This window comes from Phoca vitulina, unplaced genomic scaffold (assembly GCF_004348235.1).
Source record: "Phoca vitulina isolate PV1807 unplaced genomic scaffold, GSC_HSeal_1.0 scaffold2, whole genome shotgun sequence".
Taxonomy (NCBI): domain Eukaryota; kingdom Metazoa; phylum Chordata; class Mammalia; order Carnivora; family Phocidae; genus Phoca; species Phoca vitulina.
The window spans coordinates 42,177,982-42,250,070 of NW_022589705.1; the positions used below are offsets into that span (position 1 = coordinate 42,177,982).

Genomic DNA, 72,089 nt, shown 5'->3' on the forward strand with positions numbered 1-72,089 from the left:
GGGAGCTAGGAGGTACCCTCAGCCTTACCTATGGATTAATCCCCCTACTTGTGCTTAGCATGGGAACCTGCCATGCTCAGTATTTGGCTTTGCTCTGGGAGTGATCATCTCCACTCACCCACCTTTCTGTTGGAGTCCTCCTTGGCCACACAGCTTTCAGGAGTTGTCACCAGCCCTTCTGATCAGGTGAAACTGGAAGATCTCCATAGCAAATGGAGCTGTGACTCCATTCCTTCCCTGGGCATGGGCAAACCAGGCTCTAGGGCTGCCATATCTCTTTATTTGAGGATAGAATCAGGTCTTTGCCCTGCTAAGTTCCCTGGTCAGAGTACATCCATGACTTGCTCTTGCAGATGAGCAAAAACTCTGACTGGGATTACAATTTGGGCACTGCAGGTATGAACTCAGTCCACTAAGACTCTTGTGCTGGTTGTTGCAAAACCCTCTCCCTCCTCCATCACAGTCAGACTCCTAGTGAGCCCCCAAAGTCCCCTTATTCCTTGCAATGCAAGATCAGAGTGGAGGCTCTCCCACTGCTGGGGGTTACTGGTTGTCACCCCCTGGATTCTCTTTTTCTACTGGAGGAGCCATAGGCTTAGGTGAGACTTCTCCACATGGTGCTGCAGTGACCTGAGGGAGGGGCAATGAAGTCAATATTAGCCACTTCTCTTACCCTTTTATGCAGTCTCTCTTAGTCTCTGTGGTGTGTGTGTGGGGGGGGGGGGATACTTCAGCCTCACCCTTATGTTCTAGGATTCTCTCAGTGCTGTCTCATTCTTGAATAGTTGTTACTTGTTCTTCTTGTGAGGGGGAGTGAAGTCAGAACCAACCTATCACCAACCTATGTCATCTTAGTGACATCATTCAATAATTATATTCTTGGTGGTAGTGTTGGTATTGTCATTTTAAGTCTAAATGTACATTTGGGATAAAGAAAATTAATACTTATGATATTGTGGTTGATAAGTGGAAATACCAGTAAGAGAAAAAGAAGATAAAAAATATAATAAAACTTGAAAGGTTAAATAGAAAGATCACAGCCCTGAACCTGAAGTATCCATTTAAACACAAAGTATTTTATCTTTTAAAAATGTATTTTCTTACTCTGTCTGTTGAAAGGGCCTATAAAAAATGGTCAACCCAGTAGCAATGAGCTCTCCTAGAACCTAAATTCAGTCTATAACTTCCCTATAAATGTTTCCTGGTATGATGGCTAGTTTTATTTTCTCAATTTGGATTGGCTGCAGTATGCAGTTATTTGATCAAACACTAATCTAAGTGTTGCTGTCAGATATTTTATAAGTGTGTATATGTGTTTCTTTTATATATATATACACACACACATATATATACATATATATGAAATATAATATATATGAAATATAATATATATTACACATACATTAATTTTATATTATATAATTATAAATATATAAATATATATCATATATTATATAATTATATATCACATATTTTAATTTTATATATTATATATTAAAATATATATCTGTATATATATGTCTGTGTATTTGTATATAATGTTTAAATAAAATGTTAAAATTAATTTCACCTTTTATTTTAATTTTACCTTTTAAAAACTTATTTTAAGGTGGCTAATAAAAAATCTAAAACTACATCTGTGACTTGCATTTTATTTCTAATGGGCAATATTGATTTTTAGCCTCCCCGTCCATCTTACTTTTTTTCCTGTAAGTTATTTGCTGGGGAAATTAGATTGTTTATCTTATATTTTACTTAGTAGTAAAGATTCATACAGCCTAGATTTTACTGATTGTATCTCTAAGTTTCAGTATATGTTTTCCCATATATCTTCATTGGTAGTTAGAACTTGAGACCTGATCAGATCTAGGTTTGATTTTGTTTGGGCATGACTATTTCAGCATTATAATTCTATCAGATGTCACATAATATTGTGTTGTGTGTATCCTCATGATGTTAGTAGCCTCTGCCAATGATTGCCTAGATATTTCATTTTATTAGCTCTCTTAAAATGGTGATAATATAATTTTATTATCCCTACTCTATTTATTATTTTGAAAACTTTAAAAGTTAACAATATTTACCCATCAATTATGTGGAGAAAAAACTAGAGTTTTTCTAGTTTGTGGAAATCATACTCCATTGGTATCTTTTGACTGAACTAAGTTGATTTTCATAATGACAAAAGGAAAAAAAAGACTCTATCAATAAAACTCTTTCCTTATATGTCACAAAAATATTAAGGGCAGATTCCAAATGCCACTGACAAGAGAATTCCTGGCAAGATTACAGTACATAAGAAACACACCCACTGAATCTCTACAGTTTGAGTTAGACCTACCAAGACCACTTACAGATTCAATTATGTAGCATGCAGAGACAGCACAAGGAAGAGTTGTCCTGAGAGATAATCCATTCACATCCCATTAAAGCAATGAAGAAGGCTCTTGAGGAGCAACTAGCATTTCAAGAGCTCCAATCTGGGGTCCAGGGAATACATATGATTAGACCAACCCAGCTAGAAGTAATTATCTACACATTACCTCAGGCATCCTCTGAGGAGGAACTGCTTATGAGAGGATACAGTGTCATTCAATCTGATGTCAGTAATTAAAACAATTCATTAGAAAGGTAGAAATATACCCTCTGCTTGATGGATTAAAAAAACAAAAACAAAGAGCTTGAAAATTCACCACCAACTCCAAAAATATTCCAGATCTCATTTAATATTCCAATATTATCCCTTCTTTTTTAGAAGATTTCCAACCTTCAAAAGTAGTCTAACTCTAAAAATCTGTATTATTTGGATATATGAAGGGTTTTATATGTTGATGTAGAAACACTTGTATGAACTGAACACATATTAGGTGTTTGACACAAAAGAAGAGGGAGGAAGCCATTTATTTATTAGATAAGCACATAATGATCACCTTATATGAGTCAGACATTGTGAAATATCTGTAAAATAAGAATAACAGGAAAAGCCTCAAGGATTTGTAGTTCAGAGTTAGGCATATAATAACGGTACAGTGTGATAAATGCAATACTAGAGGGAGGGAACCTAGTTCAGTAGGGGTCATGCCTGGAAAGATCATTCCAGAAGTAGTGACAGTTGGGTTGAATATTAAAAGATACGTAAAAATTAATCCAAAAACATAGGGAGTCATTGATGAGACAGAGCATGCATGAAGCATTCTTGCCTATGAAATAAAAGATGAAATAGCATGGAAACAAAGTTGACTTTGACTTATTTTCTTCTTTTTAGCAGGGAGTTTCCTGTTATATCCATATGCATGACATACATGGTAGAAGTTTGTGAAAAATTACATTGGTAAAGGCCAGATTACTAAAGAATTTAGGCATCAAGCTTAGAAAGACAAGTGAAAAAATATCAAAATAAAATGAAATCTTATTTACCACTAAATTTAGTGGTGAATTTAGTGTACCCTCACTCCATTCTTTGCACACAGCTGTTCTTTACATACCCCATAGTCAACTCTCGATGGCCACGCAGACCCACTATTGTGTAGCTAAGTAACATAAAGGCTCGTTTCAATTTTGGTGGTCTGATTGTACTCCAGAATTCTATTGTATGTGATCTTGTCTTGCCACTTGATGTTAATTATAGCCTGTAGCCCATGCAAATGAAACAGAGAAGAAACATGTGATTTCAATTATAGGCCCAAATCTCACAATTTGAGGCTGTCCATGCTACCACTTCTCTATCAAGTAGGAACTTTGCCTCTATCTGGATTTTTAAAGCTACTTTTAAAAATGCTAATCACAACAGAGAGTATTGTAGTTTAGCATATTTAACAGTCACCCTAGAGTTCATCTCCACTAAGCAAACCACAGCAAACAGGAAGGACACAAGGACGGAAAGATGGATGGATGGAAGGAAAGAAAGAAAAGAAGGAGGGAAAGAAGGAAGGAGAGGAGAGGAGGAGGCGAGGGAGGGGAGGGAAAGAGGATGGATGGAAGGAAAGAGAGAGGGAGAAAGGGACTAAACTAACAGAATATATGTCATCATATCAAGTAGTATTTTTTTATTCTCAGAGAAATTGCTCTTCATTGCCTGATTCCTTAGATAAGATTCTGCATATCAAAGCAATAGATAAACTGCAAACAGTTGTACAAGTATTCATTATTTAAATAACAAAATCTTAAACATTTTACTAACTATTCTGCAGTCTCCCACTGCACATAGATTAACCTCCAACTTAAATATCTGGGAAAATACATATTATAGTCAAGTTATGATATTCTATGCAGACTGCCCCTGAAGAGCACTAAAATACAGAACAAATTATGATTAATAATATAACAAGTTGCCATAATAGAGGGATATTCTGCGAAAAAACAAACTTATTTCCAGCATGTGTGTGTCATTATGTCCCTGTGCATTTTATATGTATATGTGTGTGTGTGTGTGTGTGTGCACGCACGTGTGTACATGTATGCATTTCTTTGGTGAACAGTGTATCAGAAAACCACCTTGGAAATTTCTAAAGATGGTAGACTTCTTGGATTCACCTGTGTGGTTCCCTTAAAACAAAACAAAACAAAAACAAGTAAGTTCTTCCAGAATCAGAAAGTATAGCCTCCTTGAGCAAGCTGAATACAGGGTTGCCAAAGTCACTGACAATACTATCTATCATTCAGAATAGACGTAGGAAAGATGCAGTTTGGCATATGTAACAATCACACTAGAGTTCAATGCTCCTCTACACTGAGCAAACCACAGTGAAGAGAGGGGAAGAAAGAAAGGATAATTAGACACATGGTTTTTAATACAGTACTTAGTGTGTATCTCCCAAAGAGAAGCACATTCATTGATGTTACAGCTATGAGGTGGCAAACAAAGATATGAATACAAATCCAGATTTTATGTGGATGCTCACAAACCTGGCAAGTAGTTTTGAAGGGAACTGAAATAACTGAGCTTAAAAAAAAGTGAGGATAGTGATCTAGAGTGACTGAGCCAATATTATCAGTGAGGTAATAGTTGTACCCCAACTACAAAATACACAGAAGCCCTTGCCCTGGCAGTGGACCAGCATACCAAAAGTTCAACAACCACACTACATGGCATTTAGATAGGGTTATCATAGATCACAGATTTCCCAGACTTTTTTTCTGATTTATAGATGTTGTCCCCCAAAAATAACATTAGCAAACCTTTTAGCTAACAAAGTATATCCTGATTTGGATGATAAATTACATGATCCCTCTACATTTAGAATAAAAGGCAGGAGTGAATGGATCTGACTCTAGATTTCTCTCAGGCTGGATCTAGAAACTTGATTTCTCTACCCATCTTGGTTTCTTGGAACATTCGGGGTTGAACAGATATGATAATTGTTTAGGTGGGACAGCAGGAATTTAGGCAATATACTAATCTTTAGTCTAAGAGTCTTACCATCTTACAATGCTTTCTCACTGAGTCTAATAGTGTCTCTCTTGACTCACATTCATTTAGATAAAACCTAGGACTTAGTTCTTTTATTAGTTAGTCATATGCGTCGGTGGAAGCCTACAGACTCCATTCTTTTATAATTACCAGTTCAATTTCCAAACAATGTGGATTCTATACAGAAATTCATCCTTACCTCTTAATAAAAATTTCATAATTTCCTAAAATTTTCCTAAATCTTGCAGCCAAAGTGAGGGAAAAATACATTCCATGTGCACCAACTACCTTTTTTGTGTTGAGACGGAACAGGGCAGAAAGCTTGTTTGAGAATCAGGAGTGTCTAACTCTGGTTTTCTTATTACCTTGAAAATCACTAAATTATGTGGGGCTATATATTTCTGATTTTTGCAATGATAAAGTTATAATACATATCTTTGAAGATCCTTTTTTGTTCAAAAATGATATAACTCTATGACCATGATATAATAGAACTGACTACACCAGCCAAATTTAATTCTCAACTTCTTTTTCATTAAGTCGACATAAACAATTCTTTAGGAAAGGTTTCCCTATAAAGCAGACGAAAATGAAGCCAAACTACAACATTTGCCAACATTATACATGACATTGGACATGAATAATGCTGGACATTTAAAAATCTCCCAGCCTCAGATTTTGCATCTTCAAAATGAGAGAGCTGGAAGGATGACTCCCTAGTTTTCTAAAATGAAGAATCTATTCCTTAGTGGAGAATTTGTTTCTTAGAAAAACAAGAATTTTGTCCTTTTCCTTACCCTCTGTGAACAACACTTCTCTCCTTTCATGTTCCTCTGTCAGGATAAAAAGCCTTTTGCCCTAAGTATGATAGGTTATGGCTTTTAAGAAAGTATAGACAAGAGAGGTCAATTATGGGTTTAAGCTTTGATAATAACTCCCAAGTTTTACAGACAACTGGGTGATTTCTCTCCTTTTTCCACTCTACTTGCTCTGTCTGGATGCAGCCTGCAAGAGAAAATTCACTTTCCAGCCAGTTGCACTTAGGAAAAGAGTCTGGGAAAAATCCCCCATGCTCTGAGCCAGCTGCAGAGAGGCCTGAGTGGTTACTTAATGACCACAGCCCAGGAATGAGGGAGTGTGCCCACCACTCTGACTTCAGATGAGCGCCGTACTCTTGTGAGACTATGAAAATAGCAGGTCAGACGCTATACGTGAGCCATTCAGCTCTTGGCCTAGGGGCTAGCTTGTGCTTCCCCTCCCGTCAGGAAGGGAGCTGCAGAGGTCAGCCAATCCTGGAAACTTCCTCAGGTTCTCCTACCATGAGAACTGGCCCAGTACACACTATGGAGGTCATCCAAGGCTCTAAATTTGCTCTGACAGAAAAGTATTTTTTCCAACCCATTGCAAAGTTAAACTGTCAATTAATACATGCACCAGCTTAAAAAAAAAGTATTATCTAACCATAAAACAGCCTATAAATGAATGTTGTACTTTCTTTGTAGTGAGGTGATTAGAAATAATTATTTCACACAAACGCTATGTTTTATAGCCTATTAAATAAAGCTTACAAATCATGTTCAACTTTATGTTTCTTCCTCTCCTAATTTATATTTTCCTAAATATATAAGCACAGTTTTATTGTTTGCAGGTAAAACAATCTTCTAAAGAATGTCAGTGTTCTATGCCTGTGTGTATGGTGTTTCTTTCCTTCATATCAATTAACTGGATTGTTGCCGCTTCGTTAGCCAGCTGTCAATCAAGCAAGGCGAACACGTGAATTGAGAGATTGCTGCATATGGCAGACAGTACTGAGTAACCCTGCAGGGAATACTTTCTGCCAATTTTGGGTTCTAAATCTGCTTTATCCTCACATTAGTGTCTTCAACTGAGAAGAGAATTCCAGCTTCATTCAGAACAGTAAGCCTTGTTTTCCTGTTGGAATCAGGATGTATTCCTGAAACCGCATGCACAGAGCAGTAAACCGATCGCTGTGGAATGAACTATCAGTCTGAAATGCCTAATACAACAATTGTTTAGTCAGTATTAGGAAACGGTTTGGCTTTACATTTGAAAGTCTGGCATTTAACTTATGATTTTGTCAATATACACTAAAGGCCACAGAAAAAGAGCTATGATGAATCTGCTATCAACCTAACTCTGGACAGTTGTGTGTTTTGTTCTGTTGAGTTGCTGTATATTCATTATAATAATATTGCCTAGATTCAAAAGAAAATGTGAAGTCAAATTCCTGAATAAAGTAGATGCAGCCAGCAGGAAAATCATGTGAGAAGGGTTTGAATGCAAAGGTTATCAGTTGATTACAGCAACCAAGAGCAGTATTTGTATTAAAGAAGCTGTTTAGTTCTTCATTGACTTGTTCTTTTAAAAATATTTATTGTGCATCTTTCTGGGCGACACAATATGCTACATGCTAAAGAAATCACAGGTGAGTATTACATAGGTATTGTGCCATGAGAGTAAAATCTATTGGGATGGGTAAACATCTAAATATAATAGAAGGACCTACAAGTTATTCTTACTCCATAAATACATTATAAAGACACGTTAAGGTCAGTACAATGCTATGTCATTCCTCATCCTTCCTCATCTTAGGTTGACCCCGAAATAAGGATTTGAGTGCAAGTAGTTAGTTTATTTGAAAAATAATCTTTGAAAGCACTGGTAGGAGAATGAAGTGAGACAAGAAAGGGAAGGAAGCCAGTTCTGGCTTCATTAAATAACAGGTTACTTCCATGGCAACCTGGCACATGACCACTGGAGATGCAGGGAGACTAGGACACACTTCTGAATTATCCTGCTAAAGGAGTAAGGAGGACCAGCTCTTGATCCACTGATTCCTCCCTTGACATTGGTTGAGGGCTACTACAGGCTACACTAACTCAATACTTCCAACCTAACGTGAGCACAGATCAAGTACATTCTTGTGGTCACATCTCGGATAGAGACTCAGGTCCAGACTACAGTTTCTAACAAGAAGCTGTAAATACATCTGGGAATGGTGAGGGCCAAGAGGATATCTTTGGGACAGTGACTATGTCTACTCACTCCATTTGCTGTAGCTCAGTCATAGCTTTAAACACACTGCAAGCATTTTGGGAATACCAATTTATGTGAGAAATAGTATACATTCTGAGCTCTATTCCATTTTGCATTCCTGCACCAAGTTAATGGAATATTTTATTTTTAAACCCTACCTGTTTATTTATCACTTGTTATTATACAAGAGAAGTATCGTAATGGCTTCCTAACTGATTGACCTGCCTCTGGTCTGCACCTACTCTAATCCATCTTTTTTTTCTTTTTTTTTAATGGATCAGATATTTTTTAAAGGGTCTTTCAGCTTTACGGATTGGTTCTATCAATTTCATATGTGTCTAGGACTTGCTAAGACAGAGAAATTCAACTCAACAGCAGGCTACTGTAACACAGTGGAGTGGAGAAGAGAAGAGGGGGAACCCAGAGTCCAAGCATTTTCAAAACCTTCTTTCTCCATAACTTACCCGTTGCAGACATCATTTCCAACCATGGCATATATGACGATGTCTGGATGGTCCAACAGTTGGTTCCTAGACATAGTTTCTAGAAATCTCTCCAGGTTTTGGGAAGATGCACCATTTCTTGAAATATTCTGGTAGCCTCTGTAATTGCAGTGTAATCAAAGATAGAGTTTTCTTTAATTCCACTAATGGAGTCCAGAAACCCAGTAGCACCAAAGAGTTGGGACCAGTCGAGCTCATTGGTAAAAGGTATTGGTAAGTTAATGAAGGGTTGCAAAGACATCTGTGAAACTGTGATCCATTCGGGAGAGATGTGAAAATGAGCCCCAGCTGAGTCTCCCAGCAAAATGATTCCCCTGGGCTGTGAACCTTCACAGAACTTCTTATCATATGGAATTCCATCTTTTGGATCAACACCCCAAATGCCATTACAGTTTGAATCCTCGTGTATATCTCAGTTGTCTGGCCTTCTGCCTGGGTATGCAATCTTGTTGTCATTGCAGTCTCTCCCTCACTAGGGGTAGCCCCTCAAGGTTGGGAAAATGCTATATTTGTCTCATCGTTGAATGGCACAGAATTTTCTAGGGTTGATTTAATCCTCTGACAGATCTTGGCCTAAAATGGGAGGGAACAAACATCAGAACTACTTCTGAAATATTTCAGAGTTGGGGATTTCTTCACAATCTGTCTTGCCTTCTCTAATGTAAATTTCCATGGCTTCTTGGGAAGTGGGTAGAGATGACATAATGCTTCGCCAGTGTCCTGCTTACAAAACTCCAGTGTATGACACACCACATCAGCATTCATATCTGCGCCAAGCAGTTTTATCAGGTCCGGTCCAAACATTCTTATCACTAAATAGCAGGTGGTCTTCAAGAACAGCTTTTCTTCCAAAAGGTGGTCATTTTTCTACTTGTAGACTTGCAGTTTTGTTCTCTCAGACCTCCAATTGACTTCTCGGGTGCTCAGAATGATTTGATAACTATCTAGCTGTGTTTGAGGGACAAGACAAGCTCAGGGTCCTCCTACTCCTCTGCCATCTTAACTCCTCCCCTCTAATCCATCTTATACCTTGTTACTAGATTAACATTTCATGTCTTCCTTTATTAAGCACCTCCAGTGGTTCTTCCATGCCTATGAAGGCATGCTAAAATGTTTTAATCTAATGTACATAAAGGCTGCATTTTGTATTCTATAGAACTTTTACTTTATTATTTTGTTTAATCTTCACAATTCTGTAGATATTATTAACTTACTTTTAAGAAAATAACTAAAGAGTTTGTGATTTTTCCCCAAAGAATTTAAGTGAATTCCTTATATCTTACACTAAGAATAGGAGTTGGAATTTGAACCCAAGTGTGTTGCTATCTTCTAGGTACACTCCATTTATCCATTTTCAGTGTTTTTCTGTCCTACTATGTCCCCAACAAGGCCAAACCAGATTCCTTTGCTTATACTTGGTGCTGGAAGGCATCAGCAAGAGATAGAGGTTTCCATAGTTTTCTAAGCATAGGATACCACTGGAAACAATACATCACTTTGGTATTAATGTCCTCACATATGATTTAACATTTACTATGTATATAGACATCAGTTTGGTACTTCATAATGTGCAGGGTATATAAAAACAGTCCTTTGTGTGACACACACACACAGACACCCCAAAAATGTATAAAATGAGACTCTTTATCTCAATATTAGTTTATCTCTGTCTCAGAATAAAACCTATTTATGAGTTTCAAGACCATATCAACTTGCCAAGGAGATGGGCAAGAACGTAACTGTTTTACTGCTGTTATCTGACCAACCATCTCCAGCCTGTCAGAGAATTTGGAAAAGCCAAGAGGTAAGTTGGGAATCAAAGTATTTCTTTGACAAGAGCTATTCTGTCAGTCCCATCTCCCAACGGGTATTGGTGTAGAATGGTTGTCTTCTGACCTTAATCTTAGTGAAAGGAGCTTCAAAGAAATAACTCAGCAAGCTTGATTGTAGTCCCAGCAGTCTAGTGACACACTGAATGAGGGTCAGACTCACAAGTGAGAATTTTAAAGGGCAAAAGGCTGTAGCTAAAGCTGCCTGCTGGGCAGCTAAATGAAAAGAAGGGTATAATTGAAAATAACTGCACTCCTACTGATGGCAGATCAAAGGGGCATATTTCCTGTTCTCTACATAAGAGAAATTTGGCCAGAGTTGGTTTAGATACTGCAAAGAGGGACAAATGGAGGGGCAAGTGGACCTCAGCAGAAAGAGGCTGGGATAGTATTGCCAAATGCTTTAGAAATGAGGGAGGAATCTTGAATGGTCAGCTCAAGGAGATATGTAAATACATGTCAAGGGAAATAGAGATGAGAGAGAGTCTTAAGGAGAGAATTTCCTGAGTAACCCTTAAAAGTATCTCTAAGAGAGCTGTAAATATTTGCCACATCCTGAAGAAACTGATGCCAAATGGGCCCCATAGGTAACATATGGGAAACCTACCTTTTTTTTTTTTTCTTCTACTATAGGCAATCAACCCAAAAGGGGGGAGAGAAGCTTTAATTTTAAATAAAGTTTAGAGGCTTTATTATTTTTGTTGTTATAATGGAGTAGACAGAATTACTACTAACCTTATATTCTTTGTTTGATAAAAATGGTTTGGAAGACTTTTATTTTCTGAGTGACCAAACAAAATCAGAGATCAAGTTCTAGTGGTCAGTTTGAAGACATTTATGCTCTTATGCTCTTATGCACATTCAACATCAATAGATTCTTGAAAAAAATGGTCCTTTGTATAAAGATAACTGTCTTAAATATATTTAACCTTTAAAGAAGAAAACCAAACTAGCCTGAAAGATTATGATTTCTGACATATAATTGCATGTAAAATGGAATGAGATACATTTCAAAGTTTTTCTTTTTTTAAACGTTTCGAGAATGAGAAAATCCCATTAAATTAACAGCATTCAATTAAATCTACTTACCAGATAAATGCATATTAGTGATTTTACCATTAACACCTGAATTACAGAAAAAAGATATACCTGAATATTGAAGATAAATCTGGTATCAGAATGTTGAAACAAACTCCCTGTTGTTTCATATAGAACAAAAAATTCATAGTATATACAACCAGATAGATTAGAGATTTAATCATATAATGCCTCAAACAAAGGTTGAAAACCTCTAATCTTAAATATCAAAACTTTAAAGATCAAGACACAAGCAAAATGAATGAACTGATGAATGAATTAATCATTTAATCAATTAATTCAGACCCTGGGTAGGCAGGGAGAGAAAGGACGAAGAGAATATATTGTCCCCAAAGAAAATAATGTCACTTATTATTTATACATAAAGAAAGGCTTCTCTAAATAGGACTAGATAAAGTAAGTTGAATCCAAGTAAAAATGAAGACAGAACAATCATTAAGTAATATGGTAGATAAGGGTACAGAAAAAAAAATTATTTAAGAAATACTGGTTGGGCTAACATGGTTTAAAGTTGCACTCAGAGGGATACCTGACACTTTCATGCATTTTTAATATAATTTTCTTCAACTGGAATTTTGTATATCATTGGAAACAAATACATTGTACTCTACATACATAATCAAGAAGTGTTCTCACCACCAGCAAGGATACTGTGAAACCACCATTCTGGTTTTCCTGCCCTCAGAATCCTATCTATGGATAACAGGCCCCTAGATAGGTTTTGCTAATTAATCTTAAATATGTTACTGTCCTTGAATTTATCAGGGCCTGATTACTATTTTAATTTGCCTCTTTTGGATATGCAATCTGTAGATATTCTTTCCAAACATTCTTTCAAATACAGCCATGATGGTAGCAACAATACACAGGAAATCTGTGTAAGAGCTCATTATGAAACAAATTGAGACATTTTCAAAAATACAGTAAGAGATGAGATATGAGAATCTATATGATTGTAACTTGTTTCTGTCACTAACAATGTATTTGTCACATGACTGCAGTATCTGTTTTGAAGTGGGATGTTAAAAGAGATATGGCATACAGTGAGAAGCAATTGTCCTTATGGTAAACTCTTCCCATCACTTTCTAATGACAAGGAAATATCATTAAGGGTGAACTGTCTGGTTCACTTTCGAAAAGACTTCAATACAGAGGAAAGTGAGTTAAGAAAGATCATTCCATCTACCTCTTGCTAGAACTCCTATTAATAGTCTCTTACGGTAATTCACACCTTCGTTTCTTGAAATCATTTTTTCATATTGCAACCAGAGTGTTCTTATGAAAGCACAATGTTAATATGATACCCATTTGCTGAAATTCCTTCTGTGGCTTTTCATTACTACTAGAAAACTTTTTTTTTTTTTTAATTTAAGAAAATAAAAGATTAAATCCCATGATAAGGAGACCTGCCCAGTCTATCTTTTGTCAGTCTCCAACCTCACAATCACACTGTGTCCGGTGCTCATTCAGTCGTGAGGACTTCTTTCAGTACCGCCTCATTTTGATTACTCCTGCCATTGTTTTGCAGATTCAATTCTTTCTCTCTTGAACTCTTTTACTTTCTGTTTTGCCTAATTTATGATTATCCCTCCTTAATATTTGTCTTTGCCACAAGAATGTTTTCTTGGATAAGCTCCTCAGTTAAAAGCTGCCTGTCACACAATTCTCAGCAATATGCATTTCTTTTTTAAAGCCCTATCACAGCTTCAATTTTAACCACTCAGAGGTTTTTACTTAATGTTTATTTCCTGCCCTTTGCAAGAGGGTAAGCTCCATGAGGACAGAGGGGGAGGAAATCTGTACTTGCTCAGTGTTGTGGTGCTAGTGCTCAACTAGCTAAAATTAAGAATTCAGAGAAGAGTGATAGTTACTTTAAAATTCAAAAATCTTAGGAGACACTTAGGGTGAGGACAAATCAAAAGGCATCAGTACAATGTGTGCTTCCTACCCCTAGCGGAGCCTACAAACCTATTTGGGAAGCAAGAATTATGCACATGAAAGATTAGTTAAGTATAAAAGAGTACATTGCACAGATTAATAGCATAGTAGTGATAACATACAGTTTTAAAAAGATTGCTATTTATTTTAATGTTAAATGAATTTTATTGTATTTTATTTTATTTTAATTTATCTGACAGAGAGAGAGACAGCTAGAGAGGGAACACGAGCAGGGGCAGAGGGAGAGGGAGAAGCAGGCTTCCCGCGAGCAGGGAGCCCGATGCGGGGCTCGATCCCAGGACCCTGGGATCATGACCCGACCCGAAGGCAGACGCTCAACGACTGAGCCACCCAGGCGCCCCTTAAATGAATTTTAATATAAATTTTTTATAGTTATAAATATTTTAAATTTATAAAATATAGTTTATAAATTATATTTATATTTCAGATCTACATATTTTGAATTTTGTTTAAATAACTTGCATTAAATATATTTAATATAAATATTAATGTGTTAATATATATATTTGTTCACTCCAAAATACTCAATAGACAAAAAACTAAGGCTTAGAGAGACTAACTTCTCCAAAATCCAAAAATATTGTGACAGTAATACAAGTATATGGACAGCAAAACAAAGAGAGGTGCTCTATGGCACCAAAACTAGAATTTATAATTTCCCTGAAAATTAAAAATATAGGAGAATAAAAGCATAGTTGGCTTGTTTATGAAAGTATTTACTACATCTGGCACAGCAGATTTTTTTTACTTTTTCAATAACCTAATTGTGCTTCTTTTGAGGATTCTGAGGATTTTAAGTGAAAGAACTAGAAGATTTGCATTTTAAATACTATAGGAAAGGTGTGGAAGACAGTTTGAAAGAAGACAAGATCTGAGGATAGGAAAGTCACAGGTTTTTGTTTTTTTGTTTCGTTTAAATTACTAGACTTTAATTTTAGAGCCGTTTTAGGCTCACAGAAAGTGGAGAAGTACAGAATTCCCATATATCCACCCCTTCGGCTTCCTCTATTAACATCTTGCATTGATGTGGTACGTTTGTTAGAATTGATTAGCCAATATGATACATTATTATTACCCAAAGTCCATAGTTTTGATTAGGATTCACTCTGTAGTACACATTCTATAGGTTTTATCAAATGTATAATGTCATTCATCCTATCATACAGAATAGTTTCACTGCTTTAAAAGTACCCTGTGTTTCACCTGTTCTTCCCTCTCCACCACCCCAAATCCCTGGCAATAACTGATCTTTTTACTATTTCATTCATTCATTTAATATAATTTATAGAATATCATTCTACTTAGGTAACATTACAGGTGCTAGGGATGCAATGCTCAACAAATAGACTGGTTCCTAATTTCCATGAACTCTATTCTATTGGTGGGAGATGAGGAGAAAAAGATAAATGAAAAATACAATATTTAGAAGAGTTTAAAAATAAAATACCATTATGGGATAAAAAAATAAATGAGGGAGGAGGTACTTTTTGGAGATGTGTGACTTGAGATAAACACTAAATAATAGCAAGTGTATTCTGCAAAGTTCTTAGGCTAGTGCATTCCAGACAGAGCAAACCCAAAATACAAAGGTTCTGATACATCAGAAAGGGCTTGGCCTGTTTTAGTGCCAGAAAAATGTCTTCATGAAAAGACAAAGAAACGTTTATCACTCCAGTAGCAACAAGCACCCTCAGCACACAGACCATCTCTGTTTCCCAATAAGACTCTTGTAATTCCTCATTTTCCTGAATAGCTCACTGATAGTCAACTGTTACTAACTCTCCTTGAGCTGCTCTCATACTCTTGTGGATTTATACTCCCACCTCTCTGGCTTCTCCTGAGATCCTTTTTTTCTTTTTTCCCTCCTCTAGCATACACAAAAATGTTGAATTTCTTTTTTGGAATGAAATGTTGGCTCTTCTTTTTGTCTCTACCATCTTTCTGGAGATAATCTTATTCAAGCCCATGACTTTAAATATCATACTACTCATAAAATATTCTTGCTCAATTTTTGTTAATGAAACATACACACAGAAATTTTAACTTAAAAACTCAAGAGTCATCTTTGACTCTTTGATTCCTCCCTCTGTTTACCTTCCATATCCAACAGATTTCTAAGTTCTACATATAATATATTAAAACCTATCTCTAATCAGATCACTATTTTACAGTAGTGTAGCATTATGATTAAGAGCATGTTCTGTGATATCAAGCTTCCTGATGCCTATTCTGTCCTATCATTAATAGCATGATCTGCAGGAAGTGATCACCTCCCCAAGCTGTACCTCTTCATCAATACACTAGTTGTAGCAATTCACATATGAGATGTTTAGCATGTGCAGACCTTACACTCTTCACAGGAATTAATTGAAATGGACCTAAATGTAAAACACAAAAGTATAAACTCCTAGAAGATACATAGAAGAAAACAAAGATGACTTTGGCTATGGTTTTTTAAATATAACACCAAAGATACAGTCCATAAAAAAAAACCCTAATTGATAAACTGGACTTCATTAAATTTAAAGGAGGTACAAACTCCCAGAGGGGAAGTGAGTGGGGGTATGGGTGAAATAAAGGGTATTAAGAGGTAAACTTCCAGTCATAGAGTAAGTCACAAAGATAAAAAGTATAGCAGAGGGAATATAATCAATAATAGTGTAATAACAGTGTTTGGTAACATATGGTGACTATACTTACCATGGTGAGCACTGAGTTATGTATAGAATTGTTGAATCAATATGTTTTATGCCTAAAAAATATGTTGTATGCCTGAAAATAATATAACATTTTATGTTAGTTATACTCCAATAAAAAAAAATTATAAACTGCTCTGTGAAAGACCCTGTCGAGAGGAACGATAAGCTACAGAATGGGAGAAAATATTTACAAAATACATATCTGATTAAGGATTGTTCATCCAAAATATACAATGAACTCTTAAAATTGAACAATAAGAAAACAAACTGATTTAAAAATGAGCTAAAGGCCATAAAAGACACCTGAACAAAGAATATATGCAGACTGCAAATAAGCTTATGAGAAAATGTTCTATGTCATATGTCATCAGGGAAATGCAATTAAAACAAGATACCACTGCACAACTATTAGAATAGCCAAAATCTGGAACACTGATAACACTGCATGTGTGAGGATGTGGAGCAAGAGAAATTTTCATTTATTACTGATAGGAATGCAAGATGGTTCAGCCATTTTGGAAGGCAGTTTGACAGTTTCTTACAAAAGTAAGCATACTCTTAGCATATGATAAGATCCAGCAAATCTTGGAAGAAACCAGATGTCCTTTAGTAAATGAATGGATAAGTAAATTGTGGTACATCCAGAAAATGGAACATTAGTGAGCGCTAAAGAGGCATGAGCCATCAAACCATGAAAAGACATGGAGTAAACTTAAATTCATATTACTAAGTGGAAGAAGCCAATCTGAAAAGACTAAATACATTAATATTCCAAAAACATGACATTTCTGAAAAGGCAAAACTCTGGAGATGACAAATAAGATCAGTGGTAGAAGGCCAGAGAGATGTCTAGGGATAGAAGGCCAGTTTTAGGGGTAGAAGGCCAGAGAGATGAATAGGCAGAGCACAAAGGATTTGTAGAGCAGTGAAAACACTTGATATCATTCAATAATGATGGATAAATTGCATTATACATGTGTTCAACCTCTGAATACACAACGCCAAGAGTGTTTCCCAAGGTAAACTAGAATTTGGGTGATTATGATATTAACTTAGGTTCATTCTTGGTAGAAAAAAAAAAAAAAGTGCCATTCTGGTGAGTGATATTCATAATGATGGGGGCTATATTCTTGGGGGGGGCAGGAGTGTAGGGGTAATCTATGTACCTTCCTCTCAGTTTTGTTGTAAGCCTAATACTGCTCAAAATAAATAATAATAAGCTACAAAATAAACTTCACAAACTTCAAAGGAAAAAACATGTCTAGGCAGGATGGCACATCATAAACTCTTATTAAAGGTTAGCTATTATAATTGTTGTCACAGTCATTGTTATTATTATCACTTCATGGCCAATGCTATAACCTTGGCCCACATCACTAGGCTCATCCTCTACAACGTCACCTAACTGGTTTCTCTCCTTTCCCTGTTGCCTCTCTCCTATGCATATCTAATCAGCAGCTGGGATGATTTTTTTTCTTAATGAAATTGGAATCGTATTATTCTTTTGATTGAAAATCCTCTGTGATAGCCTTTTGCACTTAGATTGATTTTGAAAATCATTATGATCTATGATGCCGAATGCAATCTGGCCCCTGTCCATCTTCCCAACTTCAACGCTTGCTACTCTTCATCATGTCTCATTCACACCCCTTAGCTGAAAGAGGTTTTCTTTTCCTAAATCATGCAAAGCTCTTTCCCTTGATTGGCCGTCCCCATTCCTCCTGCCCATGTCAATCTTTCTGGAATATCCATACAACCACTCTTCACCTTTGTTGTTTTCTTTTCAGACTTCAGCTTAAACAACACTTTCTCAGAGAGACCTTCCCTGACCACTTAATCTGAAAAATCTCTCCCATTCTTTACTCTCACAATTTTTTTTTTCATTTCTGGCATGTATTGTACTTTCTAATTAAATACTTGACTATGTGTTACCGTCATATTACCTATTTCCCTCATGAAGACAGGGTCTATGACTATGTTGTTAATCACAGTATACCCACAGAGTTGTATATAACATTATCACATGGTCCAAGTTGAATAAAATATTTGTTAAATAAATGAAAAGTGCTCAAATACTTAATGGAAAGGATATGGAGTTTTACTAAACATTAATGGGGAAAATTAAAGGCCACATATTCTCAAATCTTTTATAAAATATTAATATTAGCTACATTTATTGCATACCTATGTCTGCCAGGCAAAGTATATAGGTTATTGTATATACCTCACAGCAAATCTGCAACTTATACACAATTATATATATTTTTCTAATTAAAAAAATGATGCTCAATTAGATTAAGTAATGTGCCAAATTGCCCAACTTGTAAACAACAGAGTTTCTAGATCTGTGAGGTTCTAGGATCTTCCTCTAACACCACAGTATGGCCATTAATGTAGATTAGACATTATGTATTCAAAGTGCCAATTTCTCTGATGAGAAACTGAGGTAAAGAGAGACAAAATGCCTTACTGAATGCCATGCAATTAGCAAATAAGAGACAAGGCTTCTGGACTTCCAATCCAAAGTGTTTTTATCTCCCCTGTGTTTAAATACAAATTGCAGTTAAAACAATAGTTAATCATTTCAGAAAATCTTAATAACTTATCTTGTTCAAGCAGGAGGTCTATAAATAATTTACACTATTGTTGAAGAGTTTTTCTTTCTTCCTTAGAGGAATTATGCCTCTTCAGTGTTTTAGGTTTTTAAAAGATGTTATATTAGCCTTTGTAATTTGACATTTTTGAAGTACCAAAAAAAAAAAAAAAATCCAAGCATATTACAAAAAATATGTGTTCTAATTGATTACTTTTTGTGTCTTTCAAATTTTCTTCATTATATTCTTTTATTACCATGTAGAAAAATACAATATTATAAAAATAGATTTCTGTATATTCAGACCCCTTTATTTGTAAACCTGAAAGCTATTCTAAAAACAGGGTGAAAAAATAATGATAAGGTAAAATAAAAGCAGGATGACAGGAAGAAGCAAGACTAAATAATTACTGAAAGATATCTAACCAGTTTTTATATGAGATCAATATTATATCTGTCTCCATAGCATATTTACATTGTTTGGAAAAGGTTATTACTTATATTTATTATAACTGGCATATTGTATGTTCTCACAAAGGTATTTTGGAAACAAAGTTTCCAAAAACCAAGTAACAACAAAACAATGTCAATAACATTTATAATAAATATATAACACTTATTAAGGAAATAATATGTGGCAAGCCCTGTGCTCTGATAATTTTTTAAAATGATCTATCTCATTTAATCTTCATAATAACCTCATACTAAAAAGAAAAGACCTTTATTATTCTTTTCACTCATGAGAAATTTGCACTTCAGAGACTTTAATTAACACTAGTGACTTCCTAGTTGGTAATGAAAGAACTATGATTCTGACCTGAATCTTCCTGGATCCCAAGTCCATAAACTTATCCAAAACAATGAAATTGAACATTAAAACAAGGCCTTTAGAAAGAGCAATATTTCTGAAAACTGTTAGAATATTCTTCAGAGGTTCCCCAGTGTGTGTTGAAGGGTTGAGAATCATTAACCTACATGAATAGCTTCTTAAGTGCTTGCAAATAGGTACAAAGTAAGTTATACAGGTTTCCTCCAAATCAAGTAAATATCATTTTATATATACTGCATCAAAGATTCATCTCAACTTCATTGAGCTGTACATGCATGGGCACTGAAGTGGGTTGGAAAGGAGGAGAGTTTCAAATAGAAGGAAAGATGGAGGGAAGAGAAAGAAAGGTGCCTTGTTAAAAATGAATATATTCAATGTGATTAAAGCTTATAGTATGATGGGTTAGTCAAACTCTCCTTCACCTGATAACCTTTGCAAAAGCATTATCATTTCTTCTCCCAGATCCCTGTCATTCAATTTTCCCATCTGTAAAATAATTCTTACCCTGAAGTAATAAATCTTACACTATAGGATTGATGTGAGAATTAGGTACATAAAATGTACTACTATTTCAGCAGAAACTTACTATATAATGGTTAAATGGCTGAAAGAAAGGGTAAATGGGAGGACATTGTAAACATGAACTTGACAGATAGGCAGGAGGAAAAGAGTGAGGAGGACAAGGAAATTCTGTCATATTAGGAGTTTGAAATTAATTCTGAACATGGCTATTATTTTAAAAATCAAAATCCTCACTGCATGAAAGAATTTATAATGAAAAACAAATGTATAATCATATTTGTGTGATTTATATAAATCACTATTCTGTATGATTTTTGTGATTTATATAAATCACTATTCTGTCATATAGTGCCAGATTTAAGATGGATTAGGGGATTCAGGAAGACAAGAGGATCCGGTAAACAATGTATACAAACTATTTCAGTAATCCGAACATGAAATTATTAGGGAAAAGAAAAAGCCAAAGCTTCAGGGATGGAAGAGAGGACTGCAACTGATATTTAGGAGGTAAAATAATAAGTTGTGATGAACAATTCCATGTGGGTATAAAAAGTAGCACTGGAGAAATCCAGGTTTCCATCTTGGGTATTATTTAACTAGATAATGGGGCTGGAGAGAAAAGAAATGAGTTAAGTTTTGTTCATGTTGAGGTTATAAAACAGTCAAGAAAGAAACAGGTGGCAAGGATAGGAAGCTGCTTCTCTTAACAGTGAATCATGGAACACTACATCAAAAACTAATGATGTAATGTATGGTGATTAACATAACATAATAAAATAAAATTTAAAAAAAAGAATGTCAGACATTTATATTTTGAAAAGAAACATCTATGATCAAAGAGAAAAATGCCTCATTCCCCATTAATACTCCTCAACACATAATAAATGCAAAGCCCAGTTCCATCAATAACATAATTCCAATGGAATAAGAAATGAAATCACACTGATTGTGTTTATATTAAATTTGTTCACCTAAATCCTATACTATTTTCCTATAAGCTAAGAAAGTTGGAGAATGAAAAACAGGAATTTATTAATGTGATTGAAGATGCAAGTTTTTGCTTTGCCCTTATGATGTAGGAAATATCTGTAATCCTTGAACTACACCATGACACAGCAACTGACTCTGCTAAATATACAAAGAGTCGATCCCTTTTCTGTTTCATAAAATATTAATGAATTTTAGTCTCTGTTCATAATGAAGTTATTCCAAGAACAATAGAATATATTTAATTCAAAAGATTAAAATGACAAATTCTGGGACACATCATTACACTATGTTTACGCTGATGAAAATTGACCTCAATATCCAGGATCCTGAGACTCTGACATGTTGAAGGGTTTGAAAACTTATGTTTTCTCAAACTAAATGAATAACTGATTACAACAGTTCATAAAAAAGCTGAGGGAAGAGCTATGAGTTTTTCATTACTCTATCAGTTAAAACTCTCTGTTGTAGATAACAGAAAATCAAATCCAAACCAGTTTAAGAAAAAAATAAGTCTTCAACAAAACAAGGTTGGGTGTAGCTTTGGAGTGGCTAAGTTCAGAATCATCTTGGTCTGGTTCTACTGAGTTGCTGCCATTCCTAAGTGCTACTCAGTTGCCCCAGATTTCTTCAGCTTTACATCAACAAACCAAGTAGACAAGAGTTTGAGTTCCTTATAGAAAATTGGTTCTCATTAACTTTGATTGACTTTACTTGGATTGGTGCCCCTCCCTAAAGAAATAATCATAGCAAGAAAGATGGAATGTGCTGATCGGCTTTCCCCAAGTCACATTCTCCAACTCTGGTAACCAGAAGAAATGAAGCCAGCTTCATCCAAAACATATGAGCTGAGGTCAGGGTAATGATGTTTCACAAAGCAAAATTGAGGACTGTTTATAGATGAAGAGTGTGTTGATACTGTACTTCAAAATATTAAATGCCCATGCAGTATAAATAACTTGGAACTGTTCCTGGCACATACCAAGGACAGAAAAAAGTTTATTTGATCAGTAAATCTTAGGAGATTCTCTAGAATTCTATACCCACTGAATTTATAAGTCAGTGCAATTCACAAGCAATAACAACACAAAGAATTTATCTTTATATGAACAAGTAATTCATTCAAGTTGATATATAAGTACAAATGAATCTGAAAAAAAAAAAGTTTACCTGTATATGATCATTAATAAGATACCATTTTCATTTATCAAATGGGCAATTTTAAAAATACTGCTGATTGGCGAGGGTAGAATGACAAGGATCTCATACACAGAAGAAAAAAGGAAAATTACTATAACATTTCTGCTGAGCAGTTGTCAATGTAAATCAAGATCCTCAATATTGCACAATAGTGAAAAATTGGAAACAATCTAAATTTCAAACAATGTTTAGGTACACTATGGTATACTCCAGTAATGGTTAATACTACAGAATCATGCCAAGTGTTTTGAAGACTATGACAATATATGGGGAAGTGTTTACGATATAAAGTGAAGCGAAGTACCAGAGACAATTTTGCATTTATTTCTCTCTATTTATATATGTTGCAAATTTTTTATATACTTATATATCTTGCATATATATGTACACACATACATTACACACACGTGTGCACACATACAGATACACACTGACAAGAAATGTACAAAATACTACTTATGGCTTTCATTAGATCATCAACGAATTGAGAAGTCTCCATATCATACTTCATATTTCAAATATCCTTCAAGAAATACAATTTACTTTTATAATTAAAAAATAATTCTTGCTCCTTCTTATACTAAGTATTAGCGACTTAGATGATCATTATCTCTTCTCTAAATCTTTACAATAACCTTCAAACCATTCTCCTCTCTCACTCCCTGCTTCTTATACATTCTCCTGAATTTTGCCACTTATCTTCTAATAACATGTATCTGTTTGTAATCCTTCCACATTTTAAAATCCTCAAGGTTGGGGTGTGTGGGTGGCTCAGTTGGTTAAGTGTTGGACTCTTAATTTTGGCTCAGGTCGTGATCTCAGGGTTGTGAGATCGAGCCCTGCGTTGGGCTTGTGCTGGGTGGGGAGCCTGCTTATCATTCTCTCTCTGTCTCTAAAAATCAATCAATCAATCAATCAATCAGTAAAATCCTCAAGGTTTTCTGGTCCTGACTGTATCAGTAATATCAGTAATCAGTGATATTGTATAAAAGGTTCCTCACAATCTGCCATCAGCAACCTCCCAGTTTCATATCCTGCTCCTGTCTGTCTATGTACCTACAACTACAGCTCCAATACTCCTACAAAAGCCAACATGCTTGGAAAACTATACAGAATTTTATCACTCTGGTTTTTGGCTTATGCCACTCGAGATCCCAAAATGTCTTTCCCCCCCCTTCCTGGCTGCCAAGGCCTCACTTGAATATTTTCTACTCTGTTAGCTTTCCCCAAATTCTCCACCCCAGGTAGACTTAATTTATCTTCTGTAAATCCAAGAGTGGCAGGTGGTATAATCATCCTGTATCCCCCATGCACAGAAGAGCAAAACACTAATAAGTATTTGTTAAGTAAATAAATAAATGAATACTTATAGTCTAAATGAAGTCACAAAATGATTTCAGAATCCAAAAGAATAATATTCCTAATTCCTTCTGAGAATTTAATTAAACTGCCCTTAGAACACAATTCCTTTTAGATATATCAACACTTGTTTCTTTTAACTGTCTATGGCATCTGTTCTCCCAACTCTTTACCTTCTTGCTTTTGATTCCTACGCCATATCCTTCTTTGTATCCCACACTCCTTCCACAGATGCACCTCAAAATATACTCATGTTCTTCTTTACCTATCTATATTTTCCTCTAAGAGAATTATATAATCTGTTTATCTATGAACCCATATCATGATAGTTCACTAATTTCATTTTATCTCTAGGTTCATATTTAAATTTTTACTTGACAAACACATATTAGTTCAGTGTCTAAAACTCACTATTGCACAGCTGACCTCATCATCACTATTCTTTTTGCAATACACATCACTTTTTCTAGCAATAAAGGCTATCAATGACAGACATCTTTCTTTTTTAGCTCTCCATCATTCCGTACCAGTAATTCTCATTTTCCCTGATGTCACTCCTATATTTTTATTTTCTGCCCATCCTTTCAAATTTCTATTTTCTAGTGCCTAAATCAAGTAGTTAGTTATCTAGTTTGTACCCTTAAAGTCCAACTTGCTTTCTCTTATTTGCCAAACCTTTTTAAAAACCACACTTATTTCTATGATTTTACATATATATATATATAAAAGTATATATATATAAATTTTCAGCAAATCTCCCCTACTTCTAAATTTGCAATTGCTTGAAAATTGAGTCTAAACTCCACGTGTACTTCCATTTTTATCTTATCAACCAGGTCTCATCACAGTAGACAGCATACAGGAAGTGCTTAATATATGTTTGATGAAATGAGTTAGTATTCACGAATTAGTTCACCTGTATTTCTATCCCCAAACCATCCATGTGTTAAATCATTAAATATCACTAGTCCTAGTGCTTGCTATACCATATATTCATAATTCATATGGGCTTTACAAAAATGAAAGATCGGCAACTATTTTGCTCCTCAACAAATGGTATTGGAGTTATTAAATCAGCTATTTTTGCTCTGACAATTCTCATGATTTTGGCCTATAAAAGGAGTGCTAAGACAAATGCCATTCAGAAAGTCAAAGGGTAGATTTTTATGAATTTGTATTTCCTTCCCCAGGGAGATGCTGTAGAACTTTTATTAGCTCTATTCTCACAAGCCTAAAGGAGTTGGTACAATCTAAATTCTTTATTCCCTCTATGGAATAATATCATCATAGAGTTACAGCCACTGTAAGTGATAGTCTATGTAATATACTTTATTTAGAAATTATTCTTAAAAGTAATAGAAACCATCTGGCTATCCACTCCCTCACTTACTTACCAGATAGCCAGATTTATGAGTTTGTGGGCTCAGGACTGCCTACATCTTATGAGTATTGAAGTAAGAGGATACATGAAGAAATACACTTTACTGACATACTATTTTGATCAGACACTGCTTCTTTAATCTTCACAGCCTTCTTAAAAGATAAATAGTAGATATATTCCAAGATATAGTCCCTGAGATAATGCAAATATACTCAGTTGGCTCCCTACCTCAGCTCAGCCCATGTTTTCAAAAAGGAGAGGGCTAATGTTCTTGTCTTTTGTTGGAAAGGGAAAGATTGATTTAGAATTGATGGTTTCATCATCACTTGGAGCTTTCTCAGTGTATCATCAATTACATGCATGGAACTTTCACTATCTTTGTTTTATGCCTTATACTATTGTGAAGATTGAATGGAAAAATATCATTTGTCATTAATCTGGCATTAATAAAAGCCTGCGATTTACTTGGTAGAAATTTTGGACCTTAGTTATTACATTGTGGCTGGGTTTTATTGAATTATCCTTTTGGGGTCTCCCAACCCAAAATTTGGTTCAGATGTTGAGACTGATGATGTTACACACATATGCACACCAAGGGGATGTGAAAATGTTTATTACTTCCAAGACGGAACTTCTTTGGGGAGAGCATAGCCCAAGCAGGTCTGAAAATGGCCTGAGAAGCAAGGAAGGAGAACAAATTTGGGGTTTTTATGGTACTTAGATTTAGGGCTGGGGTTATGGATCCTGCATGGCTTGAATTTCCTGCCCAGACCAAAGACTTTTTTTTTTCCCAGCTTGCTCATATGTGAGGCAAAGGTAAAGCAGAAGAGATGGCACTTTAAATCTGTCAGCAGTTAAACAGCAAAATTGCATTTTAGTCCCATTTTATACATTAGAAAATTTTCCATAGTTCAGAGAGGTAACTAGTTGAAGATCACAAAGCTTTCTTGTCAGAACCAGAACTCATCTCAGAGGACAATTTTAAAATACTTGTTTTTTTTCCACCATACCTGTACTGCCTTCCTCAGAAGGAATTGACTTGATTAAAAATTAATCTGAGTTGCTTCTATATTTCCATCTGAAAATGTTTCCGAAGACTTGCTCTGTTGGAATGGATCTAAGAAGGAATTGCAATTGAAATATCTGCGCTCCCTGGTACAGACACAATGTGTCAGATCAGGACCTACTTTTGGAAATCATTGTTATCTAACTAGTAGAATATTTTAAGATATGATTAGAAAACTCTAGTACTCTGGCTCCTTCACCTGCCCAAATAAATCAAACAATTCCTACCAACTGTGCTGCATGTTATAACAAGGAGATATGTCTTTGTTAGGTCAACTTCACTTGTTCAGAAGCAGTGGGGGTTCAGCTTAGAGTCAGGGTTCCAAAGCCTGCTATAAGTTTACTTGTCTAGCTTTTGACTCCTATTGCTTAGGTCCTTGTTCTGGTGCCTGCCTGTATAAAAGACTCATCACCTACCTCCTTGAAAGCCTGGCATTGCTGCTTGTCCTTCACCTATTATGTGCTCTAAGGTAGATGCTGGAGCATTGGATGCTCCCAGGTCTCTGTTTTATCAAACATACCCTATCACAGTTTATATCATGGTATATCTCGCCTTCATCTTACACCCTACTAGGAGCATCAGAGGAGAGGCACCATTATTGAGATCCTATAGCTTAAAATAGCATTCATTGGAACAAAAAGACAAAACTCAACTCTGTATGCTAGGTTCTCTCCTCCCCACCTCTGGCCTGCCTGCTCCTCAAGAGGCTTTCTTACCTGGAGAAAAAAAAAGTGCAGAACTCATTTCTTTTTTATTTTAAGTTTTTTTTTTTTTTAAACCAGTACTCATTTTTTAGTAACTACTGTCGTTCATGTCTATCATGTCTGTATTTACATGTGGTCCTTGTCATAGAGTCTTTGAGGTACTGCTTCTTGGGGTTTTCAGAGATCTGAAAGGTTAAGCCCTTTAGAACAGTTTTAAGAATTTGAGAAATGGCCAGGAAGAAGTTTTTCACAATTTACTAATGTTTTGTAACCTGCGTTGGTTCTTTCTGATTCATTGTTGACTTCCTCAGGAGGGTCTAATAAAAGGTAGATTCTATTCTTATTGTCTCCATTTAATTATAGGAAGTAAATTTAGTATCCTCGGTTCTAGAAATCTTCTCATTTGAAAGAAATACTAAATCCATCAACAGTGTGTATCAATGATGGACTCATGTAATTCTCCAATTCACTCTTTTCCCCAGGCCTTTCCCAATGGTAAAATGGAATCTGCTATCTTTGTGGGGTCTAGAAACTGAAATAGAATTTGTACCTTCTAATTTAGACCAACACAATATAAGAAAAACAACCAAATGAATTATCATTTTTTAAAGATTTTTTATTTATTTATTTGAGAGAGAGAGCACGAGGGGCAGAGGGAGAAGTAGACTCCCCACTGAGCAGGGATCCCAAAGCGGGGTTCAATCCAAGGACCCCGGAGATCATGACCTGAGCCAAAGGCAGAGGCTTAACTGACTGAGCTACCCAGGCACCCCCCAAATGAATTATCTTTATGCACTAAAAAGCTGGAGTTCTTGGAATGCTAATCTATACTCCTTTTAGGAGTTAAGTACCAATAGTTCACCTTTTTAATCATATGTAATATGATCACCTTTTCATTGTACATGCTCTCAATTTTCCTTTTTCTGGTTGAATATTGGTATTTCTAAGGAAGACATTTTCACTCAAAGGAGTTTTTTTCAACTTATCTTATTCTCCCTTCATGACCAGGCTCTAACACCTCTTTCTACTGCATCTTCTTTCTTTTCCTTCTCAATGATTTTTTGTTCTTAGTTTACTGAAGTGTTTGCACAAGTCTTCTCTATTCTAAACATCTTGCTGCTCCTCTGATCCCCCTTAACCTAATGTCCCAGCACCTTTCTCTTGTCTTCATTTAAACTTGTGTTGTGAGAAATCCTTTATGAAAAAAAATGGGATATGAAAATCTTTCTTTATGATATTAATTACATCTTGTAATCTTTTTGAATCTTAATTTCCTCTTCCAGGAAAAATGTTTTTTTTAGTTGAAAGATTTATAATAAAATATTAATTCAAAACAAAAACAAGAAAGATAAACATGATTTTTTTTAAATAGAAAGGTAATTATGTTTTGCCTCCTATGCGTTACTTCTTTTTCTTCTTGGCAGCATCAAAGAGGGGCAATTCTGTTGCCAAAATTTGGAATGTAAATGTGGTTAAAAGATTTGAAGAACAGTAATGGAATGAACCTCATTCCTTGGCACTCAGTAGTCATTAAATCAATGTTTGTAAAGGAATTTTCAAGCAGAAGCATTTCATATTGAGTCTTATATTTTACCACAGAAGAGTGGTGAGGATCAACTTGAATACCATGCAGTCCTTAATGTGCAACTCTCTGTTTCCACCTGTCCTTCACAACAAATGTATAAGAAAAAGAAAAGAAAGAATAGATTTTTCCCTAAATTTTGGATCCTCTCTTCCTTTGTTAATTTTAATTTGGACCTCAAGGTAGCTAGTTTTATTATTGTTCATTATTGCCTTATGATCTTCGTTATCACCATTATCATCATGTTGCACTCATAAAATAAAGGCTACTTTAATATTCACTGTCACCTTTCTCAGAAGAAAAGTTATACCTTCCAGAATCATGAAATAAAATCAATAGCTGATCCCTGTAGGAGATTAACACCATAATGTGATGACTGCCCAAACCCACAAAGTCTCATCTAATAATATATGCTTTTCTTCTAACTGATTTAGAGATTATAGAATTCAAACTGAATGATAATTATAACCTAGGATCTATGTAGGCAAACTGATAGATGTCATCATTATTGAAATTAGAAAAGGTATAATTAGCTAAAGTTATTTTAAACCCATTTATCATCTTAGTCATTAGGGTAGTTCTGAAAACATCTATAAAATACCTCAAGGATCAAGAATTCAATATACATTTGTATCAATTCAAAATACAATATGCTAAACACCTGCTATCTTGGGCTCAACAATAAATGATTATGAAGTACTATGTTAACATGTAGATCTGTTAAGAGAGACCAATGTGAATAGTGATCAAACAATGTCAATGAGGGTAAAATTGTTAAAAAAAAAAAGTCAACAAAATTTTTCTCTTTAGTGATATTAGCCATCAAAATTATAGTTTACACACAAATCAAAACTGTTTTAAATAATTTGGTATGTAATCTTAAGAGAATATCAAGCTGGAAAATGGTAATATTATCTTAGATTTCACACACTAAATTTACAGAGTTGATATCTTTACATTATTTTCCCATAATATCTTTAATTATGAATACAGGTATGAAGAATATTTCTCATACACTTCCGGGAAAATAAGTCAGACATAATTTTATTAGGACACCTCTTTTTACTAAAGCATTATTTTGAAGGATTCTAAAATCATTTTTTGTATAAAAGGAAAAGATTGTCTTTTGAGTACTTTTTTTTTTTTGACAGTCTGCACAAATATAATTGAAAGTGTAATCATAGTATTTTGGTATCACAAAGAATCAGTACCTAAGTTATTAAACTACAAATAAAAATCACTTATTTTGTTTTAATCTTTATCATGAAAATTGTTTTCTCATAAAAAGATCAAAATGTGCTTACTACTTCCTTGGATTTTTAAAGAGGTAATGAGCAGTAAACTTAGCAATTACTCATACATATTACTAAATGTCATTCATTGAAGAGTAGCAAACTATGAAGGAAAGATATCATCTATTAAGGGGAGAGACTTTGGTCCGATTTTATACTCCATGAGTTCTCATTCTTCATTGTAATGCTCGAATAATTTTATGCACGGCATTACAAATAAAGGTAGAAAATTCTTGAAGTCTGTTTGACTGTGGTTTAATTGAAATGCCTCTTCCACAATCGTGTGTGCTAATTCAACCAGCAAACTTGATGTGCTTTTAAATGATACAAAGCTAGATAGTAAATCACAATTTGCAAATGATACATCATGATGTTAAGAAAAATCGGTGTTGTTCTTACCAATCCACTGGCTTGGGTTTCTGTAAATCTTTTTTATCTGCACCAATAATTACTGTACTTCAGCAAGGCAGCTTTAATTAAATGTCATCCTTTAAAATCAAGAAACACTTACAAGGTCAAGCAGGTCTAGGATAAAACTCAAGTTTTCTCTCAAATCATGGATTACTTGATATTCTGCTATAAAGAAAAATTGTAAATGGGTCCTACACAATTCTCCTCATACAATTTTAATGAGATTTTGACCAGTTTGGAATTGTTGCCTCTGTATAATTTTGCATCTGTTAGTTGAACAATAATACTTTCTTACTTTTGACTGTGAAAAACTTTCCACAGGAAAGTATTTCATGCAATAAGTCTGGTATTTCCTATTTTTATGAAAATCAGTTTATGAGACTTATAATCAGTTTTGCCAAACGAAGTAAAAGAACTACCTGGGTTACAATTCCCTAGCTGCTTTGTAGAGTTCAAAAGATAATTTTGTTAACCGTTTCATTCTATTTATGTGAATGTGTGTGTGTGAAATTATATGAGATATGTTGTACAATTCCTAAAATATTAAAGGGATAACCAGATCACATGTTGATTTCAAGTGTTTGAGAAAAGTATGAAACCTTGAAATATTCAGTACTTACACATTGAAAAACAACACTTTCATTCTTTCATTCAATTCATCTATTTTGTATCTACCATATGTATGTGGAAGTGATACATAAAGAAACGAATGATTATTCTATAGGGATAGTTAGACAGTGCAGGAGGTGCAGTTTGAAAAAATATATAATAACATTTATTAATTACTTCAGGGCAAAAATGACATCATATGAACATATGAATGAACATACTGTTCATCCATCTGATGAACAATAACAACAAACCTGGCCCCAGATCACTCAACTCATTAATGGTGACAGTGGTATTTGAACCCAGTTAGTGGGATTCTAGAGTGTATAATCATAAGCCCTAAGCTCTTCAGCCTCTAATAGGTAAAAATTTGCAGTTTGGACAAAACAGGATTTGAAAGACTATTGAATAAAATGGGAAAACCTGAGCAAAGACTTTAGTATACCATAGCATTATATGTTGGGCAGACTTGGACACAACTTTCTCAATATGCAGTCCTCTCTACTTTTCCAGCCTCATCTCAAATCTTGAATTAAGTCATATGCAGTGTTCATATGCATACATTCTCATCTCTGTGCCTTTGTATATACTCTCACTCCATTTTGAAGCCCCTCCCATCTTTGGCTTTTCCAATATCCTTTAAAACCCAACTAGGTATCCACACTTTCATTGTCTTTCTATCTCCTATCTCTCTTCTGTTCCCTTAAAGTGCCCTATGTATATTACTCTATTGAATTTAACACGTTTTCTAATTAGTTAAGTACTTATCACTAGTGTCTCACACAATAACTAGCCTAGTAAATACTGATAAGATTTTGTTGACTTAAATTGAACTTAAGCATGAACCTTGTCTTTTTATTGTTTTCCTTTCAGCCTGCTACATATTAGAAATTCAGACTTTTAATGACTAAGTGAATGGGTTATATGTGTGCTGGACATGTGCACGTGACTTAGTCTACAAGGCCTGAGTTTGAATCCCATTTCTACCATTTAATTGACATTTAATTTGTCCAGATGCTCAACTTCCTTAAGCCTCTGTTTCTTCATCTACTGAGAAGGGAAAATGAAAACTATCTTCCTATATGATCACCAATAGAGAATGAGATAATGTATGTGAAATGATCATGATAGCACTCGATGGAAAGTCAATGTTCCATATGTGGTGGTTATTAGGTATTAACTAATTAGGCATTAACCTGGTTAGGTTTTTGGTATTAGTATCAGTGGTATCATGAATATTCTTATTTTTATTCCTTAAACATCCCCCAAACTTGATTCTTTAACAATAGTCTAGATACAATAATGAATTAGGAACATTTACAAACTAGTCAATATAAAGATTAAAAGATTATAAATGGCAATATAAGATTGAGAATTTTTACTATTTCAAAGGAAAAAAGAAAAGACGTTCTAAAAACAAATATGAGCACCTTTTACAGAGGGAACTAGAGGGAGTTATAAGTTGACCGAATTTGAACAAGTTTCATATGACTACCAAGCTGTCCATTGATATTCATTTCCTAGAGACTACTAAATTGTTCCATACTTCTGGAAAAAAGTCACTTAAATTTCCTTTTCATTATGTATACTGCCTTTGAGAGACCAGGGGCCTTCCTAAAGAGACATTCAGTGTGGGACTAAAACCATTTGAACCATTGACAGAGTGAAAATGGGTTATATTAGTGCAAAGTGAGACATTCCTGTAAATGTTAAAGACTTTTTAGAAGACTTTTCATAATATCTTAGTTATCTATATCTATTCTAGCCATGCAAAAACTTTAAATTTTGTACTTTCTTAGGGCAGTCAGTAATATGCTTTAGTTAGTCACACATGAATTAGTAAAGAGTGTCACTGGAAAATCAATGTGAACTAAGCTTTTTGTGACATTTCAACACAATTCATATAGGTGTTTTGGGCTACTTATTCTCTAATTGTATTTAGTGTCATTTGTTCAAAATACAGTGAAGGAAGAACATTCTTATTAAGTTAAAGGCCTATGTTTCCCAAAGTGTACGAAATATCATTGCTTTACTAATCTCAGCCATATCTTAATTTAGGGACAACAAATATTTTAAAAATTCAAACAAAGCATTTTGTACTTCAGCTCTAATAAAATCTGTGCATTTTTTATTATATTTGCAAATTATACAAACCATTGTTAATGCTGAAGATATTTAAATTTATAAGACAAAATAAAACTGTATTAATTTTCTTAAATTTATTAAGTTTGATGATTTAAACTAATGATTAAATGCTTTTAAATACTGATAATTACATACAAGGATATTTTTGTATACACAATAAAACTGCACAAATATACTTGAATATACCAAATAATATTTGACATCCTTTTTTTTTTATGTTTGGACTTTTAATGTAGAAGGAGAAGTATTTTATTAGTGTTTGATAAAAGACTCTTGTTTAGAGAACATAGGCAGTGATTCTACCTAATAAAATGTCTGAATTCTCTGCTGGACCTTCCCCTAGATTTTTTTTTTTCCAAAAATTGCTTTACCAATATAATTCATGTATTTTCAACTAAGAGACAACTATTAAAATTACCCTACTATTGGTCCTTGATTCATTCATCCATTTATTAATTCCAACCTCTATGGAGTTTTTACCCTGTGCAAATCACACAATTTCTGCTCATCTGGAGCATTTTATTTTTGTAAAGAAAACTGCTTTATAAATATCAAAATGATAACATTATAGCATAATAACCACATTAAGAAGTACAGAGAAAGCTGTTTAGCAATGCCTAGGGGGGAAAAAAGGAATCCTTAGAAGGAAGGAATAATTTCAATTATGAGATTCAGAATTTCATAAAAATAGTGACATTTTAGCAGGGGCTCGAAAGATAACTGGGGTCCCATCAATGGAGTCAAAGGAATGGCATCAGCCAAGGCAGAGATCTGGGAGAATGCAAAGAGTATTTGAAGCATTTCACATGGACTGACTAGGCTATTTACTCAGGGAAAGAGTGTGAGATAATTTGGAAACAAATTTGCAAAGTTCTTGTATGCCAAGTTACAAAGTTTAAACTTGGTTTATACCTAACTAGTTTATTGTTACTACTCTGCCTCATACTGAAATATATTTTCTTTCACTTACAAAAATGTTTAAACTAGAATAAAAATAAATTAACAGAAATGTAAAGGGAAATACTAGCACTCCACTTGACAGGGTTATGAGCAAGGACATGAAAGAATAATATAGAATTGAAATAAAGAACATCTGGAAATGGAATGGACAGAGAGCAATGGGTTACAGGAGGTAGATTCTAGAGGCCTTGATCCTTGTTTTCCTCATTTCTATTTGGAAAAGTATTGATGTACTTATTGGACAACTATGGAACTAACCAGGTTTCTTTGGGCCGAGAGCATTCAGTGTGAAAACACAAAAGGCAATGATAGAGGCATTGCAAAAAAATAAATTCAGAGTAACTTGCATATTGAAGGACCTTAAGCAATTAAAGCAATTGAGGCCAAAGAAATATATGCCAAATTTGCTTAGGGAATAAGATGAACAATATTTTGCCTTTCTTAAAAAAAAAAAAAAAAAAAAAATCCTATTCAGGCTTCCACAGACATAGAGACTGTCATGTTAGCCTTTATCTTGTTTCTTGGGAACCCCCAGCCATCATATAAAAGGTCTGACTTGCTGGAGAGACCTTGAGCTTGCACTGAGATAGAGGGAGCCCAGGTGAGCCCATCCCAGTCACCGGATGAATATCAGCAACTGGAGCATAGAATCACCCAGATGATGATTCAGTGATGTGCCTTTGTGAATTCCTGACCCACAAAATCATGGTGTTGCTTTAAGCCACTAAGTGTTGTATAATTTATTACACAGACATAGATGAGTAGAAACACCTACTTCCCAAAATTTTGTATAAGAAGGGTCATCCTACTTCCCAGAATTTTATATAAAATGAGTTAAAGGATTCATTTATCAAATAATAAATATGAAGTTTTATAATAGATGCTAGGATCATGCAAATGAAAAAAAAGATATAAATTCTGTTCTCTAGAGGTCACAATCCAGTACAATAGAAAGGGAAATTAATAAAATAAGTAGATAGGATAACTTTAGCCATATCAGAAGTTTGCAGAGATTAGCTGGGCAGAAAAAGAAAATACCATGAATGTAGAAAAAACAAAGGAAAACAGATCCCATCATTTAAAAACCTCATTGGTTAGGTGAACATGCAAACTATAAATAAGATTTTCAAAAGCAAACTTTCACATACATTTAAGGTCACAAACAAACGAGGGAATTTTTGAGTCCTTTAGAAAAAAGAAAAATTAACTTGGAATTTAAGATAGCAGAAACTTTCCTCAGGTGTCAGGAGTTACCCAATATCATCATAGAGAGTTCATTTATTGGTCCTATAGCAATTTTTCCAGAAGAAAGACATTTTTCATGGGAAAGGAATTCTTCCTTTTTGTTCAATTCTTTTGTGACCAAAAAAAAAAAATAAAGTAAAAAAAATTCAGTGTAGAGGTTGTAGTTATCATATGGAATTAGATACTAGTTTTCTTCCTTCTTGTTATGTTTTAGACAGGTGGTGAAATAAGCCCACCAGTTTTTCCTAAAATTATTTGTTGAATCTAAATCTGCCCGTCGATATTCTTAGTCCACTCATTTATTTGTCCTGTACAGTTCTTCCATATGTGTTGACAGAAGGAGTGACTCTCAGCCTCCATCCCAATTATCCTATCTCCATCTTCCTCATTTTCCAAAAGCTGGTCCCATTTGCACTCTCAGTTCTACTCCACAAGAGAGACCAATTATGACCAATTCTGAAGAATTTAAGCACTGCCTGATAGTCTAATTTTTGAGTAGGCTTTCTATGATAATTTTTCTTTGGGAGCAGTGGCCCATAGCTGACTTTTTGGCCCCATCTTGTTCCCCTAATCTTCTCACTGCTAATCCAACCAAGATATGACCAATATTGAGCAGCAGATATTACAAGTTACTGAAAGCTACCTCCTTCTTCCCTAAGACTCCTATTAAGACAGTAATTCTCCACCCATTTCTGAAGTCAGCCCTTCCTCCTTGTATAACAAATTGCATGCAACTCTACTTTTTGTCCCTTTTGCCTAGTTCCATATTTTTTTTTTCCTCAGTCATCTAATACTTAAATCTGTTCTTAAGAAGGATAGGGGAAATGACAAGAGAGCATCACTCCCACCCCTGATTAAATGAAAGTTGCACTCAATCTTTTCATTAAGGAGTAGATCTCCCATATAATTCTGATTCTTCTTTGACCTTTATTATCTAGTTAATTTGAAACAAGATTTTCAGACCTGAATAAAACACAGTCAAAACAATATACTTATGCAGGTAGACATTTCTTCCTTAAGTATATCCCCTCTGTTCCATATCTTGTAATGATGCAGGGAAACTTCCTCGTCAACAATCTGTATATCTTCTTGCCAAAGTCATTTTCTCCAACTCCTGACAAGAAGCCATAATATTGTAAGAATGTTCATAGAGTATAATAAAATCCATTTTCCTTCACTACCCATGTAAAGGAGACTGTTTTTGCATTGGAAATTATTAATCTCTGAACCTCAACTTCTTTTTTTGAGATATAAAGTCACTCATGCATTTTTGGGAAGGTACATTCCATTCTTTTCTCTCGGACCATGTCTTGCATTGCTGGGGGTGGGAGTAGATTCAAATTTCTCCATGCTTCATTGCCAATGTATTCTGGAATAACCTTATTCAGAGTGATTCAACCATCTTCTGGATCCTAAGGCCTCTCTGAGAGCTGTTCAAAGTGCTATGACATTTTTGGGAGAGTAGTAATTATTTTTAAAAGTAAGTACAAGACTTCATAGAGGAGGAAAAGACCTCATGGAGGAGGTAAGACTAAGGTTGAACTTTTAAAAGATTAGTAGAAGTGTGCTGGGTAAGAAACAGTAGAAAAGGAATACCCACCAAGGAAAGAGCTTAAGGAAAGAAACAAAGTTTTGCAATAGCATACAGTAATATGGAAGGGAACACCTTTACAGTGCCCTGGGGAAGGGGAAAGCAATGAGATTTGAAAGTGAGATTTGGGACAGAGCAGGAAGGATCCTGAATAACATGCTAAGGTTATTTGCTTTTATGTAGGCAATACGAAAAAGGTAAGTAACAGGTTCTTTCCCACTCTTCTGGATTCCTGGAAGATCTCCAGTTTTGAAAGTTGCCTGAGATAATTAGCATGATAACAAGTAGAATCTTAGAAAAGAAATCAAAAGAGAAGTCTTTATGTAAAGGATTGCCAACAGGGGCTGTGAGGGAAAGCTATCTCTTGTATAAATAGAGATACCCAGAGCCACTTTTAAGAGTACCAAATCCTATACTTGATTTCAACTGGAAGAAATTTAGAGAGGAAATGGAAGTTTGGGAAAATGACTTGTGTAGGAGCCAAAGCTGTTAAATACTCCCTAAATCGATACAATTGGCTTAAGTACAGGGCCAGTGAAAGTGGCAGAGTTAACAGCTCTGAGGCCATAGATATAATGGAATGCGAATGTTGAATAGGAACAGGAGGGTGGCCTGGAAAGGGGGCTGCGAGGACAAATTTTGCATAACATTACATAGGCAAATAGATGGACAGGGAACAATAGTACGAATTAGGAAGCACTCAAAAGCCCCAAATGCTTTTGCCAAGCATATTTGCCCTTGTTTAACCAAATGCATGTTACAATTGTTCAGCTTAAACAAACTGGAAAATATAACCAAAAGGACAGGGGAGAAAAAAAAAAAAAACCTTTCAGAAATTGGGCTCTAAGCTCGTTTTTTTTAGAGATGTCTTTGTTATAAAGCAGGAGGACACATTTCTCAGAGTCTTTCATCACCAGTTTTCTTTTTCTTTATAATCAGATGTTCTATCATTAAATTCTGACCGATTACCTTGGGGCAAAAATATGTGTCATGTTTGCCTCCTGGATTTTGTTTAGCTCAAATGCACTGTGCTTTATGTTTTTCAAGTGGATGTTAGAGTTAGGTCTGACTTGTATAGAGTTTTGATCTACTTCATAACAGCTTTCTTTTCCACCTTGTGTTAAATCTGAGGATTGTGTCTAATGGAAAAGCCACATAAAACCACACTGAAAGCAAAATGAAAAACAAAACAAAACAAAAACAGATCTTTGACTTTTACTTATCACCATCAGTCCCTACACGCCATTCAGTTATACTCTTAGTCCTAATAGGCTTCCAGCAATAAAATTAACATTTGAAAACCCAGAACCTATTACTGCAGTTTAGTAGTATTGTCAGACATTTCTCAAGGTCCAAATCCTACAAAATGGATGGAAGGTAATTTTGAAAAAATAAAATAAAATTTCCCCTCTCTTTGCTGATGAAGATATTTTTAATCAAGGATATAACATGATTTTCTAGGTGGTAAAAATCTAATGTGTTTTTCTGCCTTTAAATTAAGGTAAGAATTTGGCACTCACAAAGTAATCTTGGCCATGTATCTAAAAACAAAAACCAAAACCCTTGTAGTTGCCAGGTGTCTAATTTTCTGCTTGTCACATCCACGCGAATGAACTAGAAAGCCAGGCTGTGTGAATAACCTCTGCAAGCCCAGTTTGTTCTTCAGTTAAGTTGGAATTTAACATGGCCCTCCCAGCCTTCTAGGCTTCTAGGTGTTTTCAAATTCAGCTAATATACAATGAAAAACCAAAGCACCCCAAAGCCAATAGGGTATTAGGATCCTTAGCCTTTAACCAGAGAATGTAGATCACATTAATGTACAGCTTTCCTTATAGGTTCTATCTATAGAAGATGAATGCATCAGGTGAATAGTGCAATAATGATTTCTAACATAATCATGTGTATGCCAATTAGTGAATTGTGCTGATTTTCCACCAATTCAGTTAATAATTTAATAACAGGCTGTGTGTAAATGGACAGTCATGCCCTTAGTCATCTCTGAAGAGAAATAACTTGATTTAAAGGGAATATGTCTGCCTCCCATTCCAAGCATAATAAGCACAATGACAAAGCAATTGGCAGAAACTAAGTAATTATATATATATTGTCCTGTTAAATGCTCATAAGACTGTGAAGTATTTTTAATTAAATAACATAGATAAAGACCTTGACACTCTTTATAGTGACTTGCCTAAGTTTTTAACTATTAACTGAGTGAATTCAACTTCCAAAGGCCCTTCTTCGGTTGCTACCATGATTTGGTGACCTGAAAATAGGATGGAAGGCTGCCTACTATTTAAAGAAGAATGCTAGAAGTCCCAAACAAACAAGAGTGTAAAATATAAAAACCACTAAGCAGACAATTCATTTTGAATAAATAATTGTAAAATTTAGAAAATGGCAGTCCCAAGGCCACAAAAGTGCCAGAATAATTTACTTAACCAGGCAAGAGGAAAGTAAGCAAACTAAAAAAATGTGATTATCAAACGCCGGTTCTACTAAAAGTTTGAACAGACCCTGATTTACTAACATTTGCAGAAATCTGAACAAACAAGACAAATCAGATTAATAATTAATTCACAATTGACAAAAAATCATGAGGCTGCAGAGCTGTTCCCATGAATTGCAGATCCCATGTGACATTCACCATATTACCGCTCATACCAACGTAGATACGGGCAAATTAACTGTGAGCTGCTGACAATGGGGAAGCTGCAACACAGATCAATGCTGTCATTATGAAGACAAAACCTGCACACCAAAATGCTTTCCCCCCACTGTCTAACATCATCCATATTGATGTTTTCTGTCAATATATAATAATACACTCTCACACTTGATGGGACAGGAGGAACAGATTACAGAGAAATTGCACTGGAATATGTTTTTATACATTGTTTCTCTGGAATGGTATAATCAAAACAATTATTGATTCAGGAACTTTGATTGCTTGTCCCTACAAGCTGCATGACGCATGGCAGGAGAAGTTACATATTTTTATTCACTTTACCATTGTGTTTAAAAGTGTTGGTTAAAAGAAAAAATCTAGAACTTATCCTACTCACACTCTTCCTTTGCTTCCACTGACACAGGTTGTAGCAATTCTTGATTTCTCGCTCTCCCTTAGCAAACACAAAAGTCTCCATCTCCAAAGTCTAGTCCCAAATGAGCTTACTCTCTTCATCCATTCACCCACCCTCGTCTGAGCCACCATCGTGTTTTGCCCAGTCCTGAGTTACTGCCCTAATCTCCTAACACATTTCCCTCTGGCCCAAGTGAGATTATTAAAATTATAGTCACTTATCATCAATCCTCTGTTCAAAACTTGCCAGTTGTATCTCCTATTGCTCAGAGCAAAACCCAATGTCTCTAACGAGATGCAATTAGCTCCTCAAACTCAAACCCAATGCTCCACTGCCCTTCTGATCTCATCTCCTGCTACCCTCCGCCCTTACTTACGCAGCTCAACAGCCTCCTGGGCCCACTGGACACCGCAGGGGACACTTGTGCATCAGGATCTCTTTATTTGCACAGTCCCCCACTTCGAAAGGCCACACTCTCCATGAGTCCTCCTTTATACCTCTACTTTTCCTCGTTTCTCTTGTCTCTTTTCTGCTTTACTTTTCTATAGCAATTGTTAAAAATATTCTATACATTTTACATATGTACTTATTCTTTATGACTAACTTATATATAAGCTTTATCAAGGCACTGATTTTTGTGGGAGGAAGGAATATTTTTTTTCTACTATTGGTATTCTCAGCAACTAGAACAGTCCTTGACACATGGTACCCTCTCAATAAGTAGATTTCTCAATGAGTGAATGAATCACTCGATCAAGACAAACATATATCAGAGTTCGAATAATCTAAAACACTAAATATCTTATGAAAGCTTAGGTTAAAAAACAAAAATTCTCACTTTCATTTCATCTAGGAAAGTAAACATGTCATGTCAGCCATTAAACAAGTAATTACTGGGTTGAATATTTTACTCATATCTTTCCATTTACCAAAGCAAATCACTGTTACAGATCTCAGTGAAATTGGTGAGAGGCTTTAGTATTCTTTTTTTTTTTTTTTTTTTGAGAAAGAGAGAGAGCACAAGAGGGGGAGAGGGTCAGAGGGGCACAGGGAGAGGGAGAGAGAGAATCTCAAGCAGGCTCCACACTTAGTGTGGAGCCTGACACAGGGCTCAGTCTCACAACCCTGAGATCATGACCTGAGCCGAAACCAAGATTTGGGTGTTTAACCCACTGAGCCACCCAGACACCCAGGGCTTTAGTATTCCTAATTGTTTATTCACAGATTTATTCACTATTTAGTATAAATAAATGGAAATATAAAGGGTTAAAAACTTACGACTGAAAGTCTGAGAGCCACATCCAATTGGAAATCAATGTGAAATACAGAGAAACATGTCTGACATTACATGAGGAATTATGTGATAGAATTCAATGTATGCACAGATCTTTAGGAATAAGTCTATTAGTAAACTGAAGTATACCTGGACCTAAACCCATTTTGTTTGCTTATATAAGCAAGAGAGCATATGAAGTTATTGTAATAAGTAATAAGTCCTAGAGGTTGAAAAAGTGATATGTAACACCTGTTTAAGGGGACCAGTATATCTCTACAGTGATATCTAAATATCAGGGACCATAGTAATCTTAAGTAACTTGTGCTTAGTCATTGGGATGGTTAATTTCATATCTCACTTTGGCTGGGCCATGGTCCCCAGATATGTAGTAAAACATTATTCTGGATGATTCTGTGAGGTTGTTTTTGGATGAGAGTAATATTTAAATCAGTGGACTTTGAATAAAACAGATTACTCTTCGTAGTGCAGGTGGGCCTCACTGAATCAGTTGAAGGCCTGAAGAAAACGAAAGACTGATTTCCCCTAAGCAAGAAGAAATTGTACCAGCAGACAGCCTTCAGACTTCAAATTGCTACATTGTCTTTCCTGGATCTCCAGCTTGACATCCTTCAGACTTGAACTACAGATTTTTGAACTTGCAAGCCTCCCTAACTGTGAATCAAGTCCTTAACATCAATCAACCAATCTCTCTCTCTCAATAGATAGATAAATAGATAGATAGATAGATAGATAGATAGATAGATAGATAGATGATAGATAGATAGATAGATAGATAGATAGATAGATAGATAGATAGATGATAGACAGACAGACACATATGTATTCTGTTTCTCTGGAGAACCCTAACACAATTATTATTGGAAATATAAGTATTTTAATCAATATACTAGTGAAGAAGAGATATTAAGAATTTAAGCATTATGAGATAGGAGTTAAGATTATAGATCCTAAAGCCAGACTACCTGATTTCTAAAGTTTATCTTCATTATGTTTAAGCTTGAACTTCCATTATCTATAAAATGCGGGAAATATTGGTGACTCTGATATATAAGATATCATCAAGATTAAGTAAATGTGTAAAAAGTATATATACACACTTTAAAAGGAACCTGGCACTATATGACTCCTAGTTACTTTAATAATTATTTTCTCAGAGATGGAAAAGCTTATAGAGCTCACCCAGTCCAAATCCATCAAAGATAAGTAAAGTAAATTAGACCCCAAACCTTATGCTCAGGATCAAAGAGCTGATAAATGGACTCAGACCAAAACCCAGGTCATCTCATTTGAGTCTTGCTGCCTTAACTGTACTCATATATTAGCATTAATTACTGTATTCAACATGATAAGTATCTGAGGAATGACTTTTTCCTTTTATTTATTTATTTTTACAGTTTTATTTATTTATCTGTACACCCCTCATGGGGCTCAAACTTATAACCCTGAGATTAAGAGTCATACACTCTTCCAACTGAGCCAGCCAGGTGCCCTGGCTGTTTCCTGTTAGGTATAACTGCTTTAGATGATAAAATAAACACTTGTCCAATGCTGAAATTTTGGAAATCCATAAAGCACAAAGATTATCTGCAGCACTTCCACCTATATATATAATTTAATATTCTTTATTTTACAAATTAAGATTATATATACTGTTTTGTTCATTCTTTTAATTTACTACTATATTTCATAATTTTTTCAAGTTTTTAATTATAATTTTATATTTTCACAAAAAGTACATTTTATGTGATACCTATTTCTTAAGATGTTTTCAACAAAAAAAGATGTTTTCAATAATATATACTTACAGTTTTGAAGGAATTTCTTTTTCTTTTTTTTTCTTTTTAGAGAGTGGGAGAGAGAAAGAGAGAGAGATGCGGGGGAGGAGCAGAGGGAGAGGGAGAGAGTGAATCTTAAGCAGGCTCTACTCCCAGCATGGAGCCGGATGCGGGATTCAATCTCACAACCCTGAGATCATGATCTGAGCCAAAATCAAGAGTCAGACACTTAACTGATTGAGCCACCCAGGCACCCCAGGATTTCTAATTCTAGACACATCATGATTCAAATGGGTCATTAGAATTGGAAACACTGCCGCATTTTCTCTGTACCTATGATGACAACCACATGGCCATATGATAGATACCTGAAAAAATGCTTGTTAAATCAATAAAAGGTCTTTCTCTTCACTGAATCAGCATTCATTGCAATTGCATTATTGCATATTTTAATTAGTTAACAGAATTAATGATCTTAATACCTAAATAAAGACATATAATTGAAGTCAAATGTCAATTGGAATTTCTTCATTTTTATACTAATTTATATGTAATGATTGAGATCATAATGTTTGAGCACATTTTCCTTCAATTTTGTCTCTGTCATCTGCCAAAATTGGTTTTTTGAAAGTTACTTTCTTAATGACTTCCAACTAATTCCTTAACAATAGTTACATTTAAGTGATTGAAGAATGAAATAAGCATGTTTAAGCATAGCCACTTGTTTCACTGCAGATGTTTTAAAAGTTCCAATCATAGATAATTACTATAATTAATGGAATTTTTCTGATGCAACAATGATTTTTTTTCAGACTTTTTATGTATTATTTTATCTCTGGTTTTCTCTCTATAGAGGCCTGAAATTTAACTGTATTATAGGTTTTTGTAAAATGGGCTTTTGCTTTTAATCAAAATACAGCAAGTGTCCAGATGGTTGGGCTAAAGAAAAGCCTATGAAAGTCTCATTTGTGTTCCTAACTGGTGGATTTAACAAAAATTGAACAGCCAAAGTTTCTAACTTGTGATACTAATATATTTTCTTTCTTACAAATAAACTCACCAAAACCACTGTTAAAATGTTCTTTTTTAGAATACAAAATTGTATACACTTTATTTTCTAAAATCTGCTCTTTGGAACTAAATAAAAGAGAAGATACATTAAATTATTAACAAGTATTTGTTCTATATAAGGAATTATAGTTGATTTTTCTCTACTTTTATTTCTGGGTATTTTCAGTTTCTTCATTAAAGTATATGACTTTATATGGATACTATAAAGTATTTTTATTTGCACTCCTTTTTTTAATATGCTCTCAATTTAGTGTCCAAATCTTTAAGAACTCTTAGAGGAAAAAAAAAAAAAAAAAGCATCCATTGATTTCAGCAGGCCAGGTGCTGAATAAGAGCTTGATTATTAACACCATAACATTTCATCATCACAATACCCCTTGTTATGGATGTTATTGTGCTTTTACAAGCCGCAAGCCTGGCTTTTCTTTTTGGGTAATTCTGATTCTAAAGCCTATGCTCTTTCAAATTTAACAAAATAGCTTCCCAGGAGGTATTAAAGCATGTTTTTTGGTTGTTGTTTTTTGTTTGTTTTTAATGATAGCTGAGGAGGGTATATTTTGGAGAAGCCCAAGCAAAATTATTCTTATTCTGGAAGTTGTTACTGTGATATTTTATCCTATTTATAAGCTAACAAATTAGCCAGTCACATATTCATAGCTGCTGGTAGAAGACACAAGAATCTTGGGTCAGAGATAAAAGTCTTTAGTACCCACTGCACAAAAGGCAGCATAAACAGCTTATTTGTTCCCCTTGCTCTAGAGGAATGACACAGATGGACACAGAAGGATGCCTGCATATGCTCTCATGAGAGGAGCCCTAAGCTTTGGGAACCAGTTCTTTTCAAATGGTCAGCAATCAGGTCTTTTTTTTTTTTTTTTTTTTTTTTTTGGCTTCAGTGGGAAATACTATCTCTGTCTTCCAGGAATGTTAACCTTACAAACTTCTTTGAAAAGATATTCAGAACAAAGAGCAGATAGGACCTGACTTGCAAGATGCACAGAAAATAGGAAACCATGAAGAACTGTCTCTTAATAATATTCATCCTTTGTTTCTACACTTTCTTGGCTTCTGATGAAAGATTTCATGATTATACTATTCTGCTGGCCACTCTGATTAATCTGGACAACAGAGGCTTGGGACTATATCTGTTCAATTTTTCTTATACAGCAATTAATTAAGTTACAATCAACGGGACAATGATCCGCAAGATGAGGTTAACCTGAAGTATTGACCTCATCCATGGCCTAGGGACACAAAATAAGTCAGTTTAACAGCTTTCTTAAATCATCATAGCCTACCTTCAAAAGCCAGGTGACTTTTCCTTAAGCTTTTACATTGATACTGCCCTTGGTCTAAAAATCAATCCAGGTAAACAGGAATTAGTAGTAAATGTGCAGATTCTGCTTTAGCCTCAAGGGAGGAAACGTAGGGCAATTCTATCACTCATAAGAGCCCTGTTCAGTGGGCTGAGTCAGATCTGAATTCTTTCTAAAGCTGAGGTGGTATTACTATTCTCTTAAGCTAAAGTCGGAAACAAATTTGGACCACGTTTTCTAATTGAATGAACCTCTTTGTAGAAGTACATGACCACAAGGTCTGCATAACTAGTGAGTCTGTTTTGCCTCTGGGAGATCTTTACAGTTATCTGAATATTGCATGATCCGCTGCTGTTGTTTCTTTAAATACTTGAAGGTATCTTATGAGCACCTCTAAGGTGAAAGTTACTGTGTTTTAGGGAGGACTGCAAGTTGATGCCTGACATCCACACAAAAAGTAGAGTTCAAGGGGCACACATACCTCTGCCAAAAAAGTGTTGTTTACAATTGTTGAAGCCCTCCTAGTGTGACCTTCATCAGTCTGTGGGCACAGGTTGACATTACTTCCAATGTACTCTCTTGGCTAGCTGTTAGTCCTTACAATTGATAGTTAAAATAACTGAGTTAAATTCTTGTTTGAAGGGACTGAGTGCAGTTGTTCAATCTGTCCCATTTCATCCATACCACAAGCCAAAGGGCATTCCTTTGCCCCATGAAATGACTGAGTGATGGTTATAGGAGTGGGCATAGAAGACATCTAAAGGTACTGAAAGGTGTTTTGCAAGGAGGTACAAGAGCTGGGGCCATCCCCCAACCTTTCCTATTGACTTCTCAGTAAAGTTAAAGGGAATTACAATCAAATCATGGTTAGAAATCTATCAGAGGATGATTCCCAAACCACTTTCATGCTCAATGATTTACTAGAAAGACCACAGGACTCAGAAAAACTATTATACTCAAAGTTATGGCTTATTACAGTGAAAAGATACCAATTTAAAATCAGAAAAGGGAAAAGGCCCATTGAACGAAACCAAGCACAGGCTTTCAAAAGTCCTCTCCTAATGGCGTTTCATGAACATACGCTTAATTCTCCTAACAAAGTTGTCTAACAACATTCGTGAAGCGCTGCCAATTGAGAAAGTTAAACCAAGCCTTGATGTCCACAGTTTTTCCTGGGGGTCCTGGAAAGGTAGATCAGGTGGAATCAGCCCAGTTTTGCAGGGGCTCACAAATCCAGCATGCAATGGTAGCCCTTGCATCAGAAACAGAGTCTTTTATTTTGTGCCCAGTCTATAATGGTTCATATATTTCCATGTTCTGTAGGATAATGGCTCCAGGCAACAATGGTGACTTTATGGGTGGCATAGTCTCTATCAGCAGCTTGATTCCTCTTAGTCTCACTAGGAAATGGATACTTCCTAGGTTCAGTTGTATGAGTGACCCAGACATTTTGATCTATCTTTAATCTTCCAAGCTATAGCTATCCAAGTTGAAAACAAAGCATGGTGCAAGCAACAGCCCATGAGCCAAGAAAATATAATAACTTTCATTAAGGGGAGTATTGCCCAGAGTTATGAAAACGAACTTGAGTTCTGCGTACTGAGTGAAGTGGCCACTTGCATTTTTTGATTCTGAATAGCTGGTACTGAGATTGAACATCAACAGCGATTTAATAGACACCATTTGTTTTCAGTTTAACCAAGCCATTAGTGAAACAGCCCAGTCTTACTGAGCCAGCAGTTCTGTTTCAGAGAGTAGGATGGCTGGAAAGTTCCCCACAAATACCTAACTATTACATTTCATGTGAAGTTGAGGTGCCACCAGAGCTCAATTGTATTCTTGAATTTCCATTTGGTTGAGAGACTTTTTTGGTCCTTCCTGTCTTGTTAGTCATTGAGTCTGAATTGACCTAGCTCCAGTTGGGAATATCAGACCAGAGAATCACAAGACCTCCGTAGGTTAGGCATTCTGTTTTGAACAGAACGGAGTAGGAAGCTAATAGGAAGCTAATTCAAAAGATATGGAACTGGTAGCCATGTCAATAAACTGATATATTAAACATTTTCTCTGGGTCAGCCTCCCTTTGTCATAGGATCCAATAAGCAAAATCATCACTCACAGAGACCTAAAGCACAAGGTCATTAGAGTTGTGATGTCCCAATGGTACTGATACTGCTCTACATGTCGCCCTTCCATACCAGGATAATGCCCTCTGGCACTTTGTGAGCATTCACGTTAAAAGTGTATAAACCAAAACAAAATAAATTTTCAGCACTGGAAACCATAACAACAGTACATTAAGTTAACCCAAAAGGCTCTGCCCACAAAATCATATTTGTTTCCTTTCCCCGCCATGCTATTTGTCCAAACTTCATTGGTTGAATCCAGGAGCTCTTGCCACATAGGATGGTGACCTGTTTGCCTACATCAAACAGAGTTCCTGCACCTCCCCCAAATTCCTCAGCTTACTCAAATGAATGTGTATGGCTTTGGTCCCTTTTGGGGAAAGAAGGATTTTGGCTCCACCCTTAATTATCTTTTTCTTAAAGCAGCTAAGGTTGCATTAGAGGAAAGAAAGGAATTAGGGGACACAGAGGAAGAATTATTCCACACCAGTGAGCAAGATTTTGCTTTGACTTTCAATTTTGACTGCTAGCTGGATACTCAGCCAAATCAACTTCTGACATTTTCAAAATACCCATAGCTTTATTGGATAGGTACCCATTGCTAACACCATTTATTTCAGCTTTGGAATCCCCTTTGTCTCAGCAGCTACAGCCATACTGCTTTCTAACTGAGCTCTGGTGTTTGTACCTCATTGTCATGGAGTCAATGCTTTTTGAATTACCATGGAGGAGAGTGATCAAGGACCTAGGACCATTTGGCCACCTAGTTCTAGTCCTATTTCCTCTTTTTGTGATATAGGTGGTCTTAATTTTTATATCCTGTGATTTTGCTGTCTTTAAAAATGATTATTTGGTGTTGTCTCCATAAGCAAATATGATTTCAGTGAATAAAAACAGTTTTACTTCTCAATATGGATCACTTTGTTTTTGAAAAGGGGAGGGAGGGATTATTTTATTGACTAGAACTACCAGTGCTTTGTTGAATAAAAGTGGTAAGATTGGGTATTATTACCTTGGGTATTATTACCTTGTAAGATTGATTTTAAGGGGAAGGTATTCAGTCTTTTATCATTTAGCAGGATGTTAACTATGGGTTTTCATGCAGGTCTTTTATCAAGTTGACAAAGTCTCCTATTCCTAACTGGTTGCCAGTTTTTATCACAGCAATGTATTGGATTTTGATAAGTGCTTTTTCTGTCTATTGAGATTATCATGTGGTTTTCCTCCTTTTTTCCAGAGGTTGGCAAATACAATTCACAAGTTGAGTCCAGCCTACCACCTGTAAATCAATATTTTTGTAAATAAATATTTAGTGGACATGTCATATTTACTCTATTCAGCATAGTTCAGCAGTTCCCTCGCTGTTCCATGGACTTCAAAGTCTAAAATATTTACTATTTGGCCTATTACTGAAAAAAAATTACAAACTTTGATTTATTCTTTTAATATAGTTGTAGGACATTAATTCATTTGCAGATGTTAAATCAAATTTGCATCACCGAGATAAATTCTACTGGGTCATAGTGTACAGTACTTTTAATAAATTCTTTGATTCCATTTGCTAATATTGTGTTAAGGATTTTCACTTATATTCATGACAGATACTTTTCTGTAGCTTATTGTCTTTTGTCTGGCTTTGGTCTCAGGATAATATTGATCTCATATAATGAGTTGAAAAGTAGTCCTTCCTTCCCTAGAACTTCTGAAGAATGACTCTGTATTATTCCTTCTTTCAATATTTGGTAAAATTCACCAATGAAGCCATCCAAGCCTAGACTTTCCTTTATGGAAGTATTTTAAATTACTAATTTCTTTACTTGTTATAGTCTATATGGGTTTTGTAGTTTTTCTTAGGTCCCTTTGGTAATTTACGTCTTCTTAGAAATTTGTCTGTTTCATCTAAGCTGTTTAATTTGTTGTCATAATGTTGTTCATAATACCCCCTTATATGGAGATATTTCATATCTTTATGGTTGGTAGTGATGTCTCTTATTTCATTTCTTATTTTGGTAATTGTGTCTTTTTTTTTTTTTTCTTGTTCAGACTAGCTCATTTTTGTCAGGTTTGTTGATCTTTTCTAAGAGTACACTTTTGGGGGCACCTGGGTGGCTCAGTCATTAGGTGTCTGCCTTCGGCTCAGGTCATGATCCCAGGGTCCTGGGATCGAGCCCTGCATTGGGCTCCCTGCTCAGAAGTAAGCCTGATTCTCCCTCTCCCACTCCCCCTGCTTGTGTTCCCTCTCTCGCTGTGTCAATCTCTGTCAAATAAATAAAATCTTTAAAAAAAAAAGAAATGAATTAAATAATCTATCAATACCCTCCCCCTATATGTGATGAGTTGTTTTTCTTTTGCTGCTTTCAAGATTTTATCTTTGTCTTTTGTTTTTAACAGTTTGATATATCTAAGTATGGGTCTCTGTGTAGTTATTCTACATGGACTTTAAGGTTTATTTATTATATTCAAATGTGTAGAGGAATGTTCTTTACCAATTTAAGATTTTTCAGCTATTATTTCTTCAAATATTTTTCTGTCCATTTGTTTCTCTTTTTTTTTTTTTTGAGATTTCCATTACATATATATTGATATATTTAATGTTTTACAGGTCTCTGCGGCTCTATTCATTTTTCTTCATTTTTTTCTCTTCTGTTTTTCTTAATTTCTATTCATTTATCTTTAAACTCACTAATTATTTGCTATCTCAAATCTGATGTTGAATTAGTCTAGTTAATTTTTAATTTCAATTAAATTTTTTTTTTAAGATTTTATTCATTTATTTGAGAGAGAGAGAGCACAAGCAGGGGGAGGGGGAGAGGCAGAAGGAGAGGAAGAGGGAGAAGCAGACTCCCCACTGAGCAGGGAATCCTATATGCGGCTCAATCCCAGAACCCTGGGATCATGACCTGAGCCAAAGGCAGACACTTTAACTGACTGAGCCACCCAGGCACCCCTCAATTGTTGTACTTCTTTAACACCATATTTTCATTTGGTTCTTTTTAATAATTTTTATGTCCCTATTTTGAGTCTATTTGTTGGTTCAGTTTCATGATAATTTCCTTTAACTCTTTATTTTATTTTTTTTTTTTAAGATTTTATTCATTTGACAGAGAGAGACACAGTGAGAGAGGGAACACAAGCAGGGGGAGTGTGAGAGGAAGAAGCAGGCTTCCCACTGAGCAGGGAGCCCGATGCGGGGCTCGATCCCAGAACCCTGGGATCATGACCCGAGCCGAAGGCAGACGCTTACACGACTGAGCCACCCAGGCGCCCCTCCTTTAACTCTTTAAAAGCGATTTCTTTTAGTTCTTTGACCTTATTTCAGTAGCTATTCTGACATATATATCTGCTAAACTCAACATCTACTGAACGTTTCTCCCAGTTAGTCTTCCTGTTTTTTTTTTTTGCATGTCTCTTAATTTTTTTTATAAATAATATATGGCAGCAACTCTGGATTCTTTTTTACCCCAGTAAATTAATGTATTTACTATTTTTTCTTTTATTTTATTCCAGTATAATTAATATACAATGTTATATTAGTTTCAGGTGCACAATATAGTGATTTAACATTTCTATACAATACCAGGTGCTCATCACGACAAGTGTACTCCTTCATCCCCATCACCTATTTCACCCATCCCTGACCCTTCTCCCCTTTGGTAACTCTCAGTTTGTTCTCTACATTTAAGAGTCTCTTTCTTGGCCTGTGTCCTTCTTGCTCTATTTTTTTTCCCCCTTGCTTGTTTGTTTCTTAAATTTCACATAAGAGTGAAATCATATAGTATTTGTCTTTCTTTGACTCACTTATTTCAATTAGCATTATACTCTCTAGCTCCATCCATGTGTTACTATTTTTACTTTTAAAAATTGCATAGGTTTTGTTTGTTTCATTTTATTGGGGGGGGGTGGTGCTTAGGAACTTGCCTGTACTAAATCTGTGAAATCAGTCTGCTCCACAATTTATAGTCTCTAAGAACTATGTTTAGTTTAGTTTAGTTCTTAAGTTTTGCTTTATTTTTAAACCAGGCTTCCTAGGAGTCACTTCTATTTCTGAGTAATATGGTGGCTACCAATAAATGGAGAAAAAACTGTGCTCAACAACATTGAGCTGACAAACTTTCAATATATCTGTGGTTTAAGATGCACATCCGGGGTGTCTGGGTGGCTCAGTCGGTTAAGCGTCTGCCTTCTGCTTGGGTCATGATCCCAGCGTCCTGGGATTGAGTCCCGCATCGGGCTCTGAGCTCAGCAGGGAGCCTGCTTCTCCCTCTCCCACTGCCTGCCTGCCTGCCTACTTGTGCTCTCTCTCTCCCTCTGTCAAATAAATAAATAAAATCTTTAAAAAAAAAAAAAAGATGCACACCCAAACTTCACAGTTTGTTTTTTTTTTTCAATCTGATGCCACCTTTTTTGTTTGTTTGTTCCAAATTTTTATTTAAAGTCTAGTTAGTTAACATATCACTTTTTTCTTTATATTGATCCTTTTCCAGTAGCCTCTATGCATGAACACAGACTTGGGGTGGACAGGAGTGTGTGGACAGCTTGGGCTCTCTGTGGTCTCCACTATGCATGCACGTAGCTTCAACCAAGCATGACCACAACCTCAAGCAAACAGAACCATTAGCCATCCCTACTCATATACCACAAAGATCATCTATTTCATCAACAGTGTCACTGGTTATAGGCATTGTTCATCTTTCCCAATAGACTGAGACCTTTTTAACAACAGTAACAAAACAGTAACAAAACAAACTCTCAGCTTGCCCTGGCCTGGTAAAAATCCTTACATTGATTGAACTGTGAGGAAGAGTCATAGGTAAAAACACCACAGACTTTCACTATTAATACCCCCAATTCAGCAGTTTTTCAAGCATAAATGCTTCTCATAAATTGCCTTTGATCAACCTACAGAGCATGGGAATATCTGTATTTCTCAATTTTACTCAACATTGTAGTTGCTTTTCTGGGAGAAGATTTGCCAACCTCCTCATTTGGCCATAGCCAGAAGTCCTGCCTATTTCTTCTTTTCAACATCTCTAAAATAGCCTGTTTTATATGGAAAAAAAAGTCATTTAAGTTAGCTTAGGCTGAAAGTGATTGAACATTCTTATTTGTTAGATAAAAACTTTTCTTTCTTTCCACTTTCCTTCTTTCTTGAATTGATCAGAGTATTCCCATTCAGAATGGCATTTTAAAGAATGTTTAGTTATCTTTCTTATGTATTTATTAATATTGAAATGAAATGCTCTCAATTTACAATTGTTATACAAATCCATTTCCAGAATATGAAAAAAAAAAAAAAACTATGACTACAGAGAACATGCTCCCTACTGGATAGAATTTTTAGGAATTCTTTGTCTTATATCTTATTTTATCCTTGTCTCTGGCTATGCAGTTAGACTTGGCTAGATATTTCATGAAAATTAATAAGATCTTATCATAAAGAAACATTGTCCTCTGAAGTAATTTAATGCAAATTAATCTTCTTTAAATGTTGTTGGGATGGGAAAGGAGGGAGACAAACTGTTTTATAGGTAGCATATCCTAAGAATGGACATAAAAAAGGATTTGTTAAATCATGTATACTGTGGGAAAGGGGACAAAACTATAATGGTTTCACCCAAAGGAAATAGTATGAAAAATAATGAAATAGTATGAAGTACTTTGTCAAATCTAAAATATTCAGTATGAGTGTTAAATACAGTTAAAACAAAATTTGGAATAATTTAAGAAAAGTGCAATAAATTAAGAATCCTCTCTATCATCTTTGGGAATGATTTGCCTTTCAGAATGATTTAAAAATAGAATTATCATTCTTGAAATAAAAAATGCTCATGTACCATAGAAATTCTCATTGATTTGACATTATAGGATCTGTAGTCAAGTCCAGGTTTGGGATTTAGGGCTAAGAATTACATTTCTCTGAGTTTCATTTTACTTATGTGAGATAAGGAATAAGAAATATCTATCTCATATGACTGTTAACAAAAAATGAGATAGTTTGGTACAGAATACAAAGCAAATGTGGAAAAAAAAAACTTTTTTTTTTTTTTTAAACATGGGATGAGGAACAAGGGAGAAGCCATTGCCCTGAGCACCTAAAATTTCTTTAAGGCATGGAAAGGAGCCCCCCCCATGACCACCCCTGAGGTAATTATACTCTGGAGTATTTGGGGCTGAATTTCCAGAAAAAGATGGAAAAGGTATTTTGAGGATATGAGAAGGTGAAAGCTGGAGAAATAGAAGGATAGGTAGATTCAGGAACGCATGTAGTATAAGCTCTGTCTACATAATATGCTAGGCAGTTGAGCCTATTAGGGTCCTGATTCTAGAATTGCTTTCCATTTAGAATATGAGAGGAGATAGACACAAAAGGACTACTACTCCAACATGTGGTGCCTATGATTAATGCGGCATATATAATGGTGTGTCTAAACCCAAAGGGCTGAGATTTGACCTTACCCTGGCAAAATGTTACTCTATCTCCAGCCCTCATCCTCAAAGTTTCTACGTGAATTATTGACAGTCAATACTCTTCTATTTAGTCTAAGGATGCACCAGAACATGTTGTTCCATAATCTCTCTCAGCTCATTTTGCTGGCATTTTCAGTATTTTTGTCATGACTCTTGATTTTAAGGAAATGTATATTTTTCATCAGTGACTTCATATTTTCAGTAAAACATTTACACGAAACAGGTTGCTTGAACTCTGAATAAGACTGTTCGTGCTAACAGCCAGTGCAGACTATCAGAAGGAAACGCAGACAGATCAGCGTTCTATCTCCAGGCTGTTTCCAAACCAGGTACCTGGGTTCTGTCCCTGAAATAAGAGGTTATAATCTTGTCTCCCTTATTTCACATGCTGTATGGTTGGGTAGCCATATTAAATATCTTCTGTCATTTTTGTCCAGGAACCGTGATTGAGTTCTATGGTCTTAAAATCTGTCTATCCTGACATCTAAGCACATTTTTTTCCAAAGCATGTTTTCAGATAATAATCTCACATTGTGTATGTACTATCAATTATACTACCATTATACTGATGTATAATATAGTTCTCAAGCTTGAGTCGTCATTTTTACGACAACCTTGCGAGGTCAGTGGTGCCGGCACTATTATTACTAAATGAGAGATGACCAGTGGCACAAAAAGAAACACATCCTAGCTATAATGTAACAATAATTCCAACAAAAAATAACGGAGATGGAATGTTGTTCCTTTATAATGCTGGTGATTGGAGACTGACCCAACACTTGTAAACCAGCTGTCTTGCATTTATTTGGTATAATAGGACTTGAGGGGGAAAAAATAATAAAAGTTAAAGCTTCTCAGCATACATAAAAATGAACAATATCATTATGGGTTTTCCTTTAATTTCATTTCCTTCTGGGTGTACAAGCATAGTTTTTTGATAGATGTTGGGGATTTTAAAATGCTTTTCGGTCCACATCTTTGGGCAGGCGTGGCGGACAGGCACTTATTTTCCAAGTTAGGAGTAATTTGCTGGCACTGGATATCCAGGTTACTTATGGTGGAATTATGTAGCATCTTTGTCATTTATACTCTGTGTTCCACATATTTACTTACCAAGCAGGAACACACTAATTGAAGTCCATTGTAAATGAATGTAAAGTACAAAATACCTGAATGTGTGGCTGTCTGAGATTATTTATGGAAGGCAAGATGTCCTAGTGTAGAATAAGTGGCACCAACTTGAAGTGAACGTCTTACAATAAGGAAATTACCCAAACATGTATTTTATTCATGCCATATGTTTCTAATAAAACCATTTTAGGAGAATTTAGAGAGCTTTAAATTGGAAGATGACTCGACTTTCATTCTGTATAACTCAGTGTTAATCTGACCCAATACTCTTCATGCTCTGCCTACAGCATCTGACAGCTTCAGTTACTATGAGTAATTGTAACCAAGGCAACATGACAGGGAATAATTAATGACTGGAATTCATCTTCAAAATATGAAGAATGTCCTAAATAATAAATATTAGAATAATAACAATACCTCATACCTCTCTTTACCTTCAACTCTCTTGAAACATTTCTGCAAATTAATAACTGATCTTGCAGAGAGGAGGATATGATTGACATGCATTTAATATTAAATAGAGAATTAAATTGAGTGAAATTGTCATATTATAAAATTTATAGCAAAAACCTCCTTAAATCCCTACAAATATATACAAGCAGATATGCTCTCTTTATCTCTTTCATGCCCAACCAGGTTGAAACTTTTGTGAATGCAGTTTCACGCAAATAGAATATTGGAGAAAGGCTAAATTTAGCAGTCAGGCCATCTTGGCTCCAGGCTGTACTAACTTTGTGACCTTGGGCATTTATTAACATTTCTAAGCCTCAGTTTTCTCCATTGGAAAAATGAGGTTGATATTAGTAATGTTAACACAATAATGTGGCTGTTAAGAAAATTACATGACAGAGTTCATGTAAGGTATGTATCTCAGGACCTACCTATCAAATAATAAATGTTCAATAAATGTTAGCAAGTCCATTAACACATAGGTGTAATATATGCTAGGTACTCTCAGGGAATGGGACAGGCAAAATCACTTGCCTAGAGAAATATAAGCTCCATGATAAAGAGAGAGACAATAAACCTATAAACAAATTAATAAATACCCCCAAAGAGAGGCAATTTCTGGGTTCAGTGTAAAAGATAAAATAAGTGCTGACTTTGGGGAAGGGGAGATACTATCATGGATGTTGGATAGAAGTCTCCCTGAGGAGCTGACACCTGATTTAAAACTTAATGATGTAAAGAGTTGGAAGAAGAGCATTCCAAAATGTTGTAACAGCATGCACAAAAATCCAGAGATGGGCGGACTATGGCTTGAGAGTCACAAAACAGCAGGAAGTAAGACTGGGTCATACTGAGTCTGAGAGGCCATGGTTAGGAGTTTGGGTTTTGTTTTAAGTAAATGCTGGGAAGTCATTTGAGGACTAGTTTATCACTAGTAAACAATGTAGGGGTGGTATCCAATGTAGTGGTACCAGTTTCAAGGCATTAGTAGCATCAGTATTCTCCTTGGAATACCACAAGTACCGTTTATAGAAAATAATCCATTCCCAAATATTTCTTCAATGGTTAAGGGACTTGCTACACTAAGATATACTAAATATGCTAAAACTGAAAACTTCTTTAAATATGGAATATATGAAGTCAAACTTTTGCTATATTTGTCATCTTATTGACCTCCAAAGTTAATTCTAATGATCTCAATGGCAAGGATAATATGGAAAAATATTTAACAATCAGTTAATTAGAAAGAATGCTATATGCAAACCAATGGTAGCAGTGAACCAGGCTGCTGATCAGTCTGCATACATTCTCTTTTCCCATAGTTGCTCCCTGGATTCTACATGTCTGCCACATAGTAGGCACTAAATAAATATGTGTTGAGGAAAGAAGCAGGGAGAAATACTGTTAATTAGCCATAGGTCATCCTGTTATTTGTATTCCCCTCCTAGGACTCCCCTCAGAGTTCTCAAGGTCCATTGCACATATCATTAAACAGGAGAACACATGTAATGAAGCTTAGTAAAGCATATAGTATATAAAAAGTACCGAATAAGTTGTTCAGTGAATCTTGAGGATGCATCATCCGAAACTCAAAATCATATAGTGCTAAAGTTTCTGCCAACAGACATGTTACAGCTAAAACTGGTCTAAGAAAACTTGCAAGAGAGATTTAAATAGCATATTCTTTTGGTTAGACCACACTTTTTTCTACAGCTTATTAGGCAGCAAGATTTATCTCAGCCTCTCTCTTCAAGCTAAAACACACCACACATACACACACAAACACAAACACACATTCACACATGTAAACAAAACAAACAGAAGTAGAGACGTTGCTCTCTTTATTGATTTCTGGACTATAGGAAAGTGCCTCAAGCACTGTCTACGATAAAATGTCTGTTGTGAGAATGATTTTTAAAAAATAATTAAATCTAATAGAATGTAAAAATGGACAAGATATGCATTCCTTTTATTCTGCAATACACTCAGATGTAGTTAGTTTTTAAAGAGGCCATCTAGTAAGCATTTTCTATTCTGACTTTTTCTAGTATGAAATACCATTAATTTCTGTATATTCATTTTCTACATAGTCAATTTTCTAAAATTGATTATGAAGTAACGTAACTTTAAATCAATACAATTTTTAAGGTAAAAATCATATTGTCATTTAAGGTAGGGGAAGACAAGTACCACATCACATTAAGGCATTAAGGGCACCATGTGTCATGGAACATAGCCTGTGTCCACAATTTCATAATGGTGAGTTAAGGAGTAGGTTTTATAAGGGAAATATACAAGTCATATTTCAGCAACAGAAGCCAAAAGCCCCCCGATCTTCTTATCCCACAGAGAAGGACGATGGGGCCAGGCAGTGTTGGATATAATAGAGACCTCCTCATCCTTTTTTTTTTTTTTTTTTTTTCCATTTTAATAAGATACTGGGAGATAAAGGCTATTGCTGGGGAGACAAGCAAACTATTTTGGGTGTCAAGTAGTTAGGGTTAAAATGCTAAGTGTTTATAGAAGTTATCTTATGAAGCTAGGTGGTAAGTGAATTCCTTCCTGGATGGACCAAGGTGGGTATGAGGAGCCCCCAGTACCAAAGGATGAAAATCATGATGATTCCATGCTGCTTAGCATTTTTTCAGTGCCTATGACTTGTCGAACTCTACAGCAAATGGTTTACTTAGCTCATTTAATCCTTATAAGTTCTGTCTTGAACTTTCTGTTATGCTTCTTTAAATTTAATACATTTGGGTGTGCTATTTCTTGTAAAATCTATTACGATAATTTATATTTTTGAGATAACTATCTATTTTGGTGAAATAGCCATGTTAGCTAAGTATACAATTATTGCATTTATTAATATAGTCAATACTAGGAAACATTTAGTAAAACAATAAACAACTGCCAACAGTTTCTTACATTTTAAGGAGGGGCAGCAAAAACAGGTAAATATATAACATGGTATGCAATAAGTATTATAAGAAGAAAAATAAAGTTTAAAGAAAACAGAGAGCGACAGGAATATAAGTGGCTTGTTTTATATTAAGCAGCTGAAGGAGGCCTCTCTGATAAGATAAAACATGAACAGACACCAGGACAAAGAAAGTTAGTCTGGTTGACATGTAGGGGCTGAACGATCCAGACAGAGCAAACAAAATGCAAAGGCCCTGAGGCTGAAAGTGATTGACTGGTTTAAGGAACAGCCAGAACGCCTGCATGGCTGGACTGGAGTGAGGGAAAAGGTCAGAGAAGAGAAGGTCAGAGAGGAACAGTTAAATCAGCTGAGAGCCATGTTAAACTTGAGATTTTGCTCTAAATATATATTGTTCATACTACTGACATCCTCACTAACTTTAATACAGCCTCTATTCATTTGTTTTGTTTTTATATTTTTTCTTTTGATCTGATTTGTAGGGCTCTGTTCATTTTAAAGATCTAGAGAGAGATCTTTAGAATACAGAGCTGGGCTTAATATCTTGGTTTTATTTTCACAAATTTATCACTACCCTCACATTCATTATCCTATCAATTTGGCTTTCTTTAGGTAAATTGGGTTTTGGGTTTTCCTTTCCTTTTCTTTTGGGGGTTGCAAATGAGTTAAGTACTTTGCTTCTTCCTTACCTAAGGATAAACTATTTGATGTTCTTATTTTCTATTATTTATAAAATGTTTGCATTATTTTCTCAAATTACAATAGTAATTTTCATTCTTTCCTTGATTTCATAGGTGGTTTTTGTTTGTTTGGTTTTTTGTTCAGCACAACTAGTAGTTATTTAGAAGAACTTCTTTCCATGCAGTTTATTCTTCTTTCATCCTGCTTCCTGAATATGGGTTAATCTTGCTTCATACACTCAGAGTCTATTTTTCTTTACTTCAATTTTTTAATAAAATATTATGGTTATGTTACTTGCAAAATATCTATTTCAAATGAAAATATTTGTCTCTAAATCTTTATCTTTTACTCTTGTGCCTCAGCACTTTTTCCCACACAGGTTTCAAGTTGATTTATTTTTTTCTGTTTACTCATTTTTATGAAGACATATCCACTTAGAGTTACTAAGAGATAACAGAACATAGATGTTTCTATGAATTCCAACACAGGATTATTACAACTGTGTTGAGATTCTACAATTGAAAAGAACTGGCTCTCTTAAACTAGCCAGATCTTGAGGATAATCTTAATCATAATTTTAATGTATAAACCAAGGCAATAAAACTTTTGTTATTATTCCTAAGAGCAAATAGTTCAAGAGATCTGAGACTACAACTGGTTTAGAACCTGGTGTTGGAAAGATATTTCTTTTGTGTGTGATCATGGACAGTTTCCAAGAAATAGCAGTGGCAGAAATAATTTTTTTTTTTAGAAATAGTTTCAATTTTTGAGAAACATCATAATGACTCTGCGATGCTTTACATTTTTCTGCGCCTCTGATTTGCCAAACTCTACACTACATTTTTTACTTATTTCATTTAATCCCCACAAATACTTTGTGGAAAAGTTCCTATTTCCAATGTACAGATGGGAAAACTAAGGCTTTCGAGTGTCCAATTAGAGAAGAGAAATAACCACATTCTCTCTGATATCCAAGTCTGTTCTCTAACTTACTTGTTAAGAAAAAAAAAAAAAAACATACTAAAAAATACCATATTCCATTTTTTTAATTAACTTTCTTCCTCTACAAATGGCATCAAATTAGGTGTTCTCTGAGGTCCTTTCCTTCTTCATTCGTTCTATGGGCTTAGAAAAGTAAATTATCAGCACCAAACGGATTCTGTTTTATTTTGAAATAAGTGTTAGTACAAAATAGAACCGAATCACTTAGGAATCATTTCTAAAACAAAGGAACACATAATAGTTAGAATATTGATTGTTACAATAATCATTGATTGGTTGTTACAACAAAGAAACTCAAAATGACAGTGGCTTAAAGGAAGCAGTATTTTATTTCCCTCTCAGGTTATCATCTGGTCAAAAGCAATCCAAACTAAGTATAGTGGATTCCTGGTGTCAGAATTACAGTTTCTTCTATCTTATTATATCACTTTCTGCCACTCAGGGACTCTGTTCAAGCCTGGATATCTGCATTAAAGCCATTGGGCAGGATTACTGGAAAAGGTGAGGGCACACTATTTTCCTTTAAGGTCACAGCATGGATGTTGCACACCTCATACGTACATCACAGAAATAATTTAGTTTTATGGGCTAACAAAAGAAGGTTGGAAAATGTAATCTGTACCTGGACACTCAGGTACTTAGCAGAAATATTTTACAACATAATAAAGGAAGACTAGATACTGGGTGACAACCAAAGGAAATGTTTTCTTTTCCATAGTTGAGTCTACAACCAAAATTACCTCTGTATTCTTCTATTTGATTAGGTGGATGAAGCATCACCACAGAAAAACTCAAAGAAGAAAACCAGAGATTTGACTATTCAGCACCACTTAATATCATTTTTTAGGAGAAAAAAGTGCTAACTACTCTGCCATGAAAACAAACAAAACAAAACAACTTGAGTCATTAAATTTCTATTCTGGAATTTTCTGAAGTTCTGTGGCTGGTTCTAAATTATGTCTTGAGTAACACAATATATAGGCATCTTGCCTATTTAATCAGCTTCTTTGCATATGAATGAAAAGCCTTTTCTACTATTATACTATGTTTTACAAATACCTTAAATGCACCTACAGTGTCTTGAAAGTACACAGGTCATTTTGAAGAACAAAATGATCCAGGGATTTAAAGAAAAGTTAATTTTTCCTACTTGTATATTTTTGTGTTTCACATACAAGCAATCATGGATTTGAGGAGGGTGAGAGGAGGATGGAAAAATAGATAGGACTGCTGTTCGTATAATCTTTAACAAGAAACAGTGCTTAATTGACAATGCCGAATCACGCACAGGTTCCATATTTACATTTTGACTTTCAAAATATCTGTAGAATAGGTTCCTTCCTAAGTGTGTCTGTTTTCAAACACACACACACTCATATACATATATATTAGTATTAGTATTGGCATTAGTAATAGAGCTCCATCTAGCGTTTACAGATATTGTAAATCACAGGCAGATTTGTTTTGATTCTTATTTAATAAATCATTTTAAGAGTAAATGTCTTTAATTGTCTACATTTACTTCCCCACAAGACAGAAAAGTGAAATATTTTAAAAGACTACTTTAAATGACAAAACTTTGATATTCCCATTGTAATATAATAGAATGGATTTATAAATGCTTAGATAATTATAACTAATATATATAATTAATGCATAATTAAGGTCTTAAAATGATTGTTTATTCTCAGAAGGAGAAAATAACTATTTATTAGTTATTAGTTAGATTTTAGAAATCCCTATAATTTCGCTTTATCTCTTACCTTTACTTTGTCTATGGAGAAACTCCCAGTTTCCACTGAAGTTAATTAAGATGGCATTCAAAATGCTAAACACAAAACACCTACAGTAAGATGAAATGTTGAATACAGTGTCAAAACTAGGTCACTTAACACAACACAAAATTAGTTTTACTAGTTCTTTTGGTTTTGGGAGGTCTTATTTTGTGCCAATAAAGTTTTGGCCGACAAAACAAGTCCCATTGAGATAAATCATCATAATAATTATGTTCAGCTAAAATATTGCAAATTCTAAGGTACAGAATCTCATTTCCCAATATTTCTTTAAATATCTAGAAAAATTAGTTTTCTTTATGCTAATTTCTATATGTAATTCCATTTACTCACTCATTCATTTACCTATTCAACAACAATCACTGACATCCTATTATATGCCAAATACTCTATTAAGGTACATCGGGAAGGACTGCTAATCATTCCCCTGTATCCATTATCTTGTCGTTCCTTTTAGCAATAAAATCCATCCCATACATCAGGATTTTATTTGGCATCTGACCATTGACCACCATTTCTTACCCTATCTCGCAGCTGAGTATGGCCCTGAGACCGGATTTAAACCAATAGATGTGAGCATGCATTATCATGTGTATATTGTGTGCAACTTCAGGTCATCTCTAAAACTAAAGCTTCTTTTCCCTTTCTGCAGAATGTAAAGAAGACAGGAGCCACCTTCAACCATGTGGATGAAAACCACAGCCAATGAATGGGCAGAATAAAGCAGTGGAAAAAAAATCTTGTGTCTCTTAATGATTTAAAGCTCTTAAAGCCAACTGGACTATATCATACAAGAGAAATAAATCCCTGTATTATTCATGCAATTATACCTTTGGATCTCATGTCTTGTTGTTAGAATGGGTTTGTTTGTACATTAATAAAGGTAAGTACACAAGATGAATGAGACATAGTTCTTGACCTAATGAATGCCCCAGAAAAACAGACAACTGTATGTCATACAGAATCATCATAATGATGAATGTCTATAGGAAAGATGTGGTCACCCTGAAAATTCTGCCTTGAGAGATTAGAGAAGGCTTCAGATGGGTTACATTATTTAAGATTGATCTTGAAATAGTAGTTTAAGATCATCACATGAAGAAATAAGCAAAAGGTAGGCAGAAGGGACTCTATAGATCGAAGGACCACCATTAACAAAGGCATGGGGAAGACTGTCCAGAATAAATGAGGCATTTGGGAGATAGCAAATTACAAATGAATAAGAGAAAGAAACAAGTGGCTGATATGATCCTGGAAAAAGAAATATGGTAGGTTTGTACTAGCCTATGAAAAGAGTTTTATTGTCATTAAAATAAATATTTTACTCTATAGACAATGAATTTTCAGCAAAGAAATAATGTGAGCATGCAATTTATGCAACCACACAGGACTGATATGTTCAACATGGTATCAGTGATGGTCCAAGAGTCTCTTTGGTTTCTTATTATATCTGATTTTCCTGTATAATGAGAAATTTTCCCTGGCATGGAAGATTCTCCCTTCATTCACATTAAAATATAAGTAGCCACTTGGCTAGGAAGGGACAACACAAAGAGATAAAAGGCATCCTTCTCTCAAAGATGTAATTAATCCACCATTTACATTCCCCATAGTAGGAAACATGGACAATAATTGGAGACCTCTAGCGCTGATATTTCTTCTGCCTTGGTCCACAGCAGTCAGTGCAACTGAAATGCTGGAATAACTGAATGTAGTATTGCCTTTCACAATTTCAGGGTCATCAGCAATTGATATTTTGAATATATTTGCATATGCTTTGTTCCTCTGTATAAGCATCAGCAGAAAAACACAGATAGAAGCAAACTTACTAAAACAATGCTAAAAAATACTAATCATCTCATAGTTTCAGCCACACACACAGAGAAATACTGTGGCATGATGTTGAGGAAATGATTACTAAATCCTTTTTCCACCGAACTGCATTAAGTGTTCAAAGAGGAATGTTTCTATTCTATTTTGTCTTCATATTTTTCACATCATAATCGTGCATTCTCATTTAACGTCAACCAAGAGAATCCTGAGGCCCAGGGTTTGTGGGTTAGTTATGCTTCTCCAAATTGGAAAACTGAGTCTGCAACAAGAGGGAATTTTTTTTTTTCCCCAGAGGGAATTTAATAGTACATGGAAGTAATGATTGTCAATCAGTGAGAAACTGAAATAAATCAGAGATAAAGCCTGATGATATAAGTTCATCAAATCAATGAGTTCTCACAGTTGGAAATTTAATTGACTATTAGGCCAACTTTTTCAAAACTGTCACACTATCAAAGATAATATCAGGCACAGCAAAGCTGTACATGAAGGCCAGACTGCAATCTCAGACACGGTAATTGGCAAATAGTGCAGACCAGCTGTCTATGCATTCTTGATATGTTTCTGCTGCTTTGTGGTATAACTTTACAATCTCAGAAAGGTCTAGCCATCCTATAGATCACAGAGTTTTTGAAGGTATGTCTCTATCTCCTCAAACAAAACTTCTGAAAATATAGAGAGACGTTTGGGAATGCACATGAATATCTTGGCTAAGATTTAACATTCCCAAAACAATCAGACATTTTGTTCTCATTTGGAGACAGTTTAAAGTTACAGACATAAGATTAATTTAAGCAGAGAAAATACAAATGGTCCAACATTTGCTGTTCATTCCCTAGAGGGTGATTTCCAGTGCATGATTTGGAAATAGAATATTATTCATATTTGGGATATAAGTTCAGCACACATAATTTCAAAATGCTTTTGGATTAGTTAAATTAGTCTCATATTGCTAGAAATAATAGATATGAATAAAATCACTTGCTGAACAAGAAGTCACTTGGCTATCCTGAATGGGATGCACATTGAGAATCATTTCATTTCATTTCAAGGAGCAAGATCAACACTTTTGCCTGAATCTAAACATAACCTTATCCATATTATCACAACTTTCCAATTTTATACTAAAACAGATTGACTCAACATTTACAATAAAACATGTATGCTGTTTTGTGAGGCATAAGTAGAATATAATATTTATGAAATAATATCAGAAATAACATTGCCAAGGTTGCCAAATGTTGTACTTTTCACATGGAGTCAAGATACCAGTTTGAATACATATTCTTTCCTATAATAGGTAATCATCATCCCTCTCAAATAGTGGGTATTTTTTATTGTCCCTACCCCAGAAGCCCCTAAAGAGTTTAATGCCTACTTGTAGAGAAAAGTCAGCTCCCACAAAGTCACTTGTGAGCATGGTAGGTTTCTATGTGAAGATATAAGAGCAGGTCATGCCATTGCAAAAATGTGGGAGTTCTCATGAGCAAATTGATTTATCCAAAGTTGTATAAGTCTAACCTGTCTGTTGAGGACACAGATAACAAGACTGTGTCTGTAACTACACGAATAAAAATAGGAATGAACAAAAACATTAATTTTTTTAAAGAAGAAAGCAAAAAGGATAATGAAAAATTTTAACATAAATACTTGTTAGGCACTTAAAGAAATTGTAACTCTAAATTGACAGGCTAAGGGAAATAGGAGAATTTTAAAGGACTGCACAAAAGGACCCCAGAACAGGAACAGAATGGAATATAGAACTATGCAGTGTAAAAATTAGCAACAACTACATCCAAAACTAGAGTTCGAATACAACTATTCATGCCCTGCTAATGTTTTTTTAATAATGACGATACCCCTGCATTAGATTTTGCTCTCTACTAAGTATTTCCCATATATATTCAAGTATTACAATAAAGTTTTTTATACTAGAATTACCTCATTTTGTAGATGAGGAAGCTGACTCCCAGAACTTCTAATTTAGTTCAATAAGGTTTCCTGATGTATTCGTTTTCTACTGAGGTATAACAAACTACCACAAATTTAGTGTCTTTTTTTTTTTTAAAGATTTTATTTATTTATTTGAGAGAGAGAGAATGAGAGAGAGCGAGTACATGAGAGGGGGGAGGGTCAGAGGGAGAAGCAGACTCCCCGCTGAGCAGGGAGCCCGATGCGGGACTCGATCCAGGGACTCCAGGATCATGACCTGAGCCGAAGGCAGTCGCCCAACCAACTGAGCCACCCAGGCACCCCACAAATTTAGTGTCTTAAAACAACATCTGTTTATTAGCTCAAACATCTGTAGGTCATAAGCCTGGCAGGCTATGGTTGAATTCTTTCTGGTCTCAAGATATCAGCTGGTCTTTGGCTCTTATCAGAAAGCTCTGTTGGAGAATTCACTTCCAGGTTTATTAAAATGTTTGGCAGAATTCAGTTCCTCATAGTTATAGAGTAAGATGCTTGTTCCCTTGCTGTCTGTGAGCATGGGGCTCCTCTCAGCTGCTAGCATTCATTGGCATGTGGCCTCCACCATTTTCAAAGCCAACAATGGCACGATGAATCCTTCTCATGCCTCAAATCTCTCTGACTTCCTCTTTTGCCACTAGCAAGAGAAACTCTCTGCTCTTAAAGGGTGAAACTGATGGGGTCAAGCCTAGAAAGATAATCTTTGTATTTTAAGATTAACTGAAGTGAGATTATAATTACCTCTGCAAAATCCTTTCATAGTAGTACTTAGATTTCTGTTTGAATAACCAAAAGATAGGAATCTAGCAGGTGCCATCTTTAGAAATCTGCCTACCATACTTGGCTTGCAGGGAGTAGAATCAGAATTAGAATTCAGGATACTGATTAAAAATCAAAACCATACCGGTTAAAATTAACTTGTTAATTTATACTAAATTAGTTAATCTGTAACTAATCTTCAACTGTCTTATAGGTACATTATTTTCACATCATTTTGAAGTTATTGTGGCATTCAAGAAGACCAAGCTCAGCATGAGTTGTTTTGAGAGCAGGGAATATACTCAAAAAGCCATAAACTCAGGAAAGAATACCAAGGATCTGATTAGTGGCAGCAGAGAATAAAAGGCAAGACCTAGTAGACCTTTGCCCACTGTCCCAACATAGGAAGGCCCTATCTCTCTTTTTCCACCTCTCTCTCTACCTACTATCTTATAATTCATGGCATCTCTGTTATAAAAGAACATATTTTGGAGTCGAAGCTTATTTAAGGAAAGAACAGTTCACCCTGTATCCTTTATACCTGGCATAGTTTCTAGCACATATTAAATGCTATCAGAGAACTAGCACATAGTAGATGCTTAGAAAGACTGAGTTGAATTATATTGTTGAATTAATTAGGAATGAAACAGTATCAGTACAAAACAAATACAGTTGACCCTTGAACAATGTGGGGGTTGGGTACCGACCCGTGCAGTTAAAAATCTACATATAAGTCGACTCTACCCAAACTTAACTACTAATAGCCTACTATTGACCAGAAGCCTTATCAATAACATAAAGAGTTGCTTAGCACATATTTTTGTGTTATATGTATATATTATATACTGTATTCTTACAATAAAATAAGCTAGAGAAAAGAAAATGTTAAGAATATCATAAGGAAAAGAAAATACATTTACAATACTGTACTGTATTTATTGGAAAAATTCCACATATAAGTGGACCCACACATTTTAAACCCATGTTGTTCAAGTGTCAAATGTGCCCTGAAAATAATTGCTAAAACAAACAAAAATTAGAATCAATCCATTATATACAAACAGTGCTGTGACCTAACATTTGGTAGCAATATAAGTGGATATGAATAAAAGTTTAATTCACATAAGTAGATATGAATAAATATTTAATTTTTCCTGTAAATGTTTACAGATTCAACCATCTTTTTCTTTTCTTTTCTTTTTTTAAGTGGGCTCCATAGGAGCCCAACACAGGGCTTGAACTCATAACCCTGAGATTAAGACCTGAGCTAAGGGTCAGATGCTTAGCAACTGAGCCACTCAGGCACCCCAGGCTTAGTCATCTTTAATCAAAGCACAGTAACTTGAGTTTCTCCAACTGGGAGAAGTGCCAATGTGTAATGGCATTTTCTCCCTCAGCCTATATGGGTCAGGAATCCCAGGAAAAGGATAGAAATGATAGAAAATCTGCACAAATTCAGGTATGGAAAAAAATAAAACTTTTTTTTTATAGAACCCAGTTTCTATGTTAAATGCTAACTTCTGTTATATATCATTTATTAGGCATTTCAGTTAAAAAAAAAAGTCTTATTTTCCTATTTGAGACTTTTCTCCTGCCCACATTTTTCCCCTGGATGTGGCATTTGGTTCAAAGGAAGCTCGTGGTAAGGGAGACAACTCACCTGGTCCTTGAGAATGATTACCTTATGCTTCTGAGCCTCCTCTATGGTATGATTCTAACAAGGACCCTGCATGTCCCTTGACCTTCTGTCTCTCTGTTTCTTTGTCTCTCTCTCTCTCCCTTTCTCTCCCTTTCTCTGTCTCTGTCTCTCTCTTAGTGAAATTCTGTGTATAACTCAGGAAGGCTGCTTCCAAGTTATTCTTCCCATATTTGGGCCTAATATTTATTCTCCAAAACTTGTGTATGTGCCTATAGATGAAGAGTTTTATTCAGTGTGGGAAGTCTTGGCAGCAAGTTCAAAACAAATGCTATCTAATCTAATACTCTTCCACACAAGTTACTCTGCATTTAACTTTAATTTAGGTGCAAGTTTTCTTTCTTTTTTTATTTTTATTTTTAAATTAAGAGCCTATACCAGGTAACACTGTTTTGTTCCTTAATATTCTCATCCCAATCCTTCACCCTCATTTTGGTGCAGAGTTGAATCATATTGTTGAATTACAACTGCTAAAATATATGCACTTTAATATGTCTCTCCATTGCCTTTCAGTATTCTACCCTGATGTAAAGAATAAAGCCTACTTGCCTAGAATATCTGTGAGTAACTAGTTGCCTGAGAGAATCCTTGAGTAGCTACAAATAGTCAAAAATATTCATTCTAGTTTTCAAGCAAAGTCCCTCTAAGTTATATATCTGAAGTTTTGTAGTATAGGCTTATTGAGCAGTGGAGGTCAAGGCAGTGAAAGGAACTCAGGGATTACTTTCCTTGATTTCAGTTCCTGTGATCTTGGTTCATATTGCATTGACTAAACTTGAGTCAAATCAAATTGAATTGCCATAGACATGTGCCCCTAAATTCTGCCTCTCTTCATCTTAGGCCAAGACCTTTGTTGGCCCTGCCAGTAACTAAAAGCACTTAGGCAGAAACACAAATGGATTGAGGGATAGGGGTGGACAGAAGGTCTATCGTTAAGCCCACCCTAGTTGTCTACGTGCTAAAATCTGCCTGACCCATTTTCTTCTGTGAAAAATAATTAAATGCAATATTTATTCCCAGTAAGTGTCAGGTAGAGCGAGGCAAGTACTTGAAGCTTTTCCTGCATATCTCTTCAAGCACACTTGCCTTGAAATGGACCTCTCATGTTGATCATCCGTCACTCTGAAACTAAAGCTGCCAATCAAGGCGTGACATTTGGGGTGTCAAATTAGAAGATTTTCATATGTTCAAATGGGGATAAGGTTGGAGCTGCCAAAATTGTACTCACTTGGTGACCTAAATATCCAAGAAAGAAAAAGCCAATGCCATTAAAAATTGTGTCATCCCTTCTCCATGAGTCAGTAATGAAAGCCTGCCGGCCAGCAGTCTGTCAGGTTCATTCTGTTTAATCATTGGGAATTGTGTGCACTACATCTGTGGAGCCTAAATGGAAAAAGTTGCCACCACAATTGCATCGTCCTCCTCCCAATAAATCAATGTAGACAAAGTAGGGAGAAAGAAGGCTGCCTGACAGCTTCCCATCAGAATGTCAATCATAAATTAGCACTCACAGAGAACATATCACACAAGACTGTCTTTTCAGCGCCTCTGAGTTAAATGATGAAAGGAGATACTTTAGTTTAAAAAGGTTGCAATTCCAGATATCTCAGACATGGGTTTCATAAAGGGAAAGAGAACCACCCAGTGAGAAAGTTCACCCTATCCCTAGAGGTAAAGCTGTCTACTTTCTCTTGGTTTTTGACACTTGGGATGGTTAAGAGGCAATAAGTTTTATAACTACAACTAGACAGACCCTGATCTCTTTCACTGATAGCATTTCTTAAGACTCTCCCCATAATGTTAGGCAAGTTCATTGTTTTCTCATTTTTTGAGAGAAGGCACCATCGGGTAAAATATGATTTTCAACTTGATGGCAGCATGCTCCAGCGACTTAGGTGATATTGGATTCTTGCATAAGTTCACTTCATAAAGCCAGGAAAAAAAATGCTGCTTTTGACAGCAGGGGAAAGCAAGTTTCCTTCCTAAATCATTAGGTTAGAAATATACTTGTTCAAAACATATGTTGCATTCTATGTGTCTTGGATTTGGCATATGGAGTTTAGAAGAATTGGATATGAGACCATATTTTAAAGAAAAAAAACTGTATGTAATTAAAGTCAAATTTTATAAAATCACTATTAATCTGATAAATATATAAAAACATCAGGTTTCTTTTCTTACTTCTCCTTCAATACCTACAGAGTTCTAAGTCTTTATATTCTTTTCATAAAATGTGATAGTCTACTTTTTTTTTTTTTGAAAGAATAAAAATAGTATGACACAGAGTGTGGTATGGCAGGATCCCTAACCTTGCAAATTTGAACCCTGGGAATTGGATTTTTATGCTCAAAAGGCTCAATTTATATCATGTCATTACTAGGGTTAAGAATATTTTCCTACATTTCAGTAATCTGTTCTATGAACATATACAAATGGTCCCCTAAAAAAGAAAAAGGAAAAAAAAACTTAAAGTAATAAGAGACTGAGAACTCATGAAGTTCACCTTGTATCTAAAGTGGGAATATTCCTCAGACAGCCCTAACAATGGTGATTGGGCCTCTGCTTGCACATTTCCAGTGAAAAAGTGTGAATTCATTACATCAAAAGGTTGCTATTTTATCACTGGATAATTAGAGACACTAAAAATATTTTTCCTTTTATTGAGGAAAATATAAATAAAAATAAGTAAAATTCTGTCTGTACTTTCGGTGTGTCAGTTAGGAACTCTGGGGTTTATGCTTTCATCCACCATGCTACATATCTTTCCTGTTGAAATTAATCTCCAGAATGAAATAATTCTCTTAGGTGTGGTTTAACCAATGCAAATAAATAGGAACTGCTAGCTCATTCAATCTAAAAAGCAAACTTTATTCAAATAATAACTTTATTCTGGATTTATTCTGGTTCAGGAAAGAAATAGATATCACTCTCAAGTAGGTCATGGAGGAGAGTTTATTTAAGGGACTGTTACAAAGTGTGGGCAGAGTTATGGATAACCAAGAAGATTGGCGAAGAACTTGGGTCTTGCAGCAGGGAAGACCTCTTACCTCCCTTAGGCCTGAAGGGGCAAGAGGAAGAAGTAATTCCTGTCACCCAGTGGACATAGTTATAGTTATGGGAGAGGACTGCTTGGCAGGAGCTGTAGCCTTTGGTAGAAACCAAAGTGACCCAGCTGGAGGGAGTTAAGAAATTAAATGCCTTCTTCATGCTATCTCCCTGCCTTTTGAACCACTTATTAGTCAAATACAACCAACAGCCAGAAGCAGAATGTTCACTGATGCAGGCCATAAGGATCAGCCTTGCTGGGCACAGATCAAGACCGAGAAATATGGAAAGCACCAGGTGTTGTATGGAAGTGTTGAATCAGTATATTGTACATCTGAAACTAATATTACGCTGTATGTTAACTAACTGGAATTGAAATAAAAACTTACAAAGTAAGAGAAAGATGGAAAGTTAGACCAAAAAAGTACAAATAAAATATTAGCACATCGTGTACCAGAAATTATGCCAGATTACTATATTAACCTCACAGACCACTGAAAAAGATGAAAAGTTAATATATCAACAAACATAAAAGGGATTCTTATTTTAACAGTCATAAGGGAAAAAGTCTATGGAATCACAAAAGCAGATGTGACCACTGACACTGTGGATCTGATCTCATTGGT

General features: G+C 35.2%; 1 pseudogene; it reads right to left on the bottom strand.

The window, feature by feature from the left end:
• Positions 1 to 8,927: 8,927 nt before the first annotated feature.
• On the bottom strand, positions 8,928 to 40,177 carry LOC116626629 (annotated as a pseudogene).
• Between the last annotated feature and the right edge of the window lie 31,912 nt (positions 40,178 to 72,089).